Source organism: Atractosteus spatula, chromosome 1 (genome assembly GCF_055471065.1).
Source record: "Atractosteus spatula isolate fAtrSpa1 chromosome 1, fAtrSpa1.hap1, whole genome shotgun sequence".
Classification (NCBI taxonomy): Eukaryota; Metazoa; Chordata; class Actinopteri; order Semionotiformes; family Lepisosteidae; genus Atractosteus; species Atractosteus spatula.
The window spans coordinates 19,174,063-19,236,474 of NC_142706.1; the positions used below are offsets into that span (position 1 = coordinate 19,174,063).

Sequence of the window (62,412 nt, forward strand, 5' to 3'; positions counted from 1 at the left end):
TACAAATATCACCATTGAGAACGGAATACATAGTGCACTTCTTGATTTTGCAAAAACATCTATCCCATTAAGATTATGTGTAGCAGTTAGAATGGGACTATCACGTTAATGACTATCAATCCTGAAACCATGTTTTGTTCCTAAATACTACAAACTTTTAAAATATATATATGCATTTCCCTTAAATGCTCTTCATTCTCTTAATCACCACTAAAAGAATCCCATCCATTTTCTAAAACCTTCATCCAATTCACGGTTACATTAGAACCAAAGGCTATCCCAATAAATGACTTTCCTAGGCTTTGGGCACAAGGCAGGATACACCACTCCATCACTGTACACACACAGCCAATCACTCACACACTCATACCAGGGCCAGTTTTCCCAGAAGTCAATGTGTTTGGACTGTGGGAGGAAACCAGAGCACCCAGAGTAAACCAATACAAACAAAGGGAGAACATACAAAATCCACACAGACACTGTAGCACCTCAGAAATTGAATCTGGGACCCAGGACTGCAAGACAAACTTGCTTACCATTGCACCATAGCGCTACCCTAAGAGAATCCCAGATAAAGATAATTTTCACATAAAAAGTACAAATAATAAAAAAAAATTGTGAAATCTGGAAAGCATCTAATATAGTTTTGTCTGCATTAATGTACTTACATATTCCTGGTAGATCAATCGCATGTACTTGAGACGCATGTCTTCAACAGAATCATTCATCATATCAATGAGAGAAGCCTGCTTGTCATCTTTTCCATAAGCTCCTGAACCATGAAGAGAAAAAAAGATGATTACTATTAGGAATGAAAACTCTGGCCGTTCATTAAAAATCGGCTGTGATGCTTCATAAACAACTTTGCAATTGTGTGAAATAAAAGGCACAAATACAAACTTAAGTAAGTAGTGCCAAAATGAATTTAACCTGCACATTGGCAGGCATTTCGTCTATATAATTAATTAAAGAAGAAAAGAAAAGTACTCAAATATTAGTGCATCCCTTGAAAAAGTGAGTGTAGAAAATAAAGTTCGGCTCATACCATGTTTTCGTCCCAGATATCTCAATAGGGTGTTGGACTGGTACAAGACGAAATCTCCATCTTCAAATTTAGGTAATTGGCCAAACAACTGAAAAATGAATTATTTAAAATTCTAGCATTAACAGACATAATTGTAATGAAAGTTAAATGTGGAATCAAATGGTAAATTGAAAGTCAAAAGCTGAAATGAGAGTAATCAGGTCACTCAGCTAGAAAAAGTACTCCAAAGCCCTGGAACAATGCATTTAATGTTTTATTATATTTGAGATCATTAACATGTTTTATTATATTGGTTTTATTAGTAGAGTTTACAAAGACAGTCTTATAGGTTTGTGATACATAGCCGTTGATATTTGATGAAGGACTGACTATTTAAGCTCAGCTCATCTTGATTACACTATTATGGACTCGAACCTAATAAAATGTTTATGCAGCATTTGAGCACAACAATTTAAAATCTATATTCACCTAATTTATTGATTAAATTAATAGATAATTGGGGTATTATTATTATTTTCATGCACTTGATCAAGATACAATGCATATATTTTATGACCTTAACAGAAATGTTATTTTCCATAAGTATACCAATTAAGTTAGAGAGCATATATAATGATAACTAGATGATCCTGTCAAACCCCAGAAATTGAGGTGGGCTTCACCTCAGTTTGAAAGGAAAGGTGACATCTTGGAGATGAGGGAAATTAAATATGAAGAAGGTAAGGGGGAGTAGAGGGTGTAACTGTTTATAGGGTGGGATTAATGATCAATAGGTGGTCCTGTTTTGTGTGATGCTAAAACAACTTTAAACCATGCTGTGGATCCAAAATCCTTTCTCTGCATCTTCTCCCTGATGAAACAACAAGAAACAGACAAACGAGGCTGAACGGTTTCCCTTAGTTTATAAGCTCTGTACTCATAACTCACACAGCTGGCTTTCAGGTCTCCCTTCATCCATTCCTGCATAGTAACCACATTTTCCTTCCAGGGCTGGCCTTGGTCGGCAAGCAAAATCCTCAGTGCCTCACAGCGCCCTGTCACAACATAGGTAGCCATTTTAAAAATCTAGAAAAGACTACAGTATCTTGAGAAGATGGTGTTCTGTTAGAATTATAAAAAAAGCCCCATTTACATCTAGGCTAGAGAGACATCATTTGTAAAACATTCCACGGAGATACTATGAGTAAAAGTGGTTGTTGATTCAATAAACTTTAACAGGTGTTCTGAAAACTGCATCTTCTACTTAATGCTGGGAAAAATAACCATACAAATAATTCAAAGTGTGTTTTTTTCATAACAATCACCAAATGTTTACTTTAAGAAGAACAAAGTGGGAGCAAGCCACAGTTATAAACATCAAGGCATCTGTTTGGACAGTGCTTTACCTTTCAAAATTTGTACTAAAGAATTACAAGCTAAGAGAAGTCTAGACCTGGTTTCCTTTGTCACAACAATTCTTGTTTTGACATGTTCCTCTAGGTATACACTTTTTCCAAAATCCTTGCTTCCTGCCCTGTACTATGGTGATGTTTTGTATGTAATGGCCTGTATGACTCTTCTTGGGAAACCTCATGTGTTATACCATTCTGCCAGTAGATTTATCACTAATGGAGCCCATAGCACTCATCATTGTGATCATTCTTCTTTGATTTATTGGCACTCCTTCCATGGATGGAAATGCTCCATAGATGAATGCTTCGCTGGTTTAAATTGATTTAGACACTGTTAATTGTGGAACTCTTTCGTATCTTGATAAATTGTCGCTGTTCTCTGCAATCTAATATATGTTAGTTTTAGAAAACTGAATTTCCCAAGTGTAAATACAGTGTTTGAGTGCAGACGCTTTCAATCTGCTGCTACTAATGACTGGATCAATCTGCAGAGTGAACCAGAACTATCCACCTTTGTATCTGAGAGCCTTTTCAGTTGTATAATTAAAACCTTCCCTGCTTGCCTTGTGTTTTTAATTTAAAAAGTTAATTCCTTGACACAACTGGAAGTGTAGCTAAGTGTAGTGTAGCTAATTACTATTATTACAGATCAGTAATAATTACATTATTACTGATCTGATACTATGATATTACTGATTTACTTACCTCTGCAAGGGAAATATGTAATTGTGTAGGGTGCCACTGCAATGAGATTAGAGAAAAAAGTTAGTCCCTGTTTTCTTTTGTCACAGGATAAAAAAGGAGCAACTCCTTAAGTGATTGATAAAGGTATTATTATTATTATTATTATTATTATTATGATCAAAGGCCTTTGAGAGGACTTTTCTGAACACTCTCCCATTATCTGTCTGTGAAGGTGTGGGTAGCATTGTAACAGGCTGAAGGAGAGGTACTGTAATATGAGTGGCGGGACCCCAGTGACCTGATGAGATTTGGTTTAAGGTGGGTCACCCCTGCATTTAGGAATCACAACCCCAGTTTGGGAGAGATCAATATGGTCACGCAAAAGGCTTTTTTTTTCAAAGCAAATTGTAGTAGATTATATAGCAATTAATCAGTATCATTTTGGAAAATTATTGTTGTTCATGGTAATGCTGTTAAGTATTAGTCTGTGAATGACAGAGAATGATATTAATATAAATTACAAATCTGCTCTGTTAAACTTTAGTTTTATGAATATTCTGTTCAGATAACAAATATATTTGTATTTGGACTTTGCCAACGTAAAAACAGATTACTTTAACAAATGTTGTCAATGACTATCCCTGGGTGTAACATGGAAGAAACTAGGCCATTCATCTTGACACCTAGGCTAGGAGATAGACTACTACCCTTACAACTCTTGCAGAGAGAGGGAAAATAGCCTGTAGATTTAGGTTAATTTAAACGGTCTCATTATTTATTATGTCATTCATGATGTATTTATGTTTGTACAGTATATTATGGATTTACATTATTATACAGATTATTTAGTGAACATTCTGGAAATACTTTTGTACGATATGTTTCTTCCACTATCACGCTATCTTAAAACTTTAATCACATTAAATCTCGTGCATATGCTCGCATTCTGTGGAAAAAAATACTTTTGTTTTTCTGTTCTCTTGACTGAATATCATATTGCTAACCTGCTGCATTACAAGGTACAGCAGCATGCAGGAACTCTTGCCTCAAAATGAACTTGCAACATTTCAAAATATTGTTCTGACTTGCAATGATTTACATGAAATGGTATCATTTTGAAATAATGCGTTATTCTTTTTCAATACAGCATACTAGCTTTTCAACAGAACGTTTTTCTTTTTATTTAGTGGAAAAAAATGCACTTACTGGTGTAATTCTGAGGTGATGAGGTGTTCTCTCAGGTTAGCACGTTTAGCTGCACACTGTGGAATGAGCCTGGCTCCTCTTCTTACAGTATTTATAGACATCTTTCTATACATTCTGCTGAGTCACACTGACTCCTATAGTTCGTGAAAATAAAAGGAGGAACTGAATTAAGTATAGATGGTAGCAAATTCAGAGGCTTTTCAAGAGGCATGTCTATGAATGAGGTCGAATAACAATCCAAACATACTGTAGCTGTGATCATTTATGAGTAGTTAACAACAGAAGAAGTGAGAATTGAATTGGATATTCTTAATGATATTTATGAATGCTGAAAAAATGTATAACATAAATGGACATGTTTTCCGGTGCAACATCTGAAAAAAAACATGTAATTCTCCACAATGCTGTGAAAAACATGACTTGACTTTGAATATAAAAAAACTAAAGAAATGGTGTTCAATCCCAGAGCTGCTGGTGACCATTCATACTGTATGTAGTGATTCACAAAGAACGTATTACCCAGGTTAATTCGTATTTTGGAATATAGACAACAACCTGAGTTGGACTACTCAGGTGTAATTCCCCATAAATGTTTACTTCTAAGCTGAGCTTTGAAATTTGCAACTCTTTCTGGAACGTTTCTGTTGTATTTTTATTGGATCAGTATTAATGTAATTTCCATTCTCTGTATTGCATTATTTATCACTGTCATTCAAGTAGACATTCTCATTGATGTTGGCTTCACTGAAATAGTCCAAGGTCTTAGCTAGCAAGGTTTTAAGTCACATTGTTTGTCTGCTCATCTGAAATTAGCTAACAGTTTTATTGAACTCTCAAAGACACATTAAATTTAGAGCTTCTGTCTTCTCACCAATAACCAATACCAGACTAATCACATGATGGTGGTTTCCTTATGATCTCAGATTTCTTATTTGAAGTCAATGAAAACCTATCATTTATCTTTTTGGAAAACAGATTTGGCATGTACTGTAGGTCAATGCTTTTAATTGTGGCACATGAGTAGAAACATGAAAAAATTATTCCTCAGATGTCATTGACAGGAAGAGAAAAATGTGAGTTCTGTGGAATTACGTAGTTTCTTAGATGTACTAGAGAGCTGATTTATGCTTACAGTATGATAATAGACCATTGGAATGTGACAGGGACTGAGCATATTACAACTCACAATGACTTGTGAAAGTAAGGTCAAGAAGATTTATTACAGAATATGCTCCTCTGGGACATACAAAGCTTATTCTTCATAAATCCAATCACCTGCTACCACTGTGAAGATCTTTATTAACCGCACAGACTTAATTATCTCCATATGAGAATCTGACACTCAACCCTTCACCAATTATCTTATTATGGCTAGGCAATAATTACCAAATTCACCTCAAGCATGCCTACAGTACTCAAAAGTATTCAAGGCCTTTAACAGCATCTATTAAAAGAAAGTTGGCTGAAATAGCAGTCTTTTCCTGACTTGGCCTGCCAGTTGGTGTTGTGCAATGGGATAGTTTGTGGGAGACTATTGTTATAGGCAAGGAGACCTTGTCGGGGGCTATAAAGCCCTCCTGCTTTATGTAGTTTAGGTTGGGGATTTGGGTTGTCATTGTATTTGTGTTGTCTCAGTGAATCCAAGCCAACATCTTAAGCATTCCTCTTGTGTGTCTGATCCACACAGCCCAAGAGACTGCTGTAAAAATTCTAGCCTTGTTTAAGCATCAGTGTCAGTACACATATTTTTTTTTGCTACAGTGATTTACGTACAATACAGATATTTTTAAGTATTGATATATTCAAAAATGTAAAAAAAATAGATCATCACTAAACAAAAATTGGATTAGCATCCAAGCCCAGCTCATTATACACCATAAGCTCTCTTTCTGTAAAAACCTCCAAGTAACAGCACTTCTTAGTCATCAGTTATTAGTTGGACTCCAGATTCAAAGAGTTTTTTTTTTCTTTCAGAAACATCCAGACATCCCTAACTAGGCTGAACACTACACCATATGTTGGGCATATGAATGTCTTAGTGAGCTCAGGGGAGTAAAATCATGGTAACCAGAACATGAAACATAATGAGTCTTGTTTCACCTGCACTGAAGCGCCTTATTATTTTGTCTTTAGGGTTTATGCATTGTTTGTGCTCAGACAACAAAATGAGTCTTTGATTGGCCCCCAGAGTTCTCCAGACAATGTTTGTAACACAGAGCCATCCTGTCTGGTTATTTGCATTATTTTACACAGAGTTTTTAAGATAATTTAAATACTGTATTGATATTAATTTTTGGGGGGTGTTTTTGTAATACCGTGTTATGTTGACAAAAGTGCTTTTGAAGTCACTTGTTTAAAGGACTAATAAGTACTCAAGTGCGTTTCTGTTAGGAACTGCAAGCAAGCACACCAATACTGAGAGATGTCTATAAAACATTTAGTGCCATTTTTTTGCATTGACTTCTTCCTGTGCAGGACTTATAGAATGGAGCTGATAGAATGATAGAATGGAGATAGATAGAATGGAGATGATGCAAACCAAAAACACAAATCAGCAAAGGAACCCATCACCAGATTCAAACACCTTTTGCACAGCATCACCTAGGGAAACCTGGCTATGGTCAACTAATGACTTTGTCCAGACTCAGAGCCATAGCATCTGGATATACAGTACCCATCCTATGCAAAATATAATTAAAAATTAAAAGTACATTTCAAATCCATTTTGTTTTTTTTATTTTGCTTTTTATGAAGGGCTATTGTAACCCTATGTATAATAATGAAGCAATTTAATAATTAATTTCCATGCTAATGTATTTCTATTTTGGGAATTGTGAACCTGCTGTTGTTGCACTTGAAAGGGTAGCTCATAACATGAGAAACCTTCCCCCAAAAAACAGAAAAGATACTGATTTTAAAGGCTGTGCAATTGAATTTGTGAACTTACTAATACCATTTCGTGTTTAGACTGGGGGATTCAGGTCATTTACTTGTAGGATTATTGTATTTGTTTGGTTTTAAATTTTTTTAAAGTTTTCTTCTGCTGTTTGACTTTGTCTCAGTATCTGCCTGGTACTGTATTTCCAGATGTATGGCTTGCATTGCTCTGGGAATCTGTGACTTTTGTGTGCCTGACTGTACGTTCCCTTAGGATCTGCTCGTTGAGTCTGCAGATATGATCATCCCTGCTCTGTTTGAGTGTGAATGAGTTGCAAAGTGCAAAGTGGATAAATTTCCATTTTTGTGTTAAATGTTTGTCCAAAACACTGGGCAGTTTGAAATACATTTCCCCTGGTGCCTCATGTAACAAATTCAAGTCATGCACTGAAGTTGTAAAACTTGTTTCAAGCTCCTTTACCCTCAACACACAGCGTAAAAATGTAAAAAAGATGTGGGTAAATAAAACAAAGCATATTCTGTACGTCAGCCATGAGAATGAACAATACCGAGGCGTGTGCAAGATGAAAATCATGATTTCAATTTCTTTCCATTCTTAAGGATTTTTAATAACAATAAGTTTTCTAATTAACTTCTCCCTGTGAGAGAGAAATGATGATAAAGTATCAGTTAGAAATTTGAGAGCTACACATGATAGCTGAAATAACAGTGGCAACTGTGTGGCATGTTTGTGCATTGGTAATGAAGAGAAGTAATTATTTCTTCTACATCTTACAAGGTACTGTACACTGAATGGATTAAAAACAATGTAAATAGTAGACCCAACCTCTCAGATAAAATTTAATTTAAGAGAAATATCCTAATAGACTCATTTATCTAATTTCAATAAGCTCAATATCTCAATAAGCTCACTCTTTTAAATCTGAATCAGTTACTGAGGAGATAAAATGTCTTTTTACCTTATGTTTAGCATGGTTACATATTGATGCTAAGAGTGCTGTTGGTTTTAATCTGTTTTTTAAATTTGTCCTTCCTAATATTACTCCATGATTTTGCTATGGTTTCACTCAACTAAGATAATGCAATCACTTTTTAAATGAAATGTTTTAAAAGGCTCTGAACACGTACCACTATAAGCATACTATTTGCCTAAGCCTTTATAGCAACCATAACCAATGTATAACCTTATTTTGTGAGATCTCAGAACCTCAGCAAGGCTGGGCCTGGCAGGACCAGAGGTGAGGACGAATTAATTAATTTTTTCCAAATCATCTGCAGCCTTCTGGAGCAGAAGGCCTGCAGCCCATCACGCAGGTGAGTAGTTCAATTAATTACTGAACTGAAGAATTGGGTCATCTTCTGTGTGAAAGGCACTTTGGGATTGTTTGGGAGTGCCACACATGCTAAACAAAATCACAGTACATTATTACCAGGCAGACTCTGTCACCAACATTACTGTCTTCGGCAGGACTACAGTACATTTTAGTTTGTAAAAATGTTCATCCTTAAATAAATAACACCATATTTTAAAACATTTCTGTTTCCAAAGGGTGCATTAAAAGTGGAGAAGACTCTAGCTACTGTATGAGGCCTGAAGAATTTCTTTTTGTATTGTACATGTTCTCCCTCAAAGAGACTTGTTGCCTGTCATTTCTACTGCCATGGAGCAGTATTCATGTCATCTAAAGCACCATTTAGTTTAGTGTCCTGACTGGTGGCTAGAGATTGGATGTAGAATGTGCAAGTCATTGGGGTGGGACCTGTAGAACAGGTTTTTTAAAAACCCATTCGTGAAGTGATTGCTTTGCACTCTGTCAAAAGGTTTCAGTTGCAAGGAATGAAACTGGTTGCTGGTTTATTTACACTTTTGCCTTTGTGTTTCACCATCTGTGAAGAGTATACAGCATAACTTCACAGTGACTGTTCTGACTAAGGAAGAAGAATAGGGACAGGAATTCAACAGCAAAAAAATAATATGACTAGAGCTGGGGGGATCTCTTTTGGATCGCCCATGTGAAGTGGATTTTTTAATGCTCCTATGCCAGATGGTGTAATGTAATCCATGGCAAATTACTTCTGCACAACCTGCTTTAGGAGATCAATGCAATGGTTTTACAAGGCATCTACCACCTTATAACAATAGTCAACAATACTTCAACAACAGATGCAGGGTTATCTAACCATCTTGTGGTCCAGTCTAGACACACTGTTGTTCTGTACAAAGTGCGCAGATGAACCTGGGATTCCCAGAGCCTAACCTTCACAGCCCAGACAAGCAGCACATAAGCTCACAACATCAAAAAGTCCTTTGATATAGAGGGGCCGGACCACTGGGAGTCTTGGAGATTTACATTAAGAGCTATGTTGCAGAAAGGCAGAGAGGGGCAGCAGACTTGTTTAGCACATGTCTGCCCTTTATTCACTATATCACAGAACTCCCACAAAATGGCTTCCTGGTGTTAAGACTCACTATTGCTGTAACACTGTATACAAAACATTAGTACAACAATGTTGTGAGTACAAACTAAACATAGTGTGCTGACATAACAGTGACTGCAGCAATTCAGGTAGCAATGTGGCATATGTGAATTGTCCCGTTCTATACTATAACAGCACAATTCAGACATGAGTGGTTACACCCAGGATTCAATCCATTATCTTTCAGGTAGACCCAAGGGACAAAGGGCAGGTGTCTTGATGAGGAGGACTGGACAGCTGTTGGGAATCCTGTGGAGTCATGTCATAGTAACAGTCTCATCTTCCACCACAAGACCTAACACATTCTGACCCTTCAAATAATTCAGATCTCACCCTCTTGTTTAATAATCTGCATTGAAATCCTTCTATATGTGTGTGCAATTGAGTGCATTCTCACTCCCAGGCTTCACTGCAAGGTGAACATCCAAGACAACTACTGTAGATTATCTGTTCAAGGTCCTTATTATTGTACAAGTAGTGAGTTTCTGGCTTATGCTTTTCCGTTCTGAAACTATCCAAACCACGTGACGGGTGGATGGATTTTCTTTTTGTGAGGACTGCAAAAGGAGTGAGGGTACACACACAGACACCAAGGAAGATTTTGATACAGATTGCACAGATCACAGCTAGACTTACGGAAGTAGTACTGTGATATGCACATCCTTTTAGGGGGGATTCTGACTTACAGACATCCATTATAATAATAATAATAATAATAATAATAATAATAATAATAGCAAACCGTCCTGACATTGTGCTGCATGACAAGAAAGAGAAAACATGCCTACTGATCGATATAGCCATTCCACAACTCAAACATCATGATGAAAGAAACTGAGAAACTGAGTAAATACAAGGACTTGCAAATTGAGATCAGCAGGATGTGGAATGTGAAGACCAAAGTTGTGCCAGTCATAGCGGGAGCACTAGGGACACTCAAAAAAGGGATTTGATAATAACCTTTTGTTGCTCCCAGGCCATCCATCAGCAGGCAAAGTGCAGAAGATCACACGAATGGGCACTGCACACATCCTTCTTAAGGTGCTTCGAGTAAGTAGATCCCTTAGATCTGGATTTACAAGATACTGTTGAAAAATATCCAGTGAGAGGAAGAAGAAGTTATAATAATAATAATTTGCAAAGGAACAAGTAATAGGTTTATTCCATGCTGAAAAAAAGAAGAAAGAAAACACAATGTTTCGGCCATGGAGCCTTCACCTGAAATAATAATAATCTGACATGTAATTGGGACTCCCCACCACCACCACCAATGTGCAGCACCCACCTGGACGATGCGACGGCAGCCATAGTGTGCCCATCTGCTCACTGCACATCAGCTATCAGTGGAGAGGAGAATGGAGTGATGAAGCCAATTCATAGATGGAGATTATTAAGATGCTGTGATTGGTAAAGGCCGGGGATTTGGCCAAGACACATGGGTAACACCCCTCCTGTTTTCAAGAAATGTTCTGGGATTTTTAAAGCCTGACCCTACCAGTTTTTATCCTGCATTCCCCAACTATTGAACACTTAATCATTTACCCAGAATTAAACTAACCAAGGTAAACTAGATAACTCCTTTGTTCAATGTGTCTCACACCCAGCACAACTAAGTAAACACTTCAGCTGCTTTCTCACTTTGAAGATTCCTAGAACCGCAAGAGTTCATTAGCCAGGTGTCAAACATTGCCCCTAGACACCTCCATTGCCACTTCCGATAACTGTAATAATATTATGGATAAGGTATGTTAGAAAATAGAAACCATAGTCCCCAGAACATCTGCATTTATAGCAATTAGTGTTAATTTGTTCCTCCTTACCACACTGAATACAGCTTAAATACAGACAGAAATTTTAAGAAATGTAAGTTATTCTACTGCATACATCTACAGTAAATATGCATGAGTGATATAACACCTGATTTGAACTGATTCACCTAAAATAATACATGATTTGAACTGGAGTAATTAAAATAGTGATTATGAAAGGGAAAGGTAAATGTATTATTAGTAACTACAGTTACAGTAAAACTATACGAACAGTTACTCTACTTTGGTAAACGATATTACCCACAAGGGAATGAAATTCATCTATACTGGGCATTCAGAAAATATAGTTTACACTGTATAATTAATATTACCTTTTTTTTTCCCACAGTAAAAAGGAGTAACAATATTTGTGGTAAAATGGTCACTGGTAAAACTATGATAAAACTACTTAACACAAGTATGTCATTGTCTCAAAAATATGTGTATACTGATGGTCATTTAAAAATAAAATTTAGAATGAAATCCTTGCATGAATGAATTTGTTGACAGCGATAGGATTTAAGAAGTTGAGTGGTTTAGTCTTGAAATGTCCAGTAGATGGCGAAGAAACGAATCTGGGGAGGATGTATTTTCCGCTTTCCTTTTTTTTCCGGCTAATGCATCCGGTTGAGAGGGTAGTAGGTGTCGTAAGGTTGTGAGTACAGTGGTATTTTAAAGTGTAACAGCGTTGTTTGATTAGGATTAGACAAAGAGCATTATAAGACAAGGATCGTTGAGTTACCTGAAAGTAAGTAAATGTACATGTTTTTATTTTCAAAACAAATTAATTACATTTTGTTTGTTTCTTAGACCACAGAGTAAATAAAGCTGTCATATTTTCGGTGCTAAATCAGAACCACTCGCATCGCATGTCTTCTGTGTCTTTTGTTCTGTAATGTTTTTGTTGGGGAACAGAATTCAGGGAAACGGGTACGCCCTTCATGTGAACACAATTTTGACTGATTTTTTTTTATTTCAGTTGCAGGCACTGTAAATCACCCAGTGTCAGCCTTAAATGTGTAGTAATATGGCTTTTCATTTTAATCTCGATTGACATTGTGTTAGTTTAATAGTATCATAAAACGTTCTGAACTGTAAAAGGTACGTTTTTTCATAATAATAGGTGTAATCACCCAGAAGCGGTAGATCCCTGTATTTAAAGAACGAAAGAGAGAATCGGATTAATATGTTTTCTCCAGTTGTTGACACTTGTTCTAACAATTAAATCAACTAACGTTTGCACGATTTATATCGTGAATATCAGGCAAACACAGCAGGCCAAAGGAATTGAGATCACAAGATCATTCCATGTCAATCAAGATTATTATTCCAGAGGTCTCACATTTAATCTTCTTTTTTTTAAAAGAAAGCCACTGATATTCTGAGTTACAAACTTTCAGATCCCTGTAATGTTTTTTGACTGAGATATCATTCTTTCACTCTTAAAAAAATGGCCCTGAAGGTACAATGGAGAATTAAGTTATTGTAACAATGTTAAAACGTATTAGTGCTATATCATTGAACACAGGCTTTTAAATTAATTAACTTATTGTAACCGGATCTTCCTTAAATGATTTTTACTTTAGACACTCATGTATTGAGGTATTCAAAATCAAATATTCAGGAGGGAAAGCATTACTTTTGTTCTTTGAGACTCCATATCTTTTTGACACAGAATTAGTTGATTGAAATGACTGTGAATTAAAAGAAGAAATGCATTCAGGAAGGGTCACTGGGTGCCAAAATCAATCTCATAGTGTTTTAAGCATGTCAATAGAGCACTGCAAGAATTTTACAGGAGTAACTCTGTGTTTTGGTCAGTTTTATAATAATCTCACAATAATAATATCCTTACACTTGTGCTTTTCTGGACACTTCAAGTGCTATACGGGTGATTGGGACTCCACCACCACCGATGTGCAGCACCCACCTGGATAATGTGACAGCAGCCATAGTGCTCCAGTACTCTCACCACACATCAGCTATCAGTGGGGAGGAGACCAGAGTGATGAAGCCAGTTCATAGATGGGGATCATTAGGAGGCCATGATTGGTAAAGGCCAGAGGGATATTTGGCTAGAACACTGGGGTAACATCACTACTCTTTACCCTGGGATTTTAAATGACCACAGAGAGTCAGGACCTCGGTTTTACGTCTCATGCAAAGGATGGCACCATTTTTACAGTATAGTGTCCTCGTCACTATACTGGGGCATTGGGACCTACAAGACCACAGGGCAAGCTTCCCTTAGTTTTGTCAGGTGTGTTGATCTGAGATGGATAGGATGGCCTAGTTAATGTGATCCAACAGACAAGCAGGACTTCCAGCTGCTGCCGTCGAAACGCATAGTGTAGCTGACGTGGTGGAATGTCTCTGCAGGTGTCGGCCTCCAGCACAGGAAGATGAAACCATGGTCAAGGGTGGCGGCTCTCACAGGGGGGTGCCAGCGGTGCTCATCTGTCTTGGCGCTCTGCTGTGTGCCAACGTCCTCATCTACCTCTACCTGGACTCGCTGTACCAGGGCAGCAACCTGCATGAGCACCTGTACGGGGACTGCCCTCCTGGCCACTTCAGGGTAGGGGCCATGAGGAACTGCTCGCCATGGCTACAGTGCGAGGCTGTGCTCAAGGAAGTCCGGAAGCTCAAGATGATCAGCCAAGGGGCGGTCAAGCAGGTGACACTTCCCTTTTGTTTCCCAAGGAACGAGCCACTGTTCTCCGCTTCCTGTTTGAGAACCCGAATATAACGTGCACAAAACAAATGCATAGAGTAGTTTGAGTCTTTAATGATGATTAACCTGGGTGTCCGTAGAAAGAGACTCGATGATGTGCTCTTCAGTTTTAACACAGGATTAAAATGTAAAAGAAATTAGTTCATAATAAGGGGTTGGGGCAGGAAAGCTATGAAATACAATGTTCTTAATTGTAGCACCTTAATGGTTCAAGTCAAAAATAGGAAAAAAAAATAGCTCAGTAAAATAGCTTAGCTAGTAAGAGTAATTAGAACTTTTTCTTCTTTGTGGTTTGAGTGTAGCAGGGATGAGTGTCTTTGTTCAAATACTGAGAATTGCAGGTTTTACATCAGTCTGAGTGAATATACATCTATAGTAGTTTGTAAGCTAAGGAAAAACAAAACAAAATGACTGAAGCAGTTATATTTATGATAATTTAATTCAGTATATCTTACACACGTTCTGAGTACCATAATTAGAGACCCAAGTAAAATTGTGTAATTACAAGTGTTTGAAACTAGGGACCTCCATTCAGCCTTTTCTGAAATGATTTATTAACTTTTAATGCCTTTTTGAGGTCTTTTCTCAAGGAAGATTTTCTTTTGAGTTAAAAATTAAATGTCAAAGTTCAGTCGTGTACAGAGTACTGCTGGGCTTCATTTACGTAGAACAGTGGTTACATCTTTGTTAAGCAATAATGCTGTCCTGGAGCCCCTTGATTTTGTAAAGGCTCCATGATCACCGTGTGACAGCACAGGCAAAGGCAGACATTACCTTTGTTCGCGTGTTTGAATCTGTCTCGTGTGTTCGTTTTGATTATCGAAAAGCACTGGGCAGCTGTTGATGTATCAGTGGATTAAGATCACAGCAGTGAGGACTTTTCTTATGTTTGTGCATTTTTTGTTGTTACAAGGGTTGAAACGCTGAAGAGGTTTATTGTTCTTTTTCTAAATTAGAGAGTAAAGGGGAAAAACGAATTGTTTGCTAAAATCAAATGTGTTTTTCTACATGTCCCTCAAATAAAATCTTCCCGTCTCTTCTCGAGGTCTTCTTGTCGGAGTGGAAGGGACACAAAGTCGCCCTCTCCAAGTTATCTTCTCTGGATTACCAGGAGGACTTCCTACATGGACTAGAGATGCTAAAAGCCCTGCAGAGCCCCTATGTGGTCACTTTGGTGGGCTTCTGTCTGGACAACCATACCATCGTCACCGAGTACCAGCCACTGGGGTCCCTCCTCAACCTCAACGCCGTGCTAAACCTGGAAAAGTACTCCAACGTCAACACCTGGCAGAACCGCTTCCGGCTGGCAATAGAATACGTCGAAATCCAGGCTTTTCTGCACAATAGCCCCATGGGGGTGCGTGTGATGTGCGATTCCAATGACCTGGGAAAGACTTTGTCCCAGTACCTCCTGACCACCGATTTCCACCTGGTGGCCAATGACCTGGATGCTCTGCCTCTCGTGGACCATGACGCCAACATACTGGCGAAGTGTGGCCCCCGAGAGCTCCTGGGCGAGTTTGTGGCCCCCGAGCAGCTGTGGCCTCATGGGGAGGAGCTGCAATTCACAGACGGGCTCATGCCTGGCTATGACGAGAAGACAGATATCTGGAAGATACCTGATGTGGTGAGGTTCCTGCTGGGGCAGGTGGAGGGCAGCGATGTGGTCCACTTTCACCTCTTCGATACGCATGCCGCTTGCAAAAATAGAGACCCCTCCCAGAGACCCTCAGCCCAGGAGGTTCTCAAAGTGTACAGAACAGTTTTTGCCGCCATGATGAAGGACAGCCCCACTCCTCACTCAAGGGATATGTTGTGAAAGCATTTTTCTTAATTGTATTAAAAGATAAACCGCAAAATGAATCATGGTTTCAGGCATGCTTGTTTTATATCACTTTTATACAAAAGTATAACTGTGTTGTTATCTTGTACCATTTAGAGAACACTAAATGCACCTTTATAATAAGGCACAGATTTCTGTCCATTATATGGTAATAGGACTTTTTTCTTACCAAATAATGTGCAAAAATGCGATAATGGACTAAAATAGTGATTTCTGCTTCTAGCCCCTCAGTAGCCAAACCTTTAAACCTTTATGCTGACAATGTCACTATCCATAACTGTAGGGCTGATGTATTCCTAGCTGTTTATAGTCCGCCCACTGTTCAACAGATTATCAGTGTAAGTGAATAAGAATGTTTTGCACATAAATAACAGAATACCTTCAAGATGTACAAAAAATCTGTTAGGAGAAACCCATATCAAAAGAAGAAAAAAACAGGAATACACTTGTTATAAGTCTAAATAAAGTGACATAATAAATTATGTATAAGTGCTGTGGGCTAATCTGATTGTGCATGTCACCACTGCTATTACATGCGGAATGTCGTGTGAGAGTTACAATGGAAATAGATATTTCACTGCAAGCCATGCAAGCATGGGGTTTAATCAACACCAGAGTAATACGGGAATTTGTGCATTCAGACAGCAAATGCTGCAAAGAAATCAATACAGTATAATGAGCGTATTGGTTCCTTTTTCAGTTTGTCAGGAATATTTGGATTATCTGAATGGGACGGAACATTCTGTCCCATTTGCCTGGATTGAAGTCTTGACATTCTGCCTGGTAAAAAGAAAAACTATTCTTAAAATGTTTGCAAACTCATTGTAACTCACTTTTTTTTAACATTTCATACATTAACTGACCACCAGTGTTTCAGGTCTAAAGGTAATTGTATGCATTTAGGTAAGGCGCCACCTTGTTTTAAAAATATTTTCTTCTTCCATTCAAGGGTTCTTCTTAAAACTTTCTTGATACTACACCATGTTCTTCAGCAGCTAATGGGACCTCATCCAACACAGAGAAATGCTGGATATTGTGGCCAGTGTCAGATTTTAAAATAACAAACTGACTTTGATAACTATGTTCAATGGTCCTTAATCTCATAGCAAGACTTTGGTAGGAGTGATTGTCTTGATTTACTTGTCTGGTGAGAACTCTGAAAACGCGAGGGGGTCCTTAAGGTTTCACAGGTGATGGAGGGATAATGGAATTTTAGTCCTGCTCCATTTTTAACATCTCTTTCGAAGCTTTCCATACACACCATGGAAAAATAAGAGGGTTGCATTTTTTCCCCCCAAGTTAATACATCAGTAAATGACATCGGCAAAAAGAACACTAACATACTGTAAATTAAGGAATATTCTGCTCCACAGGTAGTGGTAACGAGGACCCCCATTTTAGCGGTACAGGAAAATGGGGACCCGAGTCCTGAGAAGGGCAGCCGTGCTCTAGCGCAAGGTAACAAGCTCCTCTGAGGAGGTGGGGTGAATGGCGACAGTGTTGTCAAAGTCAGCTTTCCTGGCGCCCATCTTAACTGCCACAGCAAAGCCCTGCAGCATCTCATCACATCCAAGTCCCTGCATGTGCAGTCCCACTACCTGCAATGACAATTCGAACATGAGGACATGTTGATGAAGGAGAAGAAGTCCTTCAGCCAGTCCTGCTCGTCTGCCCAACGAACAAGACTCTCCTTGAATGATCACAGTGACTCAGCATGGTTGTAAGACAGTGTTACATTTTTTAAAAGCATGATCAGATCCCCTTAACTGCTATTCAGTGCAAAAGAGCTTGAAATAAATGTACAAATGTATAAAATGTACATAGCAATTCTTTGTTACAGAAATCATGTTGATCAGAAGTTTAGCTTGATGCAGACACAAAGCATCAGCAATTCTAAATTGTATCCAAGCTGAAGGTAAGAGTTTGTATATTCAACTAAAGTCAAACTCAGGAAATTGAAAAAGATCCCTTTAACTGCTATTAAGTGCAAAAGGGCTTGAAATAAATGTACAAATGTATAAAATGTACATAGCAATTCTTTGTGACAGAAATCATGTTGATCAGACGTTTAACAAGCTTGATGCAGACACAAAGCATCAGCAACTCTAAATTGTATCCAAGCTGAAGGTAAGAGTTTGTATATTCAACTAAAGTCAAACTCAGGAAACTGAAAAAGAGTGGGGGGAAAAAATCATTTCAGGAGCATCTGAACGAATGAAAAAAGAGCAGAAAAAGGGACGAATGGAGTGGCACAAAGAGTGAGGGAGCTGAGCGGTCGGGCCCTCGAGTCCTACCTTCTCCTCTTTCCCAACGCACACCAGCTTCATGACGCACTGGGTTTTCCTCGTGGTCATCGCATGGTACATGGGAGTGAAAGAAGTGCTGTACGTCTTTATGTTGTCTCTCCCGTGGGCGGTCACTGCTTCCTCTGCAACAAAGGGCTCTCAGTTTAGCTCCTACTGCAGCGAACAAGCTGTTACTGTTGTGTAGCCTGCCGAGGGGCATGGCAAGTGAGAAGGTAAAACACGCCGGTCACAAACGCTGGTGTTATTTCCGTCTTCTGGCCCACAGATGCACATTTGGGGCACTATGCTAACAGGAAAACTGATTCTACTTAAAAGGCAATAAAGTTAAAATCGCAGAAAAGAAAGCTGAATTAATCCATTTTAATAGTATTACAAGTCCATTCAAGAGAAGATTAATATATTTGAGTTCACTGATCTTTGTTAATTTCCTTTAAAATGAAACATCCCAGGATGACCATTTTTTCTTACAAGGAATCGCGATTCGTTTTGCAGAGCAATGGGATCCAGGCTCTGGCACACTCTGCACCGATGAAGCAGAGACGCCATGCGTTTTGATTAAAAAAAATGAATAATACACGTGTCCACACGATTTAACTAAAAATAAGGTAATACAATTGAAATATCCAACACATGCTCCTAGTTCAGAGTCTTCTAAAACCTTTAACAGTCAAACTGCTATGCAATGGCAGACAGCCTCTTTTTCCCTGAAACATTTCCGAAAACAAATACAGATTTTGTTTCTGTGTGATTTTTTTTAACTGTGATGCAAAATACAAAATATTAGATTGGACTGCAACCAGACATGGCACAAAAGCAAAGCTTCATACTTCTGAATGAAGTCTCTATATTGGAAACAAGCACCTACCTTCTGTCATTCCAACAGTTCCTATGGGAGGGTGACTGAACACTACAGTGGGAATGTTGCTGTAGTCCAATTTTGAATCCTTCTTTCCTTCAAACAGCCTGTGTGCCAGTTTCCTACCAGCTGCAATAGCAACTGATGAAACAACAAAACATTACTCTATGGTAAAATGTTTAGGGGTTTCTAAAAGAAAATGCGCTGAAAGGACCAGGAAATGAATACCCACAAATGAGTCTCACAGAAAATGCTTTGGAACATTTGCAAAGAGATAAAATTATACAGTTTTTACAAGTGATAGAGTTCTCCAAAACATAGTGTAACACAGCAATTTTTAGTTCTGACAAGCACAATTTAAAAAACAACTAAGACTTTTTGCTTCACAAAAAGTGCACAAAAAGCCCAGCTAGGACATAGAGATTAGTCCTCTTAGTCCCATCTCATTTCTATTCCTTGAACGGTGAATTGTTACAACTGATTTAAGTCTACATCAAGGATCTAATTTTCAACATCTCTGGTAAATAATAATAATGTACTATATAAGCACATATGTTCCATGATTAAAGGGTGATTAAGGGTGACCTAATGCACCTGCTGGATCGTGGCTATCCTGAAGCAGGATTGGCCAGCTTTGAATATTGCTACAGGGTCTGTAGGGTATCCAGACGTACCTGGTGTGAGGAGAGCCTTTCCACAGACATCTCCAACTGCATAGATGCCCTGTCTGCTGGTGTTCTGGAACTCATCCACCACAATGTGGCCTTTCTCATCCTGCTGCACACCCTGAGAGAAAGGGCTATTTGTGAAACCTACTGTCTGTTGCTTTGCAGGGAAGAACAATTTAATTTAATAAAAGTGAAACATTGACTATTTATTTTTTAATAAATTGTCACGTGATTTCCATCTCAAACAGCTGTGCAAAGTTATGGAAGAGCACAGATGGTACAAAAGCAATAAGTGACCACTTTTTAGATAAATGACCATAACTAAAATTGGGTGGAACGTCCAGTTTGAGTGATTCAGTAATACAGTATAAAGGAAGATCAATTATAGTTATCTTTCAAGTGTTAAGCATTCAGAATGGCTGACAAGCGAAGATCGATAATAAATTAAAAAAATACAAAAATACATCAAATAAAAGTAGAAAATATCAGAAAGGCAAAAATAAAGGTAATTTAGGAAGATTACAGAAAAAAGCAAATAATAATATGTGTGCTGCATTTAACAACTGAACATCAGAGTAGGATCCTACCTGGGTTATTATGCCCTAGGGTTACCACAACTGTTTGTTTTCGGCAGCTAACTAAAGGGATAAGGTTATATACTGTAGATTTTTCACTTCAAATTTATATTACATTTTTCATAAGCCATTTCAGGACTGCAGGAGGTATCTGAACGTTTTAAAAAAGGCAATTTAAAATAAATTGAAAGAACTTTAGAGTGGAAGGCTTTACATTTTGGTATTCTTGTCATTAATTGGTACGTTGCTTTTGTCCAAAGTCATTTGCCATATATTTGTACCACTTTCTAAGCTGGATAATTTTACTGGAGCAGTCTAAGTGAAGTAACTTGCTCAGGGGTACAAAAGCAGTGCCCCATCAGGGATTTTCAACACAATCTTTCAGTTAAAAGTCCAGAAAGAAATGACTACAGCTCCACACCGCTTTTCCTAGTCTCAGGATGCAGTACCCCCAGCCTCCTGTCCTGAATGAGCACCTGGTGCAGTTTTTATTACATGTTTGAACCCCCAACACTTTAAAAAAGCACAGGGCTTATTAAGGTGAGGACACGGAGTTACCTGTACATAAGTGACCCTCATTTAAAAAAAATATTAAAGCATTTTCATTCTCCAATGCGAACACTTCTCAGGTTTCTTCCACATTGAGTGTAGCTGTGAAATTTAACAAGACAGTTGTTTTCAGCCTACAACATTTTATTGCAGTTGTTCATAATTGTTTCTGAAGGGACTCCAGCATAATGCTCCTGAAAAGACTTTCCAAAATGATCTGACTGGAAATGTGGAAGGAGCAGAAACAAGTTGACTTTAGGAAAAAGCTCAAGGCTCTTACCAGCTGCTTGAGGTTGAGCCCCTCTGTGTTTGGTTCACGTCCTATAGCCCAAAGCAGACAGTCCACTTCCTGTATGGTGCTGATCTTCTCTTGTTGGTCTGGTTCTTTGGTGACCAGAGTGACCTCTAAGCCCTTCTCAGTTTTGCTCACCGATTTGATCTACAGAGAAAACAGGAAAAGGGCATAAATCTTAATTGTGAAGAACCTTTTCTTCATCTCAATCAAGTTACTATCTGATGATCAGAGCATGTGCGCCACATCTGTTCCTATCTGCTAAGCAGATAGATATTGGAATATATGAAACTGTTTTTGCTTATTTAACATGCACTGTTAAGACCAAACCTTTGCTTGTTTATACATACTTTATTTGCAAAACAAAAAGGCAACATATTACATTCTGAGGTGATTTAGATTATAGTATGTAATTCTCAAACAGTTTTTCTTATGTCAGTGAATGGTAAAACCAATAGTGTACTAAAAACGTAATCTGAACATAGATAACGTTTAAAATGGCAGGTAATGTGACTCATACAACTTGTTGAGAAAGAATACTACGCAATGCTAAAGGTACGCAGCACTTACCTGAGTGTATTTCCACAAGTCAATCCCGGCATTCTGTAATTCTTTTGTACAATTTGTACTTATCAAAGAGTCAAAGCTCCTCAGCACCTACAGTACAACAGAGTTTACACACAATAACAACAATGTAAAATGGAGATCACTATGGTAACATAATACATAGAGGCAGCCATCTTTGTTTCAAGCAGGAACAGTATTTCAATACTTCTAGCTCTTGTAGGTTTAAAGTTTATTGTAGCAACCTTTTAAATGGTAAGTTAAAAAAACTTTGGTTATTGATTAAATCATCAGTGGTCCATTTGAAACATTTTTAAAGGGTTTTTAAAATACGTGGATTTGACAACTATCTTGGTTGACAAAGGACACCAATTGTGGTCACAAATTACTTTTCCATCCCAGTGCTGGTAAGCTGCCTAGTCTTCAATCACAAATGCAGAAGCCAGAAAACATATCTAAGCTTTCTCATGAAACTGAAATTATCCCTTAAGAAGAATACTGAGAATGAATGGATGTAAATGCAAACAAACAAAACAAAAATCTGCTTTAAAAGAACTAAAGACTTAAAAACTATTCAATAGCTTTTGCTGAAGCACATAAAGGTTAAAGTGAGTGTTTTTTTCAGTTAACCAAAATGATTATATTAAAACAAGCAAACAACAAATGAAAGGATTATATCAGAAGAACTCTCACCTTTCCTTGTCGAATAATCATGGAGGTTTTGGATCCCAATGCAGACAGAATCCCCGCTATCTCCACAGCGATATAACCAGCGCCGACGATCACACTGCGCCTGAAAATACAACATCAAATTCATATAAACCCAAAGAAATGGTTGTAAACCACACTGCTTCGAATGCTTGGATGTACCAGGGAAGCCGACATATAACTGAGAAAAGTGTGCACTTGTTATCTAGATTGCCCTATTAATCAAATCTACAGCCACCATGTCTTCTGCTATTCATTTCACTCTAGACTCGTAAAGACTTTAGTTGAATCAATTGTTCACTTAATTGGTCTGTAAAGACATGGTTTTCAGGTCTTTACTCACTGCTGATCATTAGTCACCTGGTACAATACCTGTTGGACTATGGCCATCCATGACCAAGAGTGAACATCACTGCTCTAACTCACTGTGCTTATGAACCAATGACACCAAGATTGTTATTTCCAGAACCCTATGACAAAACCTGACACGCTATTTTCTAATGTATCAAACTGATTTTTTAAAATCTTTTTAATTAATTTAATTTTAATCTAGAGAAACTTAGATACATTTCTTGTTCAAGGTACAAAAGTAGTGCCTGCAATATATACTTGAACCCACAACCCACCAGTCTTGTCCAGACATTTACCCAATATGCTATACTACTCAGTTAATACAGTATTTTTTATTTAAATCAAATGTCTGAGACTTAGGGGATGATGTCCACTGTCTAGCAAGAAGCATCTCTTTATTTAAGGTAATCTGAGGCAGAAACCCTACAGGTCAAACTCCCCCTTTATGATCACTACTGAGTCCCTCAGACAGTAGCCAAGATTGTCCTTCATGTTGGCTTACCTTGGCAAGGTCTCCAGCTCAAAAAAACCATCACTGGTTATGCCAAGACTTGCACCTGAAACCAAATCAAAATAATTATAACAATTAATACAAAGAAATAACACCATTTGTAATCCATTTAGAAAGTAATGTAATACTTGTCATTATATTTGTGTTTATACATATGTGTGGGTAACTTCAAGTGAAGTTAAAAAGTGACTACACAATGTAGTAATGAGCTTGCAGTTCAAGGCTTTTCTTTTCTCAAAAAACGCAATTATTTAATCATTTTAATTCCCAGGTGGAATTAAGTTATTTTTTATGTTTCTTTATGTTTCTACTTGGGGAATCCTGACGACAGAGAGCTTGTGACATGACCCAGGCTCAAACCTGTATCATCTGGGCTCAACCTCAGTGCCTTCACTGGCTGAGACACTCAGGAGTCCCACATTCAGCCTCTTCTGATGGTAGGAGTACTGGTTTTATAAAAGAAGCTTATGGGGGGCTTTACCAGGCACGTTCTTTTCGCTGGGCATAGACGGACGGCCACCAGTGGCAATGAGAATGTGCCGAGCTGTGTACTTCTTCCCATTGACCTCCACCGTGAGCTCAGGGTCCGAGAGGAAGGCCGCGTGGCCACGGATAGTCTCGATCTTCGCCTGTTTCAGGGCAAGAGCAACAGCACGCAAAATAAGCCAAATCTAATTAAACAATTGTGACCAGTGGAAGGAATCTTCCCCTGTTCACCACTAGAGGGCCCCTAACACCACCAAGTAAGTAAGCAGGTCCCTTTTCAGGCCATAAAGGTCCACTGGAGAATGGGGGGCAAGGACCACTGTTTTTCTTGACCATCCGACACTGGAAGTGGAGGTGATGTGGTCAGCATCACGCGCCTGCCAGCCAATTACCCCCAGAAGGATTAACCCCTGGTACTCCTTTGGAAAGCAGGCTGAGTGGACCAGGGTGTTGTCTGGAAGGAATTAGAGCAAGCTACACTGCTTGCCCCTACCCAGGACCTTCCAGTCAGGAACTAGATGCTCTTGCCGTCTGAGCTACCACAGCTCCTAACACTACCACCTAACAGCACCACACCACCTCCTAATTGTTCCTCTCTCCCCTTGTCATGTCATGTGAGAATGTCTCATCAGCACCACCTGAGCTGCTAATTAAGAGCCCTATATTACAATCTCACCCGACTGCTGTTTGTTTGACCTAGAACTATGCCATTGGCTTCCCAGCTAAGGCTCTCTCTTAACATTTTTAAACACTTGGAGAATTTTTCTAATATTTTTCCTCGAGTCTTATGGCTCCCCCCTTTTCTCATCTTAGAAGAGAAACCAAATTTTCGGTGACTATACACCGACTCTCTACTTCCTCTTGAGGTATCAACCCTTTAGCTGATGAAAAAGGAAGTCCAAAGACCTACACTGTTACAAAGTCAATAAGAGACAGGGCCAATTTAATCACTATGGTGTTCTACTATTAAAATGAGCATCAAAAGAAGCTGTTCTCTGTTTTTAGAAAAATACAGGGATTTTGGAAATTGATTAAATGCTTTTGATGTCATTTATGACTGACCACGACATTTGACTGTCACCGAATGCTACATAAGCCCTGAATCACGAAGTTAGAAAGAGTGTTGAGTGGGCACTGGTGAAGAGATGAGTTAGCTGGCTGTGTATGTCAAGCCTGGTGAAAATCAAGAAAGAAAAAGACAGAAAGGAAACAAAATGTCAAGAGAACAATATGCTAGGGTCATTAGTATGTAGGAGGCTGGACTAAGTCAGTTCACTGTTGCTCACTTTCTGGGGTGTTCACAGCCAGCCTTTTCTAACCTGATGACAATTTGGCTGCATGGCTCTACATTGGTCAAGCCCAGGGACCTCACTTTGTCCACTTCCTGTGGGCTCATCCTAACTTGACAACATTCTAGCAGAGCAAAACATCATTATGCTGCTCGTGTAAAACTAGCATTCATGTGAGATGAGAATGTGACAGTTCATGCTGTGGATGTCCAACTCCCCAGATCTCAACCCCTCTGAAAGTCTGTGAGATGACCATAAATGAAGTGCGGTATCTAGATTTCAAAAAGAGGTGCATATTTGCCCATACTATACGAGAGGAATGAGGCAGAGTGCCTCATGGTACAAATCGTGCATCATAAATGTACAGCTTGAATTGCTTCCAACAGTGGCACCACATGCTACTAGCTTATGACTTTTACTGTACAGACCCCCTGTTGATGACAAATCTACACACAGTAATTACTCCTTTACTGCTTGGGGAAAACGAAGGAAATGAAGACAGTCCTCTTCCCATGGTGACTTAATACACACGTAACTTGGGTAAGGTGATATAAGTGAGCCATGATGTAAAATAAACCTCTTCCTATTCGTTCCATTGTGAGTGACCATACTGCTGCAAAGACTCAGGATGTTAAACACATGAAAAGCAATTCTTTGCTTCCTCATCATGGATTTAGCTAAATGTGGGAAAGGTACAGGGCGGCACAGTGCTACAGTGGTTAGCATCGCCGCCTCGCACGGCTGGGGTCCTTTGTTCAATTCTGGACCTGAGGTGCTGTCTGCGTGGAGTTTGTATGTTCTCCCCGGGTTTGTGTGGGTTTCCTCCAGGTGCTTCAGTTTCCTCTCACAGTTTCCTACCACAGCATACTGTTGGCATACTGGTAATTGGCTTCTGGGAAATCTGGTGTGAGTGTGTGTGTGTTTTTGTGTCCGTCTGCCCTGCAATGCCCTGGCATCTCACACAAGGTGTACCCTGCCTTGTGCCCACTGTTTGCTGCAGTCCTGAATTAGAAGAAGTGGTTAGAAAACAGATGGATGGGAAAATACAAAGCTAAACCTACTCAATGGAATGAAAGAATAAAGAATAAAATATGTAGCTAAAGATATTATGTAGTTTGAGACATTAAGATGAGGACAGATATCGAGTGCATGATATTCAATAAGTGCTTTAATTTCAGGGCTAGTTCCTTTCTTTCACCATTTATTGTCAGTGACGCAACTTCCCCATGACATGTACTGTACACAGGATGTAAAAGTCACTACCTAAAAATGCTTTAGTTTATTAGGTAAGACTTCTTGAACATTCTTTTATCCCCTACTGAGAAAAATAGAAGAAGTTGGAGAAAGGAGAAGGAAAAGGAGAGTAAAACACATGAAGAGAGAAAAAACATACACGAAGAAGGCCTACTGATTTAAGGAAGACTGATGGGTTTGGGTACTGATGATTATTTTTGATCATTTAGCTGCTCAAGATGCATCTCTATTAAAAGCAAATAAGACAATAACAGTAAAATAGTTTCATTTACAGGGTTCTGTAGCTGAACAACTGAAATTGTCCAAATTGTCTAAGGCCTAGCTTTTTGTATACAAGCCTGAATGCAGAAACTTCACTCTAGTTTTCATAGTTTTGTGATTGTCAACAACAAGTTCAGTACATAAACAAAAAAATGTATGCCAAAGCCGATTTTTTCACATCCATATTTCACTTCATAATTTCAAATGCAAGCACATCACACAAAATAAAACCCATGTGAAATTCTGCACTGAAAAGATGTTTCATGTTTCACATTTGTTCCTGTCTGGTAGCTAACAGTAATCAATTAACCACAAGTAAAACAGACTAAAGAAATTATTACTTATATTACTCATGAATCCCTTTATGTTGTGCACTGTAAATCTATATTATTTTTTATATGTGATATAAATTAAGAAAATAGGTAACATTTTTTAGATAAGTACAACTTAATTTAGAAAATGGGAAGCAATACTAGTGATTAAAATATTTTATTGTAGCATACCCACATACACATAAACCCACAAATAACAAATCCTGCCTTTGTTATTTACAAATAATGTAGAACTGAACAATAGTATATAAACAACATCCTGATTGGACGTACTGTATACTTTAATAAAGCTTTTCAGCAACCATATTAAAATATTGAGTAAACAGCTTCGGTCAGTGGAATAATCCCGATAAGAGCACAATACCCAGCGCTTGGTGTAGTGCAGAAAGTTATCTGAGCTATCAGCACTGTAACCAACAGAGTGCTGGTTTAGGTGGGCAAAATAAAGCAACAGAGAACACGCTGGAATATTATTTTAAATTTGTGGCATATTCCTGCTGGGGAGGGAAAAAATGGAGACCTTGCCTTTTCTGTGAATTTTTGAAAAGCAGCTTTCAACTTTTCATACTGTAATAGGAATAAACACTGCCTACCTGTCAATGGATAGCTTACCATAAAATTTACAGAAAAGAAAATGACAAGATACATAAAAAATATGTCCATTACAGGAACCTTCAGGATTTAAGAAATGTTCATAACTGTGCATGATAGGGACAGTCCTGATTAGAATGAAAGGGATAAAATATACATCTATTAAACAACTGTGTTAGGGTGTACTGTTAAATTAAGGAACACATCCCTATGTCACACAGTTCCAGACTAAACAAATACGAAATGAAGAGCTTACCTTGTTTAAATTATTTTGATAAATATCATTCAGTCTTTTAACATACGCATCTCTCTTCTCTTTAATTAGTCTGAAAGGCAAAAATGATAACATTGCTTAATAAAACAGTATAAGGTGTTGACCATCTTGTGGGTGTGCGTTTTATGGGTTGTGCCGAGCACAGTAATTCGTAAAAGGTAAAAGAAGCCTGTTATATAAGACAAGATATCCTTTTCAGTTGTCAGACTTAAGAGTTTAACCCACATTCCTGGGTACCTTCTGACTATATTTTAGAGGGTTAAGTAAACACTCAGCTAATTGTTTTGTTTTCTGTCCCTTATTGACTATGATGAATGCAACAGCAGTGTATTAGTGTTTTTGGTGACATGTTAAGATTAAGGACAGGGTGTATGAAAGACAAATCACAAGTTACAGGAAACAACAAAATGTTCTGTAACACACCAGCTCTGTAAGTTAGCATAAAAAGAAATCTATTACTGTATGTTGGGTGCTATGAGCTGCAAATGATCTAATTGCCACCTTACTGAAAGTGCAGAAAGGGCTCAATCATCTATAGCACCCCTCTGATATTTACATTAAAGTACTGTAGATATACAGCACATTTGTAAACGCAACATGTGTAAACACACTGGGTCAACATGTGAACTTAGTACTGAATCGTGTACTTAATGGTGCACTAGCTAGTGCAGTACCATCTCAGGAATTTCTCCAGTTGCTGATAAACCCTGGATAGGATGCCAGTCCATCACAGGACACACACATACACCAGGCCAGGTTTTCCAGAAGCCAATTAAGCTAACCAGTAAGTCTTTGGAATGCAGGAGGAGCACCTGCAGAAAACCCATGTGAACACAAGGAGAACATGCAAACTCCACACAGATAGCCACCCAGATCCAGAACTGAACCCAGGGCCCCAGTATTGCGAGGCAGAGATGCTAACCACTGCACCACCATGCCACCCATGTGGAATCCAATCAATATAAATAATTGAACAAATTGACTCAAGAGACACTCAAATGTGACAAAACACACGTAAGAGCACACTGTATGTATTTGCCTTAATTTCAGTTAGCTTCCCTCCATATAACATTTATCTCAATATACAATATATGTCACAACTCATTGCAGACCATATGCTCTGTATGCATTAGTAAGTGTAATAGTACTATTTTGTAATAAGGAAGTGTACTAACTTCCTTTGTGATTAGATAATGAGATGTATGGTCTATTGTGTTATGAATGCTAAAATCATTATGTATTAACATGTGATCCAGTGTTCTGCTTAGTACTGTAAATTAGTCTATACTAGCAATACAATAGTTGTACTTAGTCCCATACATTAGTATCCTCTAGAGGGCAGCAGCTGTTACTTTGAGATTTTTTTGTACAGAGCTAGGGACCAATCTCAGCAGCCAAGTTTGTTGCAATTGGTATTTACCTAGAGTACTATCTTAGTACAAAGCTGCATATTAACCACATGATTATCCCCAGTTAGTATGCTGTTTTCAGTGATTGCCCCTTTCTCATCCTAGATAGATATTCAGTTATCTGCGGAATGGGATGGCAAATGAAAAAAACAGAATGGATTTCTTTGCTTTAAAACAAAAGGAAGGTATGTCTTGAACTATGTTAAATGATGTCCTTGAATATTGGCCTGAACAACAAAATGCTTTGTAGCAGTGGGAAAAAAAACAGAAAATCAAAAAGGCCACAAGCAGACAATCATCTAGCAGCACTATTTCCAGCCCTATTAAAAGAGGTAATGCAACAACAATTATACTATACAAAAATCACATGCTACCAACACTGAATTCCAGTTACTTTCATTAATTAAAACAGGCCAAGAGTGAATGTTTACACTTGATAAACATGAATGATAAACACAAACCAAAACTCATCTAGCCCAGAACATTAGAAATGTTTACCTTACCGCCAACTGAATGTGAAATCGCTGCCCTGGAACCCATAGTCAGCATGATCATGGAGGTATTCAGCATGAACAGCTGTGTTCCACATCACCTGGAAGAAATAAACTCACTCAGGCCATCATTAACCCCCACAGTGCCTCAAAACAACAAAGGTCTGACCCTATTGAAAAAGAGAGAGCTTTTAAGGCAGAACAATAAGAGGCAACAATGGTTACATTTATTCAAACCTTAGAAAGTAACCATCTTTGCACCTAGTTAGCATTATCCCAACTCCAAATAATGGCTATTATTAAAACAGCCACTCAACACCTCATTTTATAAGCCATTTTTTCTTAGCATAATGTTCTGTTGATTGCCATAACCTTTAACCTGTTTTTTTAAACGGAGATTTAATCATACTTTTGTATGTACTATGCAGCAGCTCATTAATCCAAGGGTCTCATCCACTCGCTTCTTATAAGAAACCAGGTTACAGACTTCAATAACAGATCCAATAACTCATTCCATATCCCCACAATGCTTTGCCTAAAGAGGTGTCTTCTGTTCTCAGTTTTAAGTACACTTCCACATAGCTTGTTTTGTATCCTCTGGTTTGTGTTTTGCTGCTTAAAGGGGAACTGCAACGCTATTTTTAGATTTCAGGATAAGAATGAATCAGATTCAGAGTGCATTTCAAACCACAAAAAAAGTCAAATGCACACAGTAACTTGAAAAACCTCCAATGTAGACTAAAAATATATATGAAGTTTCCAGGTATGTGCAGCGCCATATTCTGCAATTCAGACAAGGCAACAAAATTTCCGGTGAAGTGAGGTGGCCTTATTACATTGCAAACAAGCAGGCTTGTGAATACATCTCTTTTAACTCAACAAAAATATTGCTCTTGACTTTGAGACTTTTTTGCTGACAAATCCAACTTACTTGTTAACTCTGCATGCAGATCACGTTGGAACATTTCTGTGTTGAAATGCCTGCTGCACAACCCATACTTATTCTCTCGTACATCACATTAAATTAGTCATTACAGTGACTAGTGAGCAGGAGGGGCCGTCTCACGTCGCAATTCTGGGAAAAATTCCGCTCTCGTCCGTGGCAAGACCAGGGGTTTGCGACAATATGGCAACTTACAGTATTTTCACAAAGTTCACGGTTTTGTGCTTAATTTGAAATTATTAAAATTCTTCTATAATGTGAATTAATTCATTTAATAATGGGTCTAAGAAACTGGGACTTGCAGTTTGCTTTTAAACATTATGGCAATCCTTTTCTTGATCAGCCAAAAGAATACAACCACTAACACCAAGAAACACTGCTATCAACAGGGACATCTATGTACAAATATTGAAAGGAACAGAAATGCATAACATTAAGTGCAAGAAAGGAACATCTATATCTTTAGCGGGTGAAGCAATAACTTGAAAGAGTGGTTCCTTACTTATCCTATAGTGTGGATTCAGCTCTGCATAAATTTCACTTCTTTGTACCTCTAAAGGTCAATAAAGTTAAAGTTATTAGCAACTGTTAATTTGATCAATATTTGAATTACTTAACCTCACAAAGATCAACCCACAGAGCACAGGAAAATGCATCTTAGAGAAGGAAATTCCCATGATCACCATGTAAAATAATAGTAGATAATAAATAAGAATGTAAAAAAGGTCACAAATGAGAAAATGCCATTCTGTCAAGTATGCTATTTGATAATTAATAAATAGGCCCCTGCATAAAGTTGTTTAATGAGTCTCCTTGTCTACCAACTGAACTAGCCAGGATAACGAATGTTGGACACATATAGGTATCTAAAATTTCCAAGACTTAAAAGAACTCATAAAACACTACTAAGCAAAAGGATAATAGACAGTGATAAATAGGGATATCAGTATTTGATATTTAACTCCTAGAAATGGCCCTTTTTCATTGTTGTACCTTTACAGTACTTTGGGTGCCTTGGACATTATTTACAAAAAGAGTGCTTCTGGTGTTAGAAAATCATTTTTTGAAGGTCTTACCTTTTTTGGTACACAGCCAACATTAACCTACAAGGAGAGACAAACACACTTTTAGCCAAGAAAAAGTGACAAAAGTATCTAATAAGTCACTTCACTGAATCACAGCCAGGAGATAATAAATGTACTTTAAGACTCATATACATTAAGGAATATTTGCTTGGAACTGTTCGCGTGGGTTTCCTCTGGGTGCTCCAGTTTTCTCTCACAGTCCCAAGTCATACTGCTAGGCTAACTAGCTTCTGGGAGAGAAAACTGGCCCTATTGTGAGTCTGTGCGTATCTGTCTGCATCGGTGTGTGCCCAGCGTAGGACTGGCGTCCTGTCCAGAGCGTATCCTGCCTTGCGCCCCTGCCACCCTGTACTGGATAAAGCAGCTGGAAAATGGATGGATAATTCTATGAGCATAATGAAATGACAGCAATACTTCTCTACCTGGAAAGTTATATGTATGAAACAGTGTATTTCCCCAATAGTATTATCCTCAAGTTCACCTATTTTTAAAAGTAATTGTATACATTTTAGAACTTAACCCTCCAGTTTACTTCCTTGCTACTGAAATTAAATTAATTTAAACTGGTGTTTTTTTATTCATCAAAGGTGCTCATACCAGTGTGATCCCACAGCCAGCAGGGGAATCCTACTCTGTTGGGCCCCTGAGCAAGGCCCTTAACCCCAGCTGCTCCAGGGGTGCTGCTCTCAGACCCCAAGCTTCTCTCCCTGTGTGTGTCTCATGGAGAGCAAGTTAGGGTATGCGAAAAGACAAATTCCTAATAAAAGAAAATTGTATATGGCCAATCAAGTGATCTTATATATATATTATATTGCCAGGTCTCTTTTTTCCTCACTGGAATCTAATAAGGTTTGAGCTGCAGAAAGCTTTGAATGAAGATAAAAGCATATAAGAAAAATGCGTTTTTAAGAAAAACATGTTTTTTCTTGCCTCGGACTCACTGTGTAGTATGAATGGAAACCCAATAACATGGGTGAAAGACACTACAAAGAAAGGTGATATGAGAGATATCAAAGATACACAGAGAAGTCAGGCTCTGAAAGGTGGACTGGGTGGCAGCCAGCTGCTCAGTTTGTACTGTATAAACAGCTTGGGCAGCCAGGTAAACCACAGCAGCCGCTGTCTGGACCAAGTAAGAACAGAACAGACAAAGGGAACATTGTGTGTGAGGCAAATACAATAGGAGCCCAATATGAGCTCTCACAAAATTAAGGTGGTGTTACTCACAGCTACATATTAATTAATCATCGGAATTTATGAGATGGAAATAGGGTAGCAAACGACAACTGGTTAGTTATTAATATTAATAATTTCAGATAACCGGACAGAAAAAAAAACAATAGACCTGCATATGAAAACATTTTTTTCCTATAAACTCTTAAACTTGAACATCGTAAAGGCACTTTCCGGACGTGCACTGATTAAAAGATCTGAAACACCCTGCGTGCTGTTTCGACAACTTTAGTCCTCCATAACTTCGTTTAGAAAAATGTACTCCAATGTTACCGGTAAAGTTACAGAATGTATGATTGTGAGTAATCTCTATGTTGCATTAAACATAATGGCATAACAGAGCAATGACAAATGGGTTAGAATTTATTCACTTCCTTTCCAACGCTAACAGCTAAAACGTGAATTTCTTGAAAATGCACTGTGCTTTTAACTACTTTTCCGTACTAATTAGAATTGAGACCACTACATCGATATAGTTGGAATGTAAGTGCCTATACTCTAGCACAAATAAACAGTAGGTAAAGTTAATTTTTTCCAGAAATGCATTCATTGTACAGACTAACTACACTAAGGGGAATACCCGAGTAATTGACACGAATTCGCAGTGCAACCTGCAGTAATAACCGGCACAAGCAATGCGTTAGGTCAGAGCTTTACGTATGCAGAAGCTAGAAAAGACGTAGACTCAACCGTCTAAAAACAAAACCGTATTTAACCGGCTACCAGAAAGGTGTGTACTCACGCAGGTACCTCCGAGTCTGTGACTCTCGATCACCGCAGCGGTAGCGCCGAGCTCAGCTGCTCTCCGAGCGCTCGCTAACCCGCCAGAACCGCCGCCGATCACTAGAAAGTCGAACCGGGTCGGGGAAGACGAGTTGGATGCCATGGTCCTGCAATACAGATTGTCAACTCTACGCCTGCGACAGAAAGAAAGCGACCGCTGGAATGTAAAAAGCACCGTAGTGAGTCGCGGAAACTGTATTATGGCCATGTCCAGGAAGCTAGCAGACCCATTACCTAGTTAAAAAAAAGTGGGAGGGACATGCTCTGCACTATACATGTATGAAAGAGCACCGGTGCTTAGTCATTGTGAATTGCAACAATGGATTGAAAATCCTGGTAACTGGTTGAACAGTGGGGATGGTGATGCGAGTGCTAACAGTAAACTGGCCCCTTTTGCGTAATAGATACTTAACGGCAAACCCCAAACCGCTAGCAGATATAAGAGTCATGCTTGACAAAGCAAAACCTTGAAGTAAAGTTAGGTTAGGCACATGTGGGATGTTATACATTTTCACAAGGAACATTATTCCATTTCAGAAAGTATGCTATGGCTTTGTAGATCTGAATTTTAAACTATTGGTCTCATTATTTAATCGGTATTAAGTCTGTCATGAAACGCTTCAGTGCATTCTCAAAACATTTTTTTTCTATCAACAGTTTATTAAAAATAAAATATTAGGAAACAAGAAGATATTTACATAAATTTACCAAAATGTTGTCATGGTGATATATTTTTGTAAATTCACAAGTTATGTGCTGCAAAAATTCAGACAGAATATCCCTAAAAGCGCTGTATAGTATATATTAAACTCACTATCTAGAATGTCTTCAAATTCTATAACTTGGTCCTCTTGTCGTGAATTTTTGATAATCCTAACCGGGATGAACCGATGATACCTAAACCAGAGTCTTAATCTCAGTCCCCGGATAGCAGGGGGGGGCGTCTTTGGTTTTTGTTCCACCTAGATCTCAGATGTGTTTCTCTAATTTAATCATTGTAATACTGTAAACCGGGGTCTTCTCAAGGTAACTACATTTAATGAAGTGTATGTTTCAAGTAATCAACTACACCAAAAGACATGAAAAATCCTATATTTGCATAAATAAGAAGAGGTTAATTGTTTAATTGACTGCTCAGGTTGGAACAAACGCAGAAGACAGACCCTTCTTGAGCTGCGTTTAAGACCCCACGGATGTGTTTTCTTTCTGGTTTACATTGGTGAAACAAGTTTTTGTTGTCAGTCGGGAGTGTTTTGGCAGATGCATTGGGAAAGGAAACGGAAATTACGTACACCGAGACTCTTTGGGATTGTTTTTTGCTTGCGGGGTAGACGGCGCCGGTTTTTTCGGGTCCTCCGTAATGCGAACCCCGGGCTCGGCGTCGGTTTCACTGGGATAGAGTAAGCAGAGGGGGAGCGGGAGCTGGAGCCTGTTGGCGGGGGGAAACCGCAGTCACGAACGCCGACATCTCCTCCTCCCTTCCCTCTGAAAACCGCAGCTGACCCAACCGAAGACCCCCCGCCCCCACGATGAACTCGGATCGCCAAAGTGATAGCGAAGATGCCGAGCGATCCCGGTTAGACGGGCCTAGCGAGGAGGCTCCTGCACGGGAAGGCCCCGCCGATGGGGACGAGCAGGTAGAGGAGGGGGCTCCAGGGCAGCTCAGGCGACACCGGCGGAGCTCAAGAGCCGAGTCCGGAGAAAAGCAATCCCCGCAGCCAGGTAGCTCTTCGTGCCCCCGTACAGCCGGGTCGCCCAGCAGCAGCGGTAGCAACGTGTTTTGGTCGCTCCGAGAGAGATGCCTGGGTCGAGGAGCCTACGTGGACCCGGCCCGGGATAACTTCAGGACCATGACGAGCTTGTACAGCTCCATGAACCCAGCGGACTCCGTCAATCTGAGCACCAGGACGCACGGAGCAGTGTTTAACTTGGAGTACTCGCCCGATGGGTAAGACGAAGCCTGCAACTCCTACTTGTAACGGTGGATCTGTTAAAATGCACTGTGATTTTTTTTTTGTGCGTGCGTGAGTCCATAGCCCTGAAATGCTTTTCCACATTCAGAAATAACACCCATGCACCTGAGGGTCATAGCCAGATCAGGTGTGGTTAACGTTGCTGTTCACGATCAAACTTAGTAGTGCGTAGTGCGAAACGTTTTGACTGCCACGCATCATGATCACGAGAAAAATCACTTTTGATTACTTTTTTTATTAATTTCAGGTCTGGCGACTGCTTTTATAATGGCTGTCTTGTGACATTATCCAGTTCAGTTCTCTTATCATCAGTTAAGTCTCTTCATCCGTCGTAATCAGTGAATTAACGACGTGCATTCATTTGTCGTCGAGTGGACTTGAGCAGAATATTTATTTAAATATGTATTTAATGTGACCGACTGCTCTAAGGTTTTATTTTATGAGTCGATACATTTTTTAACGGAAAAGGAAAGAATAAGCCTCCCCATTCAGTTTGTCTCTTCGCTAATGAGGGCATGGTGTTATTTCCAAAAATATGCGTGACATTGCTAGGCCCTCTGAGTTATAGGTGCCGAGTACTGCGTTTATTAAAACAAATACTCGAATTCTCTTCTGCGCCATTTTTAGTGTTGCCCGTTATACTATACAACAGCTGCAATGAATCTGCCAGCCATTCGCGCAATAATGAAGAAAAAACTTGGAACACGTTTCTAAAATGTGTTGGAGCCCAGTTGCACACGTGAATAAATCACTGTCTGTACACGTTTGTAGTTTGTCTATTTAATTGGAGTGTTTACATGAAGGTCCTTATCAAGCAGTTATAAATAAATATATAAATTATATTAAAAACCGAGATGCATTAAGGGTTTAAATGGGTTTCCCACGCGTAGTAGGTGCAATATCTATAAGTTCCCTGTGTCTTTTCTATAAATGTTTATAAAACGTGATATTATAATAAGTGCTTATTCAAACAGATGTTATTGTTGTTTTTTAAAGTGCTTGGAGTCGTTGGCAGTCCTCATTTTTAATTACGAAATTGCCTGAAGTAATTGGAGGCCTGGGTTAAATTCCGGACTTAGGGTGATATCTGTGCATGGAGTTTATATATTTGACTTATGGTAATTTGGATTTCGTTCAACAAATCGGAAGCATACTGGTCGGTTAATTGACTTCTTGGGAAAACTCCCTGATGCAAGTATGTCCGTGTCTGCCCTATGATGGACTGCTCTTCTATCCAGAGTGTATCCTGCCTTGCACTCTTTGCTTCCTGAAATAGGCTCACCCACAACCCACTGTAGGATAAAATTGACTAGGAGATGGATGAATGACAACGAATCTGTCGAATCTGACACCTTAGGGACTTTAAGAGTTGGTACAAAATTTGAAACATGATTGGAGAACCTTAGTGATGGAGTGAATGTCATGGATGGTGATTTTAAGAGAGATTGATCGAAGGAACTACAAGGAACTGAGTTCTTGACAGCTCATTCAACATTGTCAGAATACACATAGGAAAAACTACACACAACAGAGGATCGCTTGGCCCACTTAGCTCTTTTGGGTGCCATTAGCTGACAAAAATCAATCTCATCTCGCTGTTTCTTGAAAGAAGCCACAGTGTTGCCTTGTATCGTGCCCCCACATCCCTTAGTGTGAAAAAGCCTATCAGCTTTAAATGTTTTCATGTTATGCTTAATGTACTGTAGTTTCTGCTGATGCCCTTTGGTTTGTTTGATTCTGAAGAAAGAGATTTTATCAGTGCCTTTGAAACCTCTGAATACTTGAGTCAAGTCTCCTTGTAGTATTCTTTGTTGAAGAATAGAAAGGTTAAGTAAGTCAGTATAGGGCATGACTTTGAATCTGGGGGCTAAGTCAGTTGCTCTTCTTGGGCCTGATTGCAGAGCACCGTACTGTATATACATAATATGGCACAGAAAGCTGTGATAGATTATAAAGAAGAGACTGTTTTTTCCCTGGTGAAAATCTGTTATTAACTTAAACCAGTGAATGATTAGATTACTATGCAGGGTTGGCCAATTGGTCAACGCAAAGATCACAGTGAGGAATGCAATATAAGGGCTACCAGTAATAAGTCTTAGGGTAGAATAATATAAGACATAGTTTCCCAAGAAGTGCTGTAGTGGCTATTCTATAAACCAAACATTGGGAAAAGATGTATTTTTTACCAAGGGAATATAAATTATTAGATTTCATCAAAGTGAGACTCCCAGAAAATCTGGAACTTTGAATTTGTCCACCTTTAGGTAGACATAAGTTATGAATGGAGAAGACACTCCATTGAGCAGACTCCAAGAAATGGTATATTCAGTTACTTACTTTTTCAGATTTTATTTGGTAAATACCTTTATGAGGTGGCACAGTGGTGCGGTTTTTAGCTTTGTTATCTCGTAGTGCCGGGGAAGTGGGTTCAGTTCCTGGGGTTCTGTCTGCGAGGAGTTTGCACGTTCTCCCTGGGTTTGCCATGTGCTCCAGTTTCCTCCCACAGTCCACAAACATACTGGTAGGTTAATTGTGTTGTGGGACTACTGGCTCTGATGTGCATGTGTTAAATAATTCCTTACACTTATATTGGGCCTTTCTGGACACTCCACTCAAAGTGCTTTGCAGGTAATGGGGACTCCCCTCCACCACCACCAATCTGCGGCATCCACCACGATGATGCTACGGCAGCCATATTGCTCCAGTATGCTCACCACACACCAGCTATCAGTGGGGAGGATGTGTGTATGTGTTTGTGTTTGTGTCTGTGTGTGCCCTGTGATGGATAAGTGTCCTATTCAGGTGTATCCTGCTTTGCGCCCAGTGCTTCCTGCAATAAGTGGTTATAGAAAGTAATGTGATTTGATGGTGAAATACCTTTATCCGATGTGACTTCTAGTAATACAAGTTTATCCACAAAAATGTATTCCAACTAAGAAAATTATGGTCTTAAATGAGCTCACCTATTAAGTTATCAGTGTAAAGAGCCTTGCACATTTTTCATGTTTGCTGCAGTCATGACACTTTGAAATAGGAATTTATATTGATTATATACACAACCTGCTCCACACATTCAAAGCAAAAAATAAATAAATTGGAAAGGAAAATGGAAAAGTCATGATTGCATAACTATTCAGTTTGCTCTGGCAAACCTGCATGAATTTAGGTGTTCAGAATTCCCTGCCTGTGCACCATAATAGCTCTCTGAGGTCCTTCAGTCAGGTTGTGAATTTCAGTCAAAGATTTAAACGTCCAAGACCAAGGAGCTTTCAGGACGACTTGGGGATAAAGTTGTATGAAGGCACAGAACAGAAGAAGCGTATATAAAAAAATCCAACACCTTAAAATCATTTTGTGCGAGGCAAAGTTGTTCATTAAGAAATGGAAGGCACCCAGACATTGTTTGACGGATCTTGTCTCTCCACACCTAGCAGGTGGGCAAGAAGGAAACTGGTTAGGGACACCACCGTGAGGCCAACAGTGACTTACAATGTTGCACCACACATCTGCACCTCAGTCAGCCTACATAGGGGGAAATGGAAAAAAATGGGTTTGCAACAAAGCTCCTGATTGATACTGCAAGCATGTGGCAAAAAACATTTGTGGTCGGTGAAGACAAGATTAGAGCTGATCTTTGTTTTGGACTAAATATATAAAGAGCTATATCCGACGCATACTCACATAATGTATCACTCAGTTGACAACACCCCTATTTTCAATCACCGTGGTGGCAGCATATGGTTATAGCTCTGTTTATCATCAGGAGGGCCTGGGAAGCCTGTCGATACTGATTGGACATAGATGGAGCAATGTCCTAGCAAGTCTTAGAGGGAAAACCTACATCAGACCTAATACAAATTAGAACTTCACCTTTCTGCAGGAAAATGACCTAAAGCTACACCATAGTTTTAGAAAGTGCATGTTCTTGTCCTTAAAAAAGGCCCTGTCAAAAGTCTGACTTAAATCCTGTTGAGAATCTGTGATTTTTTACACACAGCAACGTGAGAGTTTGAGAAAAATTGCCACGATGAATGGGGGAATAAATTGCAGTAAGCCAGTGTGCAAAGTTGGTAGAGGCTTCCCCAAAGAAATTTGCAGATTTAATTGCTGCCAGAAGTGCTTCCATCAAATATTGAGCTAGGGGCTCAGAATATTTATGTGATTGACATATTTCAGTTTTCTGTGTTGAGTTTTTTTTGCTGATTTATTCTGCAACTTATCTTACTCTTTTGGGTCTTCAGTTTGAGCCTTTGGGTTTTGAATACAATACTGAGTTCATAAAGTGTGTAGACATCTTGTTTGTAGTTTTACAAAATGGAACACCACAGAAAGACAGAATACTTTTGCAAGTTAAGGAATAAATGTTTTTAAGCACTAACCAGGAAGAAAAAAACGGATTGATAATAGCTGATCTGCAAATGTTAATTGTCATTAAAATTTGCAAACTCGGTAGACGCTCTACAGAAACTCTACAGAAAATATTTGATGTCAGTTTATTATATGTGAAGATTCATAGTGATAAATGTCAGGAAAGCAGGTGGGATGAGGAAAACTGGAACAGTGTTCTATACATGGATCAGTAAGGATTCTGGTTATTCACTGATCCCACTTTTGGCTCTTGAAAAAGAGAGAGCAGGGAATATGACATAATTCCCCAAAGCCATAGAGAATGTCAACTACAGAGGTGATGGTGTCCAGGATAGGACTCATGATCATTGGCTTGACAAACTTATACCTTGAAAAATGGGGGAAACTTGGGGTGTGTTTTTGACCAAGCTTTCTTCTCTCTCCTAGGTCCGTCCTGACTGTAGCTTGCGAGCAGACTGAAGTCCTTTTGTTTGACCCCATTTCTTCAAAGCACATCAAGACTCTGGTTGAAGCCCACGAAGACTGCGTTAACAACATAAGGTCAGCCAAATCATATTCCGCTTGCCCCAGTACCATAGTTTCACAGTATCCAGGGTATAAAGTGATATGAAGGATATAGTTATGATTCTGGGTATTACATAAAAAATCAGTAGGACAATGCCAAGAAAATAAGCTATACATAGATAGGTAGGAATACTGTTTTTAAATAACCTTAGTAACACATTCTACAAGGCGTTACCTGGATGGGAGACCTCTTGGGAAGCTATGGTTGCTGCTGGAAGTAGTGTTAGTGGGACCAGTGAGGGGTGCCCACCCTGAGGTCTGTGTGGGTTGTAATGCCCAGCATAGTGGCAGGGACACTATACTGTAGTGGGCCCCGATTTTCAGATGAGACGTTAAACTGAGGTCCAGACCTCGGTGATCTTTCAAGATTCCCAGGCATTTCTCGATAAGAGTAGGGAGTTATCCTGGTGTCCGGGCCAAATTTTCTCCTTTGGCCTTTACTGTGGCCTCCAAATTGTCCCCATGCATGATTGGCTTGCACTTGCCCTGTGATGGACTGGCGCCCTGTCCTCGGTGTACCCTGCCTTGCGCTCGTTGCTTGCCGGGTAGGCTCCAGCTTCCCATGACACCATATGGTATAAAGCGGTTTGGCAAATGACATGACATGATGCATCTAAAATACAACATTTAAAGGCAAAGGGCTCGTAAATGTGTGTTTCCAATTCTCCAGCCTGGTTTTTCATCTTACCTCCAGGTTTTTGGACAACCGCCTCTTTGCCACCTGTTCCGATGACACCACGATCGCCCTTTGGGATCTGAGGAAGCTGAACTCCAAAGTCTGCTCCCTGCACGGCCACGCCAGCTGGGTGAAGAACATCGAATACGACACCAACACCCGGCTGCTCGTCACCTCAGGCTTCGATGGCAACGTGATAACATGGGACACGAATAGGTAAAGGGGGGCATTTTATTTAAAAAAAATAGACCTACTCCATGTCGCTCAAGTGAGCATTCCCTATGGGGGTGGGGTCTCCGTAGTTGATGGTGAGCAAGATTCCTCTAGGGAGGTGTTCCACAACTGCCCGAGGGCTGGGAACGTAACTGGGATCCCAGTAAAATGGCGACACCTGTGATTTCCTTCAGACTTTTATCAGGCACCCTGGAACTTGCAGAGTGTCAAAAGGTTGATCAAGGGTCAATGTCATACTGTCACAGTACTATTCCATAGTATAAATTGGTATGAAGGATAATATAATTAATGATTCTGGGTATTGCATAAAAATGCAATCTAAAGAAAATAAGCTATTCATATATACATACTGTTTTTAAAATAACCTTGGTAAAACTGTCTAAACTGAGGTTTGTTTGTTTGTTTTTTCATAGTGGTTTTGTAGAAATATCTCAGAGAGCCTGGCTCTTAGGGTGCAAGTGGCATCCTTATTCTCCTCATGCAGTACAGGAGTTTTTGCTGTGAGCCGAGCTGGGGCTAAACAATGATTATCCTAAATGGAATGGGTATATAATGAAAAATGTGTAATTGTCCAGTTTTCCATAGGACTGTTGTGCCGTTGGCATAAAAATGTGTTTTCTTACTGCATCAAACCCTGTGTGACAGGCTTGTTAGATATGAAGTCTGTCCGTGTCTTCTCCATCAGGAGCTCAGTGATTTGACTTTTCTGTTTTCTTTCTATAAGTCATCTCATGTCATTGGAAGCACTTTCTGAAACACAAATTCATTTTCAACGAAGGAGCCAAGCCCCAGATCTTTCCATCTTCAGCCATCCACATGGCTCTTTAAATTGACAGTAAACAGAAAGTTGCAATTCCCTTCAATAACGAAGGTTCTTAGACGTTTGTTTTGCTTTTTCCAGTGGAGTGCATGGAAATGCTTGATCATGCTTTCATTCCGATGGAGCAAAATGGCTGTCTATGTTGGAAACTACAGTAATAATGGAGGGTACAAAGATGTACTTCTAGCAGCAGCAAATTTGTGTGTGGGTTGCAGGAGTGAATACTTGTTTTTTGGAAAATCAGAAGTAAATTAAGCCAGGTGGTAGGTTTAAGGGAAGTTCCCCCTCTATGACTTGGGGGTGGTGGGGAGTTTTTGACTAGGAATGTTAGTCACAGTCCTGAAATGTCTTTCCTCCAGGTTCACAGAAGACGGCTGCCCACATAAGAAGTTCTTTCACACCCGCTATCTCATGAGGATGCGTCTTACGCCAGACTGCTCCAAAATGCTTATTTCCACGTCATCTGGCTATCTGCTGATCCTTCACGACCTAGACCTCACTCAATCCCTGGATGTGGGGAGTTACCGCATTCTCAGGGCCAGGAGGACTACGTTAAGTTCAGGTTGGCCTTTAATATGCATGCTTTCTTTTTCCACGCTTAGAATCACGATGAAAGGGGAACTGCAACACTATTTTTATATTTCTCTTTTAATCCAATAGAAATATTACTCTTGACTTCCAGATGGTTTTGCCAGTAAATGGAACTTTCTTGTTAACTCTGCATGCATATCACATTGGAACCTTTCTGAGGTGAAATGTCTGCAGCACAACTTGTACTTATTCACTCCTACATTGCATTGCATTAGTCATTACAGTGACTAGTGAGCAGGAAGGGCCGCATAACGTCACAGTTCGTGGAAACTCTTACTCTCGCCCATGGGAACACCAGGGGTTTGTGACAAAATGGCGATTTATAGGACATTCACAAAGTTCAAGACTTTGTGCTTGTTTTGAAATTTGTAAAATTTTTCTTGTCACAGAAATTTAATAACCGGTCTGAGAAATTGAGACTGCAGTGTAAACTGTTAAACTGTTGAAGTGTGAACTTAATCTCACTTTGGTATATTGCTGCTTGGGCAGCTTGGTTAAAACTGCTAATTTTAGAAGTTTATATATCTTTTTCCTGCACCAGTACAATTTGGTGAACTTTCATCTTTAACATTCATTCTTCTAATATATATTGTTTTGTATGGGAAATCATATTTTCATTTTCTTCAAGCAAATCAACGTTCAGAAAACAACTGGAGAGATCCCACTTGCAGTTCAAGTCTGTCACAAGCATGTTAGAGCTCAGTTTCACGTTCACACTGTTGTATGTGCCCTGGGTTGAATATATAATTAAACTCCGAGGGAGGTCACCTGTTGCGCGATACTGTGTTTTACAGACAACTCTACGTCTGGCTCACGGTGCACAAGGAGCTCACGGCACGGCAATGAGTCCATCAAGATCCCATCGCAGCCATCACATAGGGAGGGTATGCGCATGCCTTTGACTTCTGCAGTCCCCTTTTAATCCTGAAATGTTGAGAATGCGATATTCAGCCCTTGATTTGCATGTGGTCTGTGTATTACACACTTTACCAGTGAATTCAGTAAGTCAGTTATAGCTCCTTTGGCTAACGCACATCTTTAGTATGATGAAGTTGTGAAGAACCTTAGAATATTCTGTAAGCTCCCATGTATGATGTATATAAAAGTGTGTCCCACACTTCAAAAATTAACAGTAGTTATTTTAGTATAGGATTTGAGGTTGGCTATGTGCTCATTTAAAATGTTAGGATTTTTAAGGCTTTCACCTTGAAGAACTGGACTCAGTTAAGTTGTAGTGTAAATTGTTGTTTGGCCATGAAACCGTTATGACATTTAAAAAAAAATTCAATCCAAGCATTATATATATATTCCAGTTGTCACACAACAGTTTATATATTTTTAGATTCTCAGATGAATACTAGCAGAAATTGTTTCATCCTTGCCTGTAATTTCCCAGTCTCTTTAATTGGAGATCACTCATCTTGTAAAATGAGTCTTTTACTCCCCAGTTCTTACGTTTTCACTTAGCATCAAAAGGTAATCGTACTCAGTTGAAAACAAAGGTGAAATATTTCCTTTCACTAATGGTTCAGTCTAATGACAGAACAGGCATCTCTCATTACAGAATAGGATGAACAATTCAAGACTGGAAAAGTTCTAGAGACAATTATAATGAATGATACCAAATCGTTTTGGTTCAAATATGGATTTAGAAAAGACAGATCCTGTTTAACATGCTAGTGGCCTTTGAACAAGTAACAACTGTAGTGTTGTCAAATGGAGTATATGATATGGCACATTTAGACGTTCTGAAGAATTTTATCAAGTCATAGAAAGATTCATTCTCAAATTGAAGGTTGTAGTCCTTAAGAATCTGTTAATACTCTTTTAGATCTATAGTAAGATGGTGAGAGATCTAAATTTTTATAACTAATCAGATGATAGTTTGCAGATGACACTAAACTAGAAAGACTGTAAATTGCACTACTAATACCTCATTTAGAATATTGGTTATCAAGACAGAAGAAAAACATTAGTGACCTGGAATCGGGCAGAAAAGAGCAACCAAGTGCATTGCTGGACTAAAAACAATGTCTTGCACTGATAGGCTCAATTAATTTAATCTTTTTGATCAGAGATGAAAAGGATTTGATTTAAGCAACGGTAAAACCAGAAGCAAAGGACACCAGTAGAAACAACATTTGCATTGGGAATTTCAAACTCGGAACTCGAACGGAAGCATGTGTTTACACCAAGGGTTGTGGGAGTAGGGCACAAACGACCCAGTCTTGTTGTTGTAGCAAACATCAAGGTTTTTCTTCAAGAAGCTGCAGATCCGTAGGTCAGTCTGCTACTAGCACACTTTCAGTAAGATACCAAAAAACAAAGCTAGAACCTTTGTAACCATCCTTATGTTTCACTGTATCTTTATAACAAATTCCTCAAATTTCAGGCAACACTATCCATTGTCTTAAAAAACTAACTGTTGAATCTTTTGGTGTTTCCATATTATTCTAAAGCATCTTTATCCATATGATCTCTTAGCACTAGGTCTGTGGTACAGTTACTGTATTATAGCATTTTGTAGTTGGTTTTGAATGTTTTTGTTTATATGTGCTCTGTGTACTTGGATGTATACAGTAAGTAAAACATAGGTTCTAATTAAAGTTCAGGTGGGTAGCTGCGTCAGCATGTGTAGGCTGCAAAGGAACAAGTAATAGGTTTAAGAAGAAAGAGAACACAACGTTTCGGCCGTGGAGCCTTCAACCTTTGGGTCCTAATTAAATGCCCACTAAAGTCTAAACTGGTTTTAATGGCATTTTGAACAGACATGCATGTGGTGGTCCTGTCCTCTACTTTTAAAAATCAGGAGCTGGCAGTCTTGCTTACTCGACCACATCTTTGGCCATTCTGTTTGAACAGGAGCATCTCCTCGAAACAGCCTAGAGGTGCTGACTCCAGAGATCCCCGGAGAGAGGGACAGGGGCAACTGCATCACCTCCCTTCAGCTGCACCCCAAGGGCTGGGCCACCCTGATCCGTTGCTCCAGCAACACCGATGACCAGGAGGTGGGTACAGGCCAGCGCTGTCTAGGTGTGGGCGTTTCCAAGACAGGATTTGTGCTTTATGGAGGACAGGAGAACTAAAAATATATACAACAAAACCCATTTCTGTTCATCTAGGATTGACATTCAAGAATTCGCAGGTAAACTGAGTGAGTGTAGTAATGATGGTTTGAATGTACTGAAACAGTTGTAATTGTAATGTCCCAGAACACCTTGCGGCTTCTAGGAATAACTCAAAACAACTGTTAACATGCTTACTGTATATATCAAAAGATACAGTATACAGTTTTATTTACACAAATAATAAAATGCCAAAAATGAATCAAGACGAGTGAATACACAGTATATCTGTAGTATATTAAGGATCAATCATTCAGTAACTATAAATAATAATAACAGCTATATACTATAGCTAATAATACATGGTTGGTTGAAAATGTAGTGACCATAACTCATTATCGAGAATAAGTCTTATACAGATAGATTCATAAACACTCAAAAGACAAGTAACATTTAATTATTTAACTGAATTAATATTTCACAAATATATACTTGTTTGCAATAATAAGTTGCTCTTCAAGGGTTACAGTGTCAACACTCAATGTATTCACTTCTGAATAATACACTGGCTGGGCAGAGTTCAGATGAAGTTTTGAAATTCCTTGGAGAGTGAAATGCTGGATGCAGTCACAGTCTTGGCCAAATTCTATGTGACCCATAACCTATGTTGCGCTTGAAAAGGAAAGAAGTCTGTATTTTGCTTTGCGCTGCTGTAAGATTTCATAGCACGAGCTCTCAGAACTTGGGAAGATCGTCAAGTCGAGATTTGAGTGGAGTGAAACTTAGTCCGCTTGCCTGTATTTTGTAGCTCCTCCTCTGCATAGTCCTTGAATCTTAATAGTATCAGGAAAAGCCCAAATGTATTATTCAGTTGATCAGGCAAAATTATATTTGGGGGTGCTCTTCTGAAAACTTGTACCAGATATCTTTTCTCTTGTTACAGAAGTAGTCTTGGGCAAAGTTTTGATTTACAAAATTTGGAGGTCTGTCTCTAGCATGTTTACTGTCACACACAATTCCTTTTGCGATCAAGTTGCCAGAATGTTTCAGAGGGCGAAACGGAAACTTTCTTTTACTGTGAGGTATCTTTTAAATCAAGATATTGCAAGTGGTAATTGGTCATTACATCATCAGGTGTAGCTTTCTTCACCACCTATAGCAGGTTCCTCATTGGTGGATTAGCCTGTTGATGGATTATAGACGAGACCTCCAGACAGGACTTCAGTCCGGATGTCTCCCTTATCGTGATGATGTTGGATAGTTTATCACTTTACCCCACTTTAGACATCCTAATTTTTGTCAGAATCCCAACACATTCAGCTTGTTAGGGGCCATCTTGCCAGAATTTTTAAGGAAATGATTTTCGGGAGCTGAACTGCCCAGGTCGTTTTTCATTGAAGGTGAAAAGGGTAAAATATCTTTCTGTACATACTAATTCTACCACATAAGCCTTGCTGCTACAACAGAAATTGAACATTTCAAGCAAAAATACAAAACCACAGAAATATTAAACTATTAGGTATGTGACAAGGAAGCATTGCAGTGCAGGATCATTTAAGAAAAATTCATTTGGACTATTTTTATGCTTTTATTTTTTGAGATTTCCATTGCCTATTATAAGCATCATCATTTGCAAAAAATTAATTGTACAGACTAGAGTATTATTAGATTCTGTTATCAACAAGTGAATATTCATTTTTCAATCATGATCAGAAAACAGTTGTTATTCTTGCTTGCTCTGCCTTTTAAGATGCAGGCTTAAAAACCTAAAATGCCTCAAAGCATAAGCTTACGTCACACTGACACTTCTAACGAGTCTTGGCAAAACACTTAACCAAAATGTGAAATAATATCGCAAGCTAGTAACTCGTAGGTGAGGAAGCACAGAATTGGTTCTCCCGTATTTGTACTTGAGGGAGGTTGTGGAAACGGTAACACCAGGTCTTCCTCTTCTGCAGTGGACGTGTGTGTACGAGTTCCAGGAAGGTACTCCAGTGCGCCCCATCTCCCCTCGCTGCTCCCTCAAGCTCACCCACTACATCGAGGAGGCCAACGTGGGCCGGGGCTACATCAAGGAACTGTGCTTCAGCCCCGACGGCCGCCTCATCTGCTCGCCCTACGGCTACGGGATCCGGCTGATGGCCTTTGACGGGCAGTGCAGCGAACTGGTGGACTGCCTGCCCAAGGAATCCAGCTGCCTGCGGGAGATCAGGTCTATCTACTCCCATAGCGACGTCGTGCTCACCACCAAGTTCTCCCCCACACACTGCCAGCTGGCTTCTGGGTGCCTTAGCGGGCGGGTGTCCCTCTACCAGCCAAAGTTTTAGCCACTACTCCCCTCCCCACCACCACCACCCCTCCTTCCTCCTTCTCGGACATCGCCCTCCTCTTTTCACACGTATTCGTACAGCCTTCCTCTTTGTCAGCGAGAGGTGGAGTCAAGGCTGCTAGAGAACCTTTTCCGCCTTCACAATGACTTGACTGCCGAGGCGTCGAAGTCTGGAAGCCATGCTGGGTGGCAAAACGAATGTGCTGGTTATTTTTGACTAACGCAGGAAACCGTTTCAGGTCTGCCGAGATTATTTGAGGGGCCATAATGCCATGCCTCCTTGGGTAGTCCCCAACGACTTTTGCCCTTTGTTCTATTTTTAGCTGCTAGGCTGCTAATTGTATACAGTAAATACATGCTGTTTGGATTATTTTCTTTGCTTGTTTTTTTGTTTTTGTTTCAGTCCATCTTCAAAATATGTGGTACGTTGTGTTTTATCATGTTAAAATGGCTGTTTAGTAAACGGACCTGCTGGGGGGAAAAAAGAAACTGCACCGCATGTTGCCCTCCTCTCTTGAACAATTTTGCACAAAATCCATCTGCACTATTTTAATTCTGTACACTGCAAAAAAAAAACTAAAATGGAAGCTATAAAGAGGTTTTACAGCCTGTCATAACCACTTTCTCATCATGCTTTGCTCACTTTCATTGACATTAAATTCGCTTCTCCCCTGTTGGTTTCAGGGGGACAACATTAACACAAAATAAATTCACACTTTTCAGATATTGCTTAAATGTACAGAGTGACTTCTCAATTACTGGCCTCTGGTGCAAACATTACCTGCAGTCCTGTTTTTTTTAGTTATGGTCAAGTTTTCCATTTTCACATCTATTGTTTCAAAGGCCCAAGATTAAAAATACAATTTTTCTTCTTAAAACATTATTTTTATTATTGAATGTGTGTTCATTACGATGTTGCAGAAGAGTTTTTCTCTGTGATTCTACACTGGAGTTGACTCCGAGTTGTCGTTTTTTTCTTCCTCTGTATTTCCACAAAGTGAGAAATGTTCTTGACTGGAAAAGAAAGTAAATTACAACTATTGTCATTGAATAATAATTGCAGTTCATGAAGACCCAAACAATGAGCATTTATGAAGAACTTCTTTTTATCTCAGTGGGCAAAGAAACTTTTCTTCTTAAAGGGTAATGATTTGCCAATACAGTACAGCCATTAAGTGTTATTTGTTTTGGGCATCGTCATTCTGACCTTGAATAGGATACAATTTGAGTTTTTTCATGCAGCTCTAAAATCTCTTAAATATTTCTTGATTTTTACCTCTGTGATGAAAAATGGTATTCCAGATTTATTCTTTATTTTACACCTTTCAGTTCTGTGGTGTGATACCTGTGAGGAGAGACAGTTACATATTTGTTTCAGTGCTTTCATTAGAAGCAGCGAAGCCAAAGTATGAAAAGGCAGGTTATGTAGAAGCATGACTAGAGCAAGCAAAATGACGAGAGAGAAATTCCTCTTGTTTCAATGTCAGTGTCCAATATTTGTGACAAGATGTTGAAGAACTGCACTTTGGGCTCCTGTTCTGTTTCTCACTTTCCTTCATTGGTCCTGTGTGAAAATGTGCTGTAATGGATTTTTTTTCTACTACATATTGATATTCATACTTCCTGGATACACAACAGTAATCATTTATTCTCCATCAGAGACCACACCTGGCCTGTGCTTAATATTTTTTCCCATGGTGCAATGGAAATGGTTTTCCTCTGCAAGCATATGTTAGGGATGGGAGCACAGATGGTCTTGTCTGTTGTGGAGTTGTAGACCATGAAGAATTCCCAAAGTGAAGTGTGCACTGCAGAAGCCTCCAGTCAGTGCTGTAATTAAACATCTTACTTACTCTTGTTGGACTTGAGTACATGTTTGTAATATCCACAAAATATTTTTTATATTTAGGGGTGCACGATGTATCGGAGGCTGATATATTGTTCTCCAATTAATGATTAAATTTTCCTATTTTCTTTCTGAAATTGGAATTACAGCTGATAATTACCACCCATAATGCTGTGCTCTATTTTTGTTTGGCCGACTAGTTTTTTTTTCTGTGTACGCACTGACGCACTAGACTCGGTACAGTACAGTTGCTGCAGAGTTAAAGTGTCGGCGATGTGGAACTTTTTCGCCATTTCAGCAGAGGACAACAGAATTGCAATATGCAGCAAATGTTCAGCAGAAGTACAGCGAGGAGGAAACAAAGTAAAGAGTTTCAATACCACTAATCCAATTAATCATTTGAAAACTCATCATTCCAGTGATTTAAATAATATGACGCGTCATACTGTGGATTATAGTGTGAACTTGTTTTAAAAAAGTAAAATTATCTGTATCGGCCACAGCAAGCTGTTAATTATCGGTTATCGTCATCGGCCCAGAAATTCCATATCAGTGCGTCCCTATTTCTATTTTAAGGTTAATATCTTAAAATGACTCTTAATTATCATTCAGACTTGGCAATATAGGCTGTACAGGGAAGTAATATTGATAAACTATTTGATTTAGACTTTGGCTGCCTAAGTGTAGAAGTGTGTGTAATCTAGAATTTTCAATATTTTCCTCAGTAAAGGGTAGTATTCTTGACCACCTTGTTTTGGATACCTTAAAGGGGAGCTGCAACATTATTTCTGGGGTTAGAAAGAATCAGCACTGATGAGTGCATTTCAAACCACAATAAAAGTAAAATGTACAACGTAATGTGATGTAACTTGGAGGTTATACACAAAATAGACTAAATTTCCAGGTATGCATAGTGCCATATTCTGCGATTCAGAAAAGGGCATTAAATCCTCCAATGAGGTGAAACAGCCCTATTACATTGTAAACAAGGAGGCTTGTGAATAGATCTTTTTTTAAGCCAATAGAAATATTGCTCTCGACTTCACAAAGGTTTTGCCTGTAAATGGAACTTTCTTGTGAATTCTGTTGGAACATTTCTCCGATTAAATGTCTCCTTCACGGCCTGTACTTATTCGCTCATATATTACATTAGTCATTGCAGTGACTAGTGAGCAGGAAGGGCAGCTTCATGTCGCAATTTGCACAAATTCTCGCGCTCGCTCTCGCTCGTGGTGAGATCAGGGATTTGTGACAACATATAGTACTTTTACAAAGTTAAATATTTTGTGCTTAATTGGAAATTTGAAAAAATGTTCTATACTGTCAGTTTATTCTGTTACGGAAATTTAATTTCAAATTGGGACTGCAGTACCCCTTTAAATGTGACAGTCATAGGAGGGTCAATTTGTGAGTTGTTCACCAATTTGTCTTCACAGGTGAAAGTTTCTTTTTCAATATGTCTTTTACACATCCACACCCACCTGCCATTGTTTTACATGGCTGTGGATCCCCTCGCAATAACATCCTGTGGTTTGGTCTCCGAGTCAGTCTAGCCTACCTTTTAGATCTTGTTGCTATCACTGATGTTTCAAACTCGGCACACACTTCTACACTTAGGCAATTTCTTCATCAGAACAAAAAAGTCCAACACTGAGACCAACTTCTCAGTTGAGTGTGGTAACAGCTCAAACAAGCTTCTTAGATATGTGTAATGTAAACTTTTCTGCAGCCTGATGTCCCACACCTCTATATGTGTGAGGAAACACATGAGTTAATGAGAGAGACCATGGATATTGAAAGTAAGATGTTGACTGATGTGTCTCATGCATTAATTAAGCAAATATTTTGGTATGCTTAGTTTCATGTCTAAATATGCTGCTGGTCTGGGTTGGTTGCCTGTTGCACAGTTGTGAAGTTACAGTGGGCCTGAAAGATCAGTGATTGTTGATGTTCGTTTGATAGGAGCATTTGTGAATAAGGCTATTCATGCTGGTTTTTTATTGAGCATCAGTGTATAAATTGATATCATAATGGAACTCTGGGGAAAATTAAAGGGCAGCACTGTTTGTACAATATCTGTGCATTAAGTAAAGGACAAGGCAAAATAGGCAAGCAACTGCAAATCAAATGAAAACTTCTACCCGGGACGTGAGAAGCCATTTGAATGAAAAACAGTCTGCCTAGAACCATGTAAAGGTGGGTATTTTTGCAGGTTTGCAAGTCCAGTGGTGCAAAGGTTAAGGTTAACGAGAAGTGGAGAACTTCCATGTGGTCAGAGCCCCTTTCTCCATGTTCTCGACCAACAGAGCAGTGCATGTGTGGTACCAACCCAAACACATCTACAGCCCTGAGTGCTGTGTTCTAACAGGGAAAGGTTTTGGTGGTTCATTAATATTGTGAGGTGCTTTTTTTTTTCCTTGCATGGTTTGGAAGCACTCTTTTTTTTTTAAAGCACGGTCAGCTAATTGCTACTTTATGCTACTGGGTGTTCGTCTTTATCCCCTGCTGCAGCATTTCTTTTCTACCAGGTAGGGTGTCATCCAGGATGACAGTACTCACATCCACAGAGCCCAAACTTGCTATTATCCATTTGTCATGGCCTTCTAAGTCACCAGATCTGGGCCCAATTCAGCATTCATTGGACATTCTGGAACAACATTTTAGATAGCGTTTTCCACCTCCATCAACCAGCCATGAGTTAACTGGCTTTCTCCTGGAAGAGGGGTGCCAAACCCCTGGTGTAGAATGCCAGGTATTTGTAGACTTCGTCACAGCACATACTGGCCTCATGTGGTGGCCCAGAGCCGTATCAAGTGACTTTACATTGGCGTTTCCATTTTATCCGCCATTATCTGTATCTCTTTACATTCCAAGCATTGGTGCAGTGCTACACGGATTGCAAAGGAGACCACAGCTTTCTAAAGAGGTGACAGAATGGATGTGGGAGTGCAATATGTAGAAAAATAAGTCTTCCACACTTGCAAACATAGTTGGTGTATAATCAACGAGTTTACCTTCATTAACCCTCCTTTTTATTTTTTGGGGATATTTTGGTATTCTTCACCCGAATAATAAATATTGAATGCATGTGTTTTATATATTTTTGAAGACTGCACCAACCATCAGTGTAAAGTAGATACAATTCAATTTCCATTGCTTTTACCAAAGTAAACTTAATGTTATTTTGTATGGTTTATCGTGTCAATTCTACTTGAATTATTTTGAAATGCAGTGCTGACTGGATTTTGCATAGTCAAGATGGGTAAAGGGAGATGCACAGGCCCGTTGAAACGGAGTCAGTCAGACGGGCAAAACACGGTTATGTTGTGGTTAACTTCCAGAAGTTTTTTTCTTTTTCCTTTTTTTTTGTTTTTGAAGAATTTTTTTTTAGTTAATCAAAAATTCATAGCATTTGAATTATTTGTAGTGCCTTTTGTATTTAACTTTTCACTTGTTTAATACGATTTTCTTGCATTTCCCTCTATTTTTAAGCACACTTTAGTACAAATCAAAGGTAATGTAAAGCGTCTACTAATCTATCAAACAAATACAGTAAGACACTGGACTGGGAAGAATATCTATCAATTCTAATATCAAATATCACTGGCAGAATATGAGTCAAGTTAAAGTAAATACAGTGGGTATAGAAAGTCTCCACCCCCTTTCAGAATTTGTACTTTTTGTTGTATGACACTCTGAAAATAAAAATTAAATTAGGTTTGTTACATTTTTATTTACACACAGTAACCCACATTAGCCAAGTGAAAATAACATTCTGAAAATTAATATTACAACAGTACAATACTTTATTTGTATAAGTGAACACCCCCCCTTACAATTGCATTTGTAAACTTGCTCAGGTATAACCAATCACCTTACAGATCACACAACAAACTAATTGGCTCTCATCTGTGATCAATTATGGTGATTATGATTAGTTCAGAATAAAAGCAGCTGTTTCTAGAGAATTCTACTGCTTGGAAGTGCATTTCAAAGCAAAGAATCCACTATAGGCAGAAAGGTGCTTTCAAAGAACTTTGACATAAAGTTGTGCGAAGGCACAAGTCAGGAGATGGGTATAAAAAGATTTGAAAGGCTTTAAGTATCCCATGGAGCACAGTCAAGACCATCATTAAGAAGTGGAAAGTTTATGGCACCACCCAGACCTTGTCTAGATCAGGCCGTCCCTCCAAACTGGGTGACCGAGCAAGATGGAGACTGATCAGAGAGGCTACCAAGAGGCCAATGGCAACTTTGAAGGAGCTACAGGTCTTTATGACAAAGACTGGTTATTGTGTGAATGTGACAACATCACAAGCACTCCTCAAATCTGGCCTGTATGGGAGGGTGGCAAGAAAAAAGCCACATCAAGTCTCGTTTATGTTTTGTTAAAAAGTACCTTAAAGGTGCTGTGGTCAGATGAGACCAAAATCAAACTTTTTGGCCTGAATGCAAAACACTATGTCTGGCGAAAACCCAGTACATCTTACCATCCAAAGAACACCATTCCTACAGTAAAGCACGGTGCTGGCAGCATCCTGTTGTGGGGGTGTTTCTCTTCAGCTGGAATTGGGGCACTTGTCAGGACAGAAGGAAAGATAGATGGTGAAAAATACAGGCAAATTCTTGAAGAAAACCTGCAGCCCTCAGCCAGGCAGTTGAAAACGGGAAGATGGTTCACCTTTCAATATGAGAATGACCTAAAGTACACTGCTAAAGCAACCGTACACTGGCTGAAGGACAGGAAGGTGAATGTCCTTGAGTGGCCTAGTCAGAGCCCTGACCTAAATCCCATCGAAAATCTTTGGAATGACTTGGAAGAGGGCAGTCCATCAACGGTCACCACGCAGTTTGAGCTTGAACAATTCTGTAAAGAGGAAGGGGCAAATATTCCTCCCTCTAGGTGTGCAAACTTGGTGGAGATATATCCAAACAGCCTCAAGGCTGTAATTCAATCAAAGGTGCTTCCACCAAGTATTACCTCAGGGGGGTGTTCTCATATCCAACCCAGTTATTCTACTTTTTTTTCAGAAATTTTGCTTTCTTTTTTCACTTGGATGTTTCAAGGTACAATTTGTAAATAAAACTGGAAAAAGTCTGATTTTATTTGTCTTCTTTTTGGACTTTAGGGCAACAAAAGGTAAACATTTTGAAAGGAGGTGGTGACTTTCTATACAAACTGTACATCTGTTTTATGCTTTGAATAAAGCAAAGTCCTCTTAATGTTTAGTGACACAGCGGATTCCTGGCACAATAGCTTTATCATTTACTCTTGTGATTAGAGTTTATGGGGAGGTTTATACTGTACATCCATAAACTGAAGAGTCCACACAATCTAAGAATTTTCAGTGACTTGCAGAGATATAATTTGTGTGATGCTGTATGTGCACAACTAGAAATATGCAAACTTAATTTTTGTACAACAACTTTCTGAGTCTCAGTAAGAATTTCAGAGGCATTTGAGGTGGTTGCCATGTTTTCTAGGCTGGAAAAAAACGCAGTGGTCCTGGTAAATAATGATGGTGAGAACATACAAGTGCTAAATTCAATATTTCATTCCAGGAGCTTGTATATGAGGGAAAGTTTGTGGTGCGCTGCTTGAAAGAATATTTTGAGCTCCTGCTTCCTGACATTGAATGCGTGAACAGAAAAATGGGAATGCGCTTTTTGTTGGAAGACAAAAATAGCAACTGATTTGGTGCAGGTCAGTGGTCTTATACTTACGGTTGAAAGACGTTGTGAGAGATTGAGCTTTAAAAAGCTGAAAGAGCAGAATTATGGTGGTGGTGTTTTCACAAGAACTTAATTACTGCTCAGCTGTCTTGCTTGGATATGGCAAGGAGACAATTAGCCCTTTGTACCTATTTTACAAAAGCCAGTAACTGGAATCAAGCTTTTCAGTTGCATATGAGAATCCCTTGGGAGGTGGCTTTGTATGCAATTAGTATGAAATGGTCAGCAGCACGATGGTCAGAAATACTGCCTCACTGCTCGTGACCTGAGTTTCATTTTGGAATGGGGCACTATCTGTGTGGAGCTTGCATGCTTGCATGTTTACCTCTCTCCATGTTCTTCAGTTTCCTTCCAGACACAGACTGTCCGTAGTCTTGTTTTTCCTTGATAGGAATAACAGTTTCTGCAAATGGATGAATTATTTGACAGGGTAAGTGTTGTAGGTGGCTTTTAAAGCTGAAAAACAGGAGTGGAAAAGGAGAATCCTTGTTGTGCTAACATGCTTTGCTACAGCTAGACAAAGTGTCACACGTTTTGTTTTCTTTTCCAGTGAGCGCTATGCAATTAAGGTTAAAAAACTTTTTTGTGCAGAAGCTGGTATGGCTTAGATTATTCATTCATGTGCAGATAAATCAAAACTGAAACAATAGTGAATCAAGCAGAAGAAAGGATCCTGAGACATTCAACATTATTGAAATCAAATTATAAGGAAAAGAGAATATTGATGCTGTAACTACTGTATTTTTTTGGTAATTGAAAAGCTGATTTAAAAGTTTGGTGTTTTTTGTCACCCTTTTAATTTCTTACTGAAAGGGAAATAAATCTCCAGCTATAAGAGTTACTTATACTAACACTGCTGACATTTTGTTCATTTTCAGTCTGTGCTGGTAGGAAATTGGCATCTACTGTACCACACTGGAAATTGTTGGCACCCATGTCAACCCTTACCTCTTCCAACCGGGTTTAGAAAAAAATATAATAACAGTTAACAGTGCCAAACTCCCCCCAAAACATTCAGATTTCTTACCCAAGCACATTTGTTTGTTAGCATGATCTCAGGGTGGTTGACAGTGTATTGTTAGCAACTCAAAACCCAGGCTTAATTTACATGCAAGAGATGGTAATTGTAATGAATTCTATTGTCAATTAAAACAAAGTTAACAAGTTCTGTAACCTGTGAAGTGTAACTTTGATGAAACATCTGGAATTGTCTCAAAGTACTGCCGCTCCCAGTAGACACTGTACAGATTACACCTGTCAAACCAGGCTGGATTTATTTTTAATGGAAAACTCAGAAATTGTCATGACTGTTTGCACTTCACCACGTCTCACAGTCTCACAGTAAGTATTGTTACTCTGATCTTCAGATTTGCATTTGTTTCTATATTTGGAGAGCCAGAATGTCTCATGAAACACCTTTAAATCAATTTCTAAACTACTGGATTAACTTTCTTGTGATTACTTTATGATTTGCACTATTTAAATTAAAGATAATTTGGTCTTTTGAAACAATCAACTTACTGATTGCTCTGTATTCACAGTGTCCAATTTCATTCAAGAGTGATCTGCTGGATGGTGACTTTACACAACTAGGTTGGCCATTCTGGTCTATATAACCTGGCATGTTAGACAAAGACCTTAGGATATTTTTGCTGACAAATCACCTAACCTGTTCTCATAAAACGTAACACCTCAAGGTTAGTTCTTTATCACCTATATTATAATCCACAAAAGGAGCAACTGAGAATTGACACAAATTACGATCAGTCACGTTAAACAGTTAGATGGTGGGACTCTGCATAATATGTAACACAACATTTTTTATGAAGATTAACAATTTTTCCTTAATTACAGACAGTTTAGTGAACTGTCCCTAAATTGTTTTTTAATAGTAATAAGATATTTTTCTGAAGTCGTTGATGCCATTTTTTTCTTTGCACCAGTTTTATAGTCACAGAATTAGCTACTGTAAACTAGTTTGTCAATTATCATAATTAAATTGTGGGTTCATACTTCATAAAAAATAAGGAAAAAGGTTTAATGGGACTTGTGTGTGTGAGTTTTTTCTTGTTTTAAGGAATCAATGCTTTACATGCTGTATGTGTATGTTAAGGAAAACACAAGGTGGCACTGTACATCAACATTTATGTACATTGGCATGGTAGTCATTACTGATGCCTTTAAAATTTCCCTACATAAGCAAAATACAGAACTTTATTATTTGAGAGCTAAAATGTGTTATACGTACAATGTTATTTGTCACATATGTATATGTATCGGGTCCTGTATTTTTATGTTGTTTTTAATGTTGTACGTTGTTCTTAAGATCCTTTTTACAATGGCTTTATAGTAAGTTTTAAATCTATATTTCCAAGAATGTGGCAAAACATTATAAGTAGCTCACCTGAAAATGAATATGCAACTGTTTTAATAGTGTTGTAAAATAAGTGTCACATAGAGGAAAAATGATCTGCTTGTCCACTCTGTATGAGGTCCTGCATTGATCAGTTTTTTGCTTACGGTTCTCTCTATAAAGTTCCACTATCTGTCCGTTTTCTAAACTGCTTTCTCCAGTGTAGAGCAGTAAGGGAGCCAGAGCCTGACCCTGCAAGCAAGAAACAGGATGTCCCTTGGACGGGATTGCAGGGCACAAGCTCACACTAGGGCCAACTTTTTCCCAGAAGCCAGTGAGTCTACCTGTATGTCTTTGGACTAGAAGGAAACTGGAGCACCCAAACAAACATGGGGAGAGCAAACAAGCTCCACACAGATCGCACCCCACAAACTGAACCCAGGGCCCCAGCATTGCTAGGTACCAATCCTAACCAGTGTACCACCACACCATAGTTTCATATCTTCTAAATTTGAGGATGTGAAGGTGGCTTGAATACTTCTGAGGATTTCAGTCCATTTTAGAGCAAATACTTGAGGATATAGTGAAGATTATTATTGTGTGTGGGTGTTAATATTCAAAGGATCTTGACCTGCCTCAACTTTTGTTTTTATATTGAGCAATTTAACATTTCTGAAGTCTATTAAACTTTATAGTCTGAGGTGCTGCTATTTTTAAATATTCTGCTGAGGCAGATTCTTTTTAATGAACAACAGCACAACCTTTGATCTGTGGCAAAGGCATGGTACTGTACATTTTGGACATATTTATTCTAAGGGGCCCGTAATTGCCTTTTTAGGTCTGCTTTGCAAACAATGTTCTCATAAAACATTTAAAAAAGACGTTTTTGTAGAAGAGAATAGAAAGACTGATTTGATGTTTAAAAGTTGTCTTTTGTCACAAGAATCTTTCCTTTGTATTTCAGTTTCAAAAGCACAGGATTGAAATACGCCTTTTACCACAAACTGAAAATTACATACAGTATGCTTGTGAACTGACAAGATGTTTTTTTCAGTAATTTGGTTGTGTCTATGGTGTCATACTATAGAACCTAAACTATAAATAACCTGACAGAGGCCTCTCAGAGGAAGACTAGGAAAAACAGATGATTTTTTTACCACAACATTGACAGGGAAAAGGAGTTTATACTTTGAAATACATTTTAGAGCCATTTTACACTATCCTTCCAATCCTTAACCCACAGATTCCAAGTTTTCTTTAAGATAATTGCGTTCAACCCTTAGTATTCACAACCTCATGCTAGTTCTGCACCTGGCCAACATGATGTGCCCCTCAAGAAGGAGCAGCACTTTCCCAAGTCCCTTTCTCCTTTTTTTAATGAGATCTTACTTTGCAACAGTATTTGTAGATAGGAACCATTTTACCAGGAGATCATTTTCCTAGATTAAAACAGCAGAGTGAAAATGAACTGGTAATTCTGTTTCCCAGATGGTAGTTCATCTGACAAAAAGTTAATAACTGGCAATATTGTGTTTATACATCATTGTATTTGTATACTAAGAGCAAGCATCGCTAAAGATTTCGCACCTTTTGTTTGTGAAAAGAACAGTTTTTTGGGGGCCTGATGAAGTCTTCCAGTTTTGATCTGCTGTCTTATTTACCCAAATAATGAAAGGTAATTTAGTGAAGCAGTTCTACATGTACAGTTACATTTACCTTTTATTACAAACAAACGGTAACTGTTTTTTTATTTGACATATATTCTCTACACACAGATTCATTCCACTGTTAAGCACAAAAACTCCAGGTGAATGAAATGAGTTTAGACTGGGGAACCAATACTAATCTCTGTTGCACCACAGGTAAATGAGCAGAGAAACTGATGTTGCACTGTTAGGTCCTGTTTTTCATCATGACCACATTTTTGTGGGAACTACCCTGCTGTTTCACTTACTATGAAGCTGGCAGTGTACCAGCTGAGAAGCTTGATTGTTCTTTTGTCCATATGTTGTAAGTCTTACTTTAAAAAATCTTCAGTGCTAAATCACAATTAAAACTAACAGCTTCAGGATGATGTCCTGCATAATTACTGGACCTGCAATTTAAAGTAAAAAAAAATCATGGTTAAGGCATTAAAATACGAACTACTTTTGACATTCCAAAAGCTGTTTCCTTGAGAGGTCAGAAAGGGTCACCACGTGTACTTCATATGAGGTATATAGTACCTTGAAAACAGTATTATGACACCAAAGACAAAGTTGTTATTTTTGTTTTACAGTAAAGCAATTTGTATTTGTCATCTTGGGACAAATATAAATTTTAAGGAAGATATTACACCCATTTTAGTCTTGAGTAATTTCATGCATATATTTTAATGCTAGTGATTTTAAGTGATCGCAATACAAGACATTTTAAGTACATTTTAGATTGTAAAAGTTAAGATTTAGTTATATATGTATCCCTTTGAGGCTGTAATTGCATGATGTTTCCCACCCATTGAGCTCTTAAAGTAATCCTTTAAGATGTTGTGCCTTGCCACTGCTGCCACCTTGGAGTTCTTGCCTTTAAATTGTGGTGATTTATGAGTTGTTGTTTTTTTCGCCTTGGCAAATGCATGCTTAATTGGATTTAAATCTTGTGCTCAAGTAGCTGCGCTCCTTGGTTGTATTGATCATTGTCGTGTTGCATGGTGAAGCACATCCCAAGTATGGAAGCATATGCTTCTACATATGAGGACAAAGTGTTTAACTTCAGAATTCATCTTGCTGCGGCCAAGCATGAGTTACATCAAAGGCGATGAGAAAGGCAGTCTCAGAAATGGCTATGTATGCCAGGCTATGCTTCTCACAGGATTGTGTTTTTTTTAGTTCTTTTCTTTCTCTTCTCTTTGATCTCTTTATCACTTTGGTTTATCTTGGTCTCATCTGTCCATAAAGCTTTGTTCCAAAACACTCCTGGCTCATCCTAGTACTACGCCACAGGTTCTGAAGCGAGATGAAGGAGATGTCATGACCTGAGAAGGGGCTTGACTGTCTACAGCATTGGCTCACTCACATCTGTTGATAATATAATGATGGCTGCAGCAGAAAAGATTTTCAAGGATCCAGAAACATTTTGTCTCTGAGCACATCTGACAGGTCTTGGACCCTGATTCTCAAGTCATATGGAGCTGATCCGTTCCAGTCCATTATGCCACCTGACTTTTTAAACAGTGCACAGAATTGTGCTGCAGTTGTGTTAATAAATAGTAAAACCATTATTGATATTCGGAAGGATATAGTCATTGTTATACCCTAACTTCATTTATGGTATGGCTTTTCAAGCAAAATAATGTATGATGTACAGGATGCTAACTAAAATTGCCCTTAACTGAGTATGAGGTTTATTTATAGATGAAAAGGTATAAAAACAGTTGGTATCTTAGAAATAAGATGATGATAAAGATACCCAGAGTCGACACTTGTCCACATGGGGAACAGTAGAACAAATTGATTTAAACATTACTGAGTTATAGCTATGGCTCTTAGTTTTGTCCTCAGAAACCACCCTTTTTCCTTTTTAGACAATCTCCAATAAGTGAGAGTCACTGCTGATCGACTATTTTGTGCATGTGTGTCATCCATTTTCTACATGACCAACAACAGAATGCCGTCTCCCAGTGCCAAGCACAGCTGTAGCTGAAACAATCCGTATGGAGAGTAACCTATGCTACATGAGACCTGCACAATCAGCAGGATCAAGATTTTAGATCTTTTATACCCAGATCTTTGCCACATTACAACGGGCAGACCTGACATTCAGGTAATACAAAAGAAGTACCAGGCACAACATGGAGCAGCCAAAAAAAAACATATCTGTATCTTTAGGTTCATGGGTGATGCAGAATCTGAAGTCAATGATCTATAAAGAAGGCTGTTTTGTATACAAACTGACACAGAAGCACTGCTGGGTGGCTGGGTTGGGTT

At 38.9% G+C, this 62,412-nt stretch overlaps 4 protein-coding genes across 6 annotated transcripts in view; 2 read left to right on the plus strand and 2 right to left on the minus strand.

The window, feature by feature from the left end:
• LOC148840707 (glutathione S-transferase P-like) overlaps nucleotides 1–4,379 on the minus strand; it is a 5,100-nt gene extending 721 nt beyond the window's left edge. Inside the window, exons 1-5 of the mRNA XM_088924398.1 lie at nucleotides 4,327–4,379; nucleotides 3,142–3,177; nucleotides 1,973–2,079; nucleotides 1,046–1,133; nucleotides 669–772 (exon numbers count right to left, since the gene is read on the minus strand). Coding sequence (XP_088780524.1) covers nucleotides 669–772; nucleotides 1,046–1,133; nucleotides 1,973–2,079; nucleotides 3,142–3,177; nucleotide 4,327 — 336 coding nt within the window. The 5' untranslated portion in view covers nucleotides 4,328–4,379. The remainder of the gene's footprint in view (nucleotides 1–668; nucleotides 773–1,045; nucleotides 1,134–1,972; nucleotides 2,080–3,141; nucleotides 3,178–4,326) is intronic.
• Nucleotides 4,380–12,135: 7,756 nt separating this feature from the next.
• Nucleotides 12,136–16,563, plus strand: pomk (protein O-mannose kinase). Its single transcript, XM_088926494.1, has 3 exons — nucleotides 12,136–12,258; nucleotides 13,890–14,184; nucleotides 15,287–16,563. The coding sequence occupies exons 2-3, from the start codon at nucleotides 13,921–13,923 to the stop codon at nucleotides 16,058–16,060; spliced, it is 1,038 nt and encodes a 345-aa protein (XP_088782620.1). The 5' UTR covers nucleotides 12,136–12,258; nucleotides 13,890–13,920; the 3' UTR covers nucleotides 16,061–16,563.
• On the minus strand, nucleotides 16,108–34,131 carry gsr (glutathione reductase). 3 transcript variants are annotated; one of them, XM_088925579.1, is made up of 13 exons: nucleotides 33,855–34,103; nucleotides 31,871–31,897; nucleotides 29,864–29,952; nucleotides 27,934–28,003; nucleotides 23,946–24,093; nucleotides 23,456–23,510; nucleotides 22,588–22,687; nucleotides 21,901–21,987; nucleotides 21,319–21,477; nucleotides 19,921–20,023; nucleotides 19,256–19,387; nucleotides 18,379–18,512; nucleotides 16,108–17,682 (listed from the first exon to the last, which is right to left on the minus strand). In XM_088925579.1, exons 1-13 carry the CDS (start codon nucleotides 34,101–34,103, stop codon nucleotides 17,533–17,535), a joined length of 1,503 nt encoding a protein of 500 aa, XP_088781705.1. In that variant the 3' UTR covers nucleotides 16,108–17,532. The 3 variants fall into 3 exon arrangements, with proteins under 3 accessions (XP_088781705.1, XP_088782610.1, XP_088782352.1); XM_088926484.1 differs by having other exon boundaries at nucleotides 16,657–17,682; nucleotides 19,921–20,032; nucleotides 33,863–34,131; XM_088926226.1 differs by having other exon boundaries at nucleotides 16,657–17,682; nucleotides 19,921–20,032; nucleotides 33,855–34,104.
• A 1,043-nt stretch (nucleotides 34,132–35,174) lies between these two features.
• On the plus strand, nucleotides 35,175–49,594 carry dcaf10 (DDB1 and CUL4 associated factor 10). The gene is made up of 7 exons (XM_088926791.1): nucleotides 35,175–35,843; nucleotides 40,663–40,776; nucleotides 41,495–41,692; nucleotides 42,890–43,092; nucleotides 43,916–44,005; nucleotides 45,984–46,129; nucleotides 48,145–49,594. Exons 1-7 carry the CDS (start codon nucleotides 35,425–35,427, stop codon nucleotides 48,511–48,513), a joined length of 1,539 nt encoding a protein of 512 aa, XP_088782917.1. The 5' UTR covers nucleotides 35,175–35,424; the 3' UTR covers nucleotides 48,514–49,594.
• Nucleotides 49,595–62,412: the final 12,818 nt, after the last annotated feature.

Excerpts from the sequence above, each read along its gene's own strand:
- pomk (XM_088926494.1), top strand. The coding sequence starts at position 13,921 with ATGGTCAAGGGTGGCGGCTCTCACAGGGGGGTGCCAGCGGTGCTCATC. Across the intron at positions 14,185-15,286 it reads GCCAAGGGGCGGTCAAGCAG|GTCTTCTTGTCGGAGTGGAA; the intron begins GTGACACTTCCC and ends TCTCTTCTCGAG.
- dcaf10 (XM_088926791.1), top strand. The coding sequence starts at position 35,425 with ATGAACTCGGATCGCCAAAGTGATAGCGAAGATGCCGAGCGATCCCGG. Across the intron at positions 40,777-41,494 it reads GACTGCGTTAACAACATAAG|GTTTTTGGACAACCGCCTCT; the intron begins GTCAGCCAAATC and ends TCTTACCTCCAG. Across the intron at positions 44,006-45,983 it reads GCAGCCATCACATAGGGAGG|GAGCATCTCCTCGAAACAGC; the intron begins GTATGCGCATGC and ends CTGTTTGAACAG.
- gsr (XM_088926226.1), bottom strand. The coding sequence starts at position 34,103 with ATGGCCATAATACAGTTTCCGCGACTCACTACGGTGCTTTTTACATTC. Across the intron at positions 20,033-21,318 it reads GGCTCAACCTCAAGCAGCTG|GGTGTGCAGCAGGATGAGAA; the intron begins GTAAGAGCCTTG and ends CCTTTCTCTCAG. Across the intron at positions 19,388-19,920 it reads AAAGGCTCTCCTCACACCAG|TTGCTATTGCAGCTGGTAGG; the intron begins GTACGTCTGGAT and ends TTGTTTCATCAG.